This window comes from Sturnira hondurensis, unplaced genomic scaffold (assembly GCF_014824575.4).
Source record: "Sturnira hondurensis isolate 20B ecotype Veracruz unplaced genomic scaffold, ASM1482457v3 Scaffold0000880, whole genome shotgun sequence".
Classification (NCBI taxonomy): Eukaryota; Metazoa; Chordata; class Mammalia; order Chiroptera; family Phyllostomidae; genus Sturnira; species Sturnira hondurensis.
In genome coordinates, this window is record NW_028073511.1 from 12,270,848 (window position 1) to 12,322,014 (window position 51,167).

Sequence of the window (51,167 nt, forward strand, 5' to 3'; positions counted from 1 at the left end):
AACCACTGCCTAATCTGTAACGCCGGACTTGAACTCCCCCCTGGACTCCAGCTGCAACTGAACATCTTCCCTGGAGAACCACATGGCAAAAATAAAATTGCATTTTGGACTCCAGCATTTTTCCTCCTGTTCTTACTCCCTCAGCTGGTAGCTCCCTTGCCCATTCACTCATTTAGGCCACCCATGTGTGGGTCATTCCTTATGTCATTCATTCATTCATTTGCTTATTCGTTCAGCTAATCTTCTTTAAAGACGTACTATATATCACACACTGTGCTATGTGCTGGAAACACGATTGGGAACAAGACACGCGTGGTTTCTGCTTTTGTGGAAAGCACTGTGGAAAGTTCTTAGTCAATTATCTCAACACAGTGGGATGAGAACTATGATGTGGGAAGAACAGAGATCCATATCTACACGCAAGCACGTAGCTTGGAGATCCAACCTCCTCTTCCAGTTAGTCACCAAATGCTATTTATTTTGCCTTCTAATACCTCCTAATCCGGTGTTTGCTCTTCACCCAAGACGCCCTTGCCTTCTTCAAGTCCTCAGCAGCTCTCGCCTGCATGATTGCCACTGCTTCTAGAGCAGTCTCCGTGTCCTGGCTTCTCATGCCTCCAGCCACACTAGTTTCAAATCCTCCTCCCATACTACTGCTAGAAAGGTCTTTCAGAAACAAAACATCTCCTCATGCAATTTCCTTGTTTATAATTATTTTTATCTCCTTATAGTGACTCAGCACACCTGAGTGCTATAACATGCCTCTGTCAGAACAGGAGCCCATTAAGAGCAGTGATTGACGACATGAAGGGGATTCGCCCGTCTTCCCCTTCTTCCTTTCGTCTGGAGGGCCATAGGCAGGGGTTGCACCTGCATGCACACTAGCCATTGTCATTCCCTGTGGGTGCCATGCTCTGTGTGCCTCCGAGCTCCTGAACCTGCTGTTCCCTCAGCCTGGAAGGCTTCACTCCCCTCTTCTCTGCTTTTTATTTATTTTTTAATCCTCACCCAAGGATCCATTCATTGATTTAGAGAGAGAGGAAGGGAGAGAGAGAGAAACACCCATCAGTGGCCTCCCCGCACATGCTCCAACCAGAGGTCAAACCTGCAACCTAGCTCTGTGCGCTGTCCAGGGATCAAACCGGCAACATTCTGCTGTATGGGATGATGCTCCAACCAACCGAGCCACCGGGCCAGGGCTCTTGTCTGCTTTTTAGATCTTGCTCTTCATGACTCACAATGGAACTTTTGCTAACCTACCCAATGCTAAAAAGCTGAGTGACTGGAGAACTAGTCTTCTGTTTTCCCATTAACACCCACTGGGCCTCTCTTACAGCCCCTATAGCACTCTATCGTACACTATTATGCATGTAATTGTGTGTACATACAGTAAATAGTTTTGAATGGGAGAAGGAATTAATAATAGAGTACTGCATATTGAATAATAGCCACCTGTCCCTTTGTCCTCAGGCTAAATCTTATTTAGTGTCCTCACAGCCTCCTAATCAGGTATTTTGCTTCTGACCGAAACAATTTGCTGACCCCCTTGTCAGAGACGTAGAGGAATGAGGGCTAATCGGGTCTGTCTGAAGAGAAAGGCACGGAGAGATGTGAAGCAGCCAGGCCTCATCTTGTTGCAAAGTTTACTGAAATCAACCTTAATAAAATCGGATCAGCTGCACAGTTCTCTTCCAGCCCTGATTTAATAGAGGGGACAAGAGATGTTGAATGTGCCATTAAAGAGGGCCGTGGGAGGAAGGAGACGCTCCACTCTGAAGCAGCCAGTCGTGCCCATTAGTGGCTGGTAGGAGAAGGGGCACATTGCCTATTATGCTCCGTGTCCTCTCCAAGAACCCTGGGTTCCTGGAATCTGAGCACACTGAGTCTCTTTGCCACCTGCTCCTGGTGCCCCCAGTGACAGAGTGACCCTGACCCAGTTTGTGGTCACCTTGAGCAGGTTATCTCTTAGTTTTAATTATCTTTTATTGTCTATGCTGTTACAGTTGTCCCAGGTCTTCCCCCTCTGACCCCTCCACCCACCCCCCACTCCCTCAGCCAGTCCCCACACCATTGTCCATGTCCGTGGTTCATGTGTGTATTTTAAAAAGAGAATAAAGACTCCTGTTCGTTATGCGCTGAGAAGCACAGGGGCTCACAAAGCACTGCACACATCACAGATGCTGTAACCTCCTGTATTTTATTTTCACCTGTAACAATCTACACCTAGCTGTAGTCCGTGAGAATTATACTGAGGTACAGGGCAGTGAACAACAGCCATTCCCGTTTAGGAATTTCATTAAGAATGTTTTTTTAAATAGTAAATGATTGAAAAAATAAAATTAAGTTCTCCTGGAATATCAACATCTAGAAACAACCCTTGTGAGTGTACAACTTCATTTTTCTTTTCTTTTTTTTTCAGGTCATATATTTCTCTTTTTAAAATTTGGATTGCATTGCATGCTTCTCTTTGGTGTGTGGTCTCTGTGATTTTGAGAGGCTGAATAATATTCCACCTCATGCATGGAGCCTAGCTAATCTGGTCAGGCCTTGGCCATTGTGTCTTACCCCAGGAACTACCTGCCTGGTAAGCTTCCTGCTGGGATTTCCAGTCAGCACTGCTGGGATTCTAGGGCTCTGGTCAAAACTCCTAGGCCGGTGGCTAATTCTCGGAGGCTCTCGGGAATATTTGGGGAGAAAGATCCAACAAAGTAGGGTCTCCACAGCCGGAGTAGCTTCCAGAGTCTTCCCTAGGCTTCCTCAGAGCCTAAGGATCCCAGCTGCAGTGGGAAAGTGATGAGAGGTTTTCAATTTAATTGGGAGGAAGAATAAAAAAGAAGAATTTTACTTTAGTCTGAACTCTTCAGGATTCCCCTTCAGGAGGCAAACTTCCTGCAACTTAGTTTACTTCAGTTCAATTTATTTTGATACTTACAAAAAATTAAGTGGTCTATTTTTGTAGCACGTCCTGCCAGGAACCCAGAATTACTCCTGTTTATTCTTCTTCCTTCTCTTTCCCTTCTCCTAGATGGGAAAACATGCTTCTCCTCAACTGTTTTTTTCCTTATTTTCATTATTTCTGCCTCTAGCGTATTCTCTTCTAGTCCATTTCTAGATTATTCTAGCATCCTCTAAGGCACAGGTGGCAAACACAAGGCCCAAAAGCCAAATCCCGCCCTCCACCTTATTGTATCCAGCTGGCACCTTGCTTCTACCCAGCGGCAGCACCGAGCACCTTGGCCCTAGTTAAGGAGTAGTTACATTTATACAGTCCTGAATTACATTCGGCCCTTTGAAGGCAACCGCGAGGCTGATATGGGCCCCCGTGAAAATGAATCTACCTGCTCTAAGGGTTCTGGAGTAAAGGATCGTGGACTCTTGGAATAACTGAATCCCAAATATGCATTCACATTATTAGATTCATTCAATTGACCAATATATTGTTTAAATATTTTATTTACTGATTTTTAGGGAGAGGGGAAGGGAGAGAGAAAGAGAGGGAGGGAAACATTGTGGGGTTGCCTCTTGTGCACCACCCCCGGGGGGACCTGTGCCCTGACAGGGGATGAAACCAGCGACCCTTTGGTTCGCGGACCAGCCCTCAATCCACTGAGCCACACCAGCCAGGGCCATTCAGCAGTATTTTTAAGCACCTTATGTTCTAGGTCATATGGTATGGCAATCAATAGCATGTGCACAAACTACACTCTCCAGGTGCTTACAGTCTAGTGGAGGAGCCAAAGAAGTAAATAGGGAATCACAAAATGAGGAAATGATGTACGAGGGGGTCAGCTTAAGACCTTATGTCTCATAAGAGCACAGGTCACTCCTGACAAACTATAAGCTTACAGCCCGGCCCAACATCTGTGTTCCTGAGCTCACTCAGAGAGGTATATAATGAACTAGAGAAGACTTCAATTCCTCTTCCCCACTCCTGAGGTCTGGGCTGGGGTATGGCCTAGGTCTCATCTATTCTGAGAGGCCTTTCGGATGGCCACAGGCACAGCCAGTTCTGGCCCCCTAGCTCACTCCTATGCAGTGAAAACAGACTCAGTAAACATGGGCTGAATTTAAATGGTCAATTGTTCATTGATTTTTTTTCTTTTTATAATCATTAAAACCCTGAAACCAAGCCAGAATCAAACATGAATAATGCAGTTGTTATTCATGTTGTCCAAGATTGCCATTTTCATCTTTCCATCCTAGTTAAAGGAACTGAAAGCCAAGATAAGTCTCCTCCTGAAAGACATCACCTAAAAAGCTGTGGACAGAACACTCTAACACCCCTGGGGATTCTGACCCAACGGAGGACGGTCTGTGCCTTTACCCATTAACCTAATGTAGCCAGCAGAGGATGGACTGGAATTAGCTGTAAAGGGTCGTGTCCTTCCTCTAGCAACACGCCAACAGGGATTGTGGCAAATTCTAGAGGTTCAAGCCTCAGTTTTCCACTGAGGGAGAATAGAGTTTGCCACCCCCAAGTGCGTCCTTTTGGGATATTGATTATTTTAAGCTGGTTATCGTTAAGAAACAAAAGACTCAGAAAGAATCTTTAACCCTCCCCCTTAGCTGTCTAACGGAATGACTAAAACATTCTGCTGAGACAAATAAAGAGTGGCAGGTAGGGAAGAACGTAGCAACATGTTTGTGGGCCCCCCTCCCCATGCCCCATGGTGTCTGAGTGGCCAGGCAAAAGTTGGCTTCCCAAACGTTTGCTGTTCCCATCCACCCACAAACTGCCTGATTTCCCTTGGCAATCCAGACCTCCACCTCCCTCTCCTTAGTCCAAAAGATGAGGTAAATCTTACTGCCATATTTGTCCTGGGGTTCCATACTCTTAGGAAGCCCCTGTATATACGTGCACAATAAATTTGGTCGTTTTCCCCTATTAGTCTGTCTCATGTTAATCTGATTACTGGACAGGCATAAGAACTCAAAAGGGTAGACGGAAAATTATTTTTCCTCCCCCACACCAGCCTGGGTCCCCACACATGGGTCTCCTTCCCTAGTTCTAAGTCTGAGAAATTCCCCTCCTAAATACTCCTTTGAAACACAGTCCAGATTGAATTGGAGCTGGGCAGACTGAAAAGTGTTCACTTCTCAAATTTTTTAACATCAGTCTTGGAAGTTCAATTCTTCTGATTTTCACTATGCTTAGGGATTGACCACACTGCTCCCCCAGGACATAGTGACTAAGGATCGGAAGCAAAGTGAGAGGAAACACAATTGTTAGAAATTTTGAAGGGGAAGGGGAATAAAGACCATTTATTGAAGGTTTTTAGTTGCAAATTTCTGTGGAAGAATAAGGAAAGGCATCATCATATTTCAATATCTACACTTTTATGTGCTGTTAAATTGCTAGGATGCAATTATTTTGTTCATGATGCAAAGGATTCCTGGGTGGTCATTTTATCATTCACTCTTACAGTTTGCCACCTGCAACTCTTCAATTAGAAACTAGTTACCTCAGTCTACGGCCATACCACCCTGAATGCGCCTGATTTCGTCTGATCTCGGAAGCTAAGCAAGGTCAGGCCTGGTTAGTACTCGGATGGGATAAACTAGTTACCTCAGAGATTGGGAGGTCAGATGCAAGGTGGTGCAGCCTCGCACGTGCCCAGGTTTGCTGAAGGCCCAGGAGAAGTTTCTGCATTTTGTCCCTCCTGTCTATTGTGTTCATTGGTTTGCTCCCTGAATTGTTCATTATTATTATCAAGAAATAAAATGGGGAAAAAAGGAATGAACCACTCCAGATGGAATCAAACTAGCCTTTAATAAACCCTTACCATTTCACTTTTAAATGAGATAACATAGATATACAACACAAGAAAACCATTATTCTTTTTTAAAGATTTTATTTATTTATTTTTAGAGAGAGAAGGAGAGAAAAAGAAAGGGAGAGAAACATCTTTTTGCGGGCGTCTCTCGTGCCCCCCCTACTGGGAACCTGGCTGGTAGCCCAGGCCTTTGCCCTGACTGGGAACCAAGCTGGCCACCCTTTGGTTGGCAGGCCCCCACTCAGTCCACTGAGCCACAGCAGCCAGCGCAAAAACCATTATTCTTACTTTTATTTTTAATCTGATTCAACCACAGCTCATTAGAGCTTCCTGTGGGTGAAATTAGTATCATGGTTGCTTTCCCGGTTGGCCAGCTGACAGAGGTTGTACGTAGATAAGCTAAGTATGGATGGCTATCTTCTGATGAAATGTTAACGAATAGAGATTTGGTTTAAGAGTTAGAAATATAAACCTTCAAGATTCTCCCAGTTCCTCCCACGCAGCCTGCAGGGGTAGTACACATCTTTTCTTCAAGTAGAAAAAGCCCTGGAACAAAAGCTCTTAGCTTTTGTTCGAGTAAAAGCAGCCATTTACACGAAGCCAGTACCTTTTCAACTACAGTCATCAAGTTCTCATTATGTGATAGGCACAATGCTGAGTGCTTAATGTGTATTATTGTATTTAATCTTAGAAATAACCATATGAAATGGGTATGTTTATTATTTCCATTTTATGGATTAGGAGCCTGAAACCCAGAAAGGTCAAGTAACTCACCAACGCTCTAAATGGCGTTACAGGCGCTCAGACTCAGGATAATCTGACTTCCAAGTCCATGATGCAAAGTCCTCTCCTTTTCTCTGCCAGGATGGGGAAGAATGGCCCTCAGTCTCTCTGTGAGATGTAGCGGAGAGGGGAATAATAATAATAACTAGGGTTTTTAAACAACTGTTTCTTATATGTGTTATCATGGACGTGCTATCTTCTTTTAAGATAGACCAGTATAAATCAGTATACCAAGAGGTTTCAGGAAAATGGTTTAACTACCTCACACTGCCATTTACAGTCAGGCTAACTGTTAGTGTTACAGTCAGGCTAACAGTTCCTATTCTCTTTCCACTTCACACAAAAAATATGAACTTTAGTAACATGATATCATCACATGCACTTTGAGCTTCTTGAGAAAGGGATGCTATGTAAACATGCGGCAGAAGTGATAGGAAAACAGTGCCAGTGTGGTATGTATACAACATAAAATGGACCAAGTTATTTTGTTAGAGTTTGAAACAAAAATAGCTCCTTAATCGTATGTGTCTATTTTTTAAGCGTGTTGCATATTGTACTGTGGCTGTGGCTTTCAAGGACAATCTGAAAGGGAAATATGTCTGATAGGATGTTGATTGGGTTAGCAGTTTAGCATTCTTCTTTCAGAGGAAATATTGCCATATCTTGCCTGTTTCCAGCTTTTGGAAAAACCACAAGTCAAAATTGTGTTGCCAGATGAGAGTGTTTCATGGAGGGAAGCAGGCTGTGAACTCCCATATTCTAAAGGCTGCACTGACTGTCTTTTACAAAAGATCCAAAGGACTTGTATTATGATTCAAAAATAGTAAGTTCACTTTAGGATTCTTTTTTCCAGAGTCACCAAAATATCCAGTGTGAGATTCAAGTAGTTCAAAAAAGCACCAGGAATGGGAATGTACTTAACACTAGTGAAATGTACATTTTAAAAATGGCTAAGGGGAGAAATTTATATTCTGCATATTTACCACAATTAAAAATATTTTTTAAAAGTTAAGATGGTAAAATTTGTTTTAGTGTATTTTACCACATAAAAACAAAGCCTGGAGGATGTGAAACTGCCAGTCTTACCTACGTGGCTCTGGACAGCCGCCCTCCCCCACAGGTAAAAATGCTTAACACCCATTACACTTTCACACCGGCCCCCTAGGTGAAGTTTCAGTGAAAAGGAACATTTGCCATTTTCTTACTGACACTGAAAAAGCATTAAAACACTTGTCGATCTTCTTTTAAAACAAGAGAACCCCCTCCACACACCAGGCAGAGCATCCCTTTGGGAGAAAAGAAGCTGCTAGAATAATCAGCATGCGTCCTGCAGATTTAATCAGCTCACCCACAGCTCACTTCAGTTGGATTGAACCTGTGGTTGGAACTTCGTATTTGCTAACCTGTAATTTTGTTGCGAGACTGGCAGAGAGAGGAAGAAAAGAGACTTTTCACTTCCTCTCAATCTACTCTGTTGTACAAGTATGGTCTCTGGCTGGAAAATAAATGCTTGTTAATAAATATTGGTGGCTCAAGATTTCATGAATATGAGCGAATTTATCGACATATTTGGGTTGGAGAGGGCGAATCTTCAAAGGTCTGCTGGGGCATTTCCACCAGTGTCCATGTGTGCTGGGCTCCTGATTTCGTGGGAAGAGCGGTAGCCGGGAAGACCACTGAGTAACCTACTGCCATTGCTGGGTGATGTTTTGTTGAGGATAAATAAAATAATGAATTTTCAAACGTTTTGAAAGGTGAAGTGCCACACTATATAAATGTGAGGTGTGGTTAGACACGTCATTGAAACGGGGTGGTATAAGGGGGTGAAAAGTGTCAGGTATCAACAGACCAGAAATTGACCCGATTATCTCAGAAAAGTCATGAAATGAATTAAATGAACCGTTCACAGAAGCGCTAATGCTGACCAGCTCCCAGGATCTGATCACTTTCTCATTTTCCAGATAATAAAGACGGCTTTTTTTTTTTAACACCAGAGACAACTTGATTTGTTAACTGATGCTCCCACAGCTTGAGCATATTTTTCTCAGGGTAAAATATAGATTGTGGGTCAGGAGCAAGTCTGAGACTAGATGTGGAATTTCCTCTTCTCCCTGCTGCTTGTATGTGTAGGTCATTGCTATATAAGGACTGGCTGGAGTGCTGTGGAATGAGAACAGAGTGGTATAGAAATGCGTTCACAGTGTGTCAGTGCAAAAGGTGTGTTCATGTGGTTCCTAAGTCATGGAAGAGCACTTCATGAGTGTGTCTCAGGGGTGTGAAGGCGTGTGTGTTTGCAAGGGCTCTCCTAGGTGTGTTATAACATGATTTCATGGGCAGAATGACCCTACAAGTGCAGATGCCAGTGTAGAGAGAAGGCCAGGATCAGATTAATGATAAAGTTTGTTGTCTGTCCCCTCTCCTGAAAGACTTGGGAGAGGCCTCCGGGGTGGGTTCTTGGATAGAACTGGACTGCGGTTAAACGTCTCTTTCGGTCTCAGCTTCTCCGGCCTTTAGCAGCTGCAAGGGGGTTGTGCGGGTCTGAGCCCTCGGTGGAAGGAAGAAGCGTCAGCCAACTTCCTCTGCCGCGGCGGCCAGGGACGCAGTGGGAGGAGGGGGTGCCCGGGTCTGCGCATCCCGCCCGGGGGCCGGGAAGGGGCGGAGCCGGGCGGTGCCCGCCCCCAGCCGTCCCCTTTTTCCCGGCCGCTCCCCAGTGCAGCGCGGGCCGGAGTCACAGCAGCCTGCGGGAAGCTGGGATCTGGGAGCTGAGCGGTATTGCGGGCTAGCCAACTGGGCTGCGCTCTCGGACACCAGCCGCATCTGACAGTGAGTTCTACCGCGGGAAGCGCGGAGCGGGTCCGGCTGGGGATCAGGACCGCATCACTGGGGAGCGCCGAGGCGCGAGCACGCGGGGTGGGGATGTCGCGATCGCGACGTAGGGGAGCCCCAGAACCTGAGCCCAGAGGGGCGTTCTGGAGCGCGAGGTCGAGAAACCCGAAACCGGGGGCGGGGTGTCAGTGCGTGTCTGTGCACCTACGTGGGGACTCCCAGAGCCCTAACCTGGAGGGCGAGGGGGCGGGTCAGGATCGCGACGTTGGGAGGTCTCGGAGCCCGAACCTGGGGCGCTGAGGGGTCAGGATCGCGACCTGGGGTATCGAGGGTACGGAAACCTGGCGGGGGCGGGGGGGGGGGCCGGAACCGGGAGTACCCTGTCGGTATTCTCCGGGCGCCCTCCGGTGGGCGGAGAGCAGAACCCGGGAGAGGAGTACGGAGGAAAGGAAACCCGAGGCGGGCGGGGCGGAAGGGGGAGCCGGAGGGAGGAGAGCCCCAGAAAGGACAGGGTGGGGCGAGGCTTGCTACTTCTCAGGGGAAAGATGGAAGGGGCTTCTGTGAGAGGGTGGGCGCGGGAAGCGGAGCTGTGCGCTGAGCCTGGGTGCAGCGGGTTACCTGAAGGGGAATAGGGGGTTGTAGGGATGGAACGCTGCGGCGGGGAATCCAGAGACGGATGGGTGAGTGGTGGGGCAGGGACTCGGGGAATGTCTCTGCCAAGAGAACGCATCCCCTCTGTGGAATGGGGTTATGGGCACCTCGAGGGCGCAGCCACTCAAGAGAGCAAGACTGGGCAACTCAAAAGAGGCAGGTGGAGACTCCGCACCCAGCAAACTCGGGGAGTGGTAGCAACTTGGGCAGAGGAAACTGGGGCGGGGGGCACCTGGCTGACCAGGCGCGGGGACCCGAAGGCAGTTGTGGGCCCTGGGCTACCCAGCTACCGACCAACGAGGGTGAGACCCAGATGAACTCTTTGATGCAACCTGTATTGTTGAGCTGGGTTAGAAGTGATTTTGGTCAGAGACCAGCTGAGAAGAATCTACGTTTAAAAGAGTAGTTATGGAGTGAGATTTCAGATGTACAGTTAAGATCTACCTGTGTGGCTTAGGCATAACTCAAAATAAAGGGGTGTGTAATTTTTAGATCTGTATGTGCTACTTGCTCCCCACTCTGTACTCTGTGAGAGGCTATTTCTGAATAAAATCAGCAATGTGTACGGGCACACACACAAACACACCACCCACGAATGCACTGGATTCTTCAGGCAAATAAACACCAAGAGTATTGTAGGGTTTTGGGATTGTGTTGATGAGCTCTCCCTTACTAAAATCAATAGGAAGGTATCTACTTGGAAGGTGGACTGTCTTTGCCCTCATAAAATGTCCACATTCTGTATCCACTCCTGAAGTGTCCCGGGCACCTGGCAGGGAGCAGGGCTGCTTAGGACCTCAGTGTGTAGCTATCCAAGTGTGTGTATAAAGATAAACAAATGACCAGTGTAGCGTCTGTTTGTTTGTTTTCTGTTGTTTGTCTTTGGTTCCAGCTTCCTTTCTGTGTGATCATTTGTTTGGTCCTACAGCTAATTTGGGAAGACCCAGGGCCCAGGATTCTGTTATGCAGATTTCTCTATCTGAAGGTTACCAGACTTTGTGGGGGCGAGGGGAGGAGAGTTGCCTCGCACTCCTTCTGCCCTGGATGTAGATCCGTCTTCTGACAGCGCTGAGATTTGAGCTTCCTGGGAGGGTCAAGGACTCTGTAGGCAACTAGCATTCCTTTGGCCCGTTTTGTTTTCCTTCTTCATGAAAAAGAAGTCTCTTCAATAATTATGCAAGTTAATGGGGGGTGGTTTATGCTTTTTACAAGTATCATGGCAGGACAAGCTCTTTTTTCATTAAGGGGGGGTGGTCAGAACCCTGTACAAAAATCTGTGTGATCATTAATGCAGCAGAGCATTTGTTCACTTGCAAATAAAGCTAGCTGATTCTTCCAGTTCTTTATCCAAATGTTAAAAGAAATATGCCAGTATTTATACATTCAAGTGAGTATTTCTCCCCTTCAAAAGCCTCATCTTGGCAAGCTGTGCACTAATTCTGGTGATGCTGTCATTGCTGAGAATAATTTTGAAGCTCCTGCTTTGGCACTGCCTTCAGAGTTTGCAACACATTTAACTGAATTGCCTCCTGATGGCAAACCTTCCTCAGTTGGGAAAGAGCCAAATACCGTGTGGGAGGAACGGTGGCCACTGAGGTAGGGAGTGGCGGTTGTCATAGGAAGTATGGCCATTAAAGTGATGAGAGTCCTCTGGAAGGACTGACAGTTCCAAGATGGGCATCCCGTAGAGGCTGTGTGCGTGTGCTTAGGACTGAAGGCCATCCAAGCGCACCTTCCTTTGGGTGTTTATGGTCTGGTATGTGTGTTAAAATACTGGACCTATCACCTTACTGTTGTACTTTATGGCCTATTGAGCTGGAGAAAATAAACCTTTCTTTTCCCTTGCAGGTACTCTTTACCAGGTTCTTTTCATCACTGTGCATTTTTACAGAAAACATAACAAACAAAAGATGTGTTTTCTCATGCACGCACACAAGGTATCCAGATAATCACTTCACATATGTGTATAGTTGGTATCTTCTATTTGAGATGTCATGTGAAAGGATCAACGGAGAAACAAGGTGAAGGGAAGGGTTGCTGCAAATCCATTTTGGCCTTGGGATTCCGTGGCACCCAGTGTGAAAACCTGAGTTAACAGCTCCCTGTTCTCCCATTGTGTTCCTCATTTCTCTTTTTTTTTTTCAGGACATAATCAAAAGCTTTATACAGCCATCCCTCACTCGAACCTGGATCTGGCTGTGATCCTAGGCAAGTTATTCCATCTCCTTTGGCCTCAGTTTTCTTACCTGAAAAAGAAGATACTAATGAGTATGTGCCTCCTGGGCCTGGAATGGAGCTTTGATACGATTTATGCGTGTGGAACACTGAGTTCAGGGCCTGCACACAGTGCTCCGTAGAGTCTAGCTAGTTTTATCATTCATATTATTTATTGGTAGTTATTTTAAAATTCCTGGGAAGCCATGGGCAGATTTATCATTTCCTAGGTAACGATATTCCCCTCAGCTAGGCTCTGCAAATGGTTATGTGAATGAGAACATTTTGCTTTTCCACTCCTGGCCTCCTAGGAGTTTTTAAAGAGCAATTTTGAAGGCAACTGTCACTAGCTACTTTATTTTTAATTCAGATGTTTTCAAAAGCAAACATTCCTTTTTTGGTTTTATACTAGGTGTAGTAGTTTAGTGACAATCTGAAGGAAAAAAGTAAAAGCTCCTCCCATAATTTTTTTCCTTGACCCAATAAAATATGACTCTAGTGCAGCAGCTACAGTGCTCTTGGCACGTGTTGAAAGGGATGACTCCGGTGAACATTTGTTTTCATTGAACTTGAGTTTCACTCTGCCCTGTTTTTTCAGTGACAGGGAAGAAGAACCTGGCACAAAGCTCTCAGCACTTCCATAAATACTGCCATTAATTTTTTCAGTATATGAATTTTATTTAAATTCATATGTAAATTGAGAAGATACAAACTGTGGGAATATACTTTTAATTTCACTTTCCTCAAATAGTTAAGGACTCTTACGAAGTAGGTGTTCCATGCAATGTTCGACATTCAGCGGGAGTTCCCTGTTTTAGGTGAGCCTGTGCAGGAGACAGAGGTGTACAAGAAACAGACCTCATCCTCCAGAAAATCACATAACGTGCTCTCAAGAGCTATGCGTTAGCAAATTTTTTTTTTTGCCCAGTGACTCATGGGGCCAAAGATGAAATGGGATTTCACTCCTGTTCTTTTCTCTCAGTTTCCCGGAGAAGGCTAAATATATATTATAGATCTCTTAACAGTGTTCATAATTTTGAGGTGGATTAACTTTCAGGATTAAATCCTGCCTTGCACTCAAATGCCGTGAAAGGAGATAATCGCCATAAAAGTACTTAGTGAATTGTAACACAGCTCACTGTGGGACAGGGTGATGTGGTCGCACTTACAAAGTGCCAGGAAGCAGTGCAGCAGGGTGGGTTAGACTTACGTGGTTCTCAGTGCACAGGAGAAGCGGTGTTGCCACACATCGCCAAAGGACATTTGGCAATGTCTGGAGACATTTCGGGTTGTCACAGCTGGAGGGGGGAAGGATCTTAATGCCATCTGATAGGTAAAGGCTAGATATGCTGCTAAGTATTGTCTAATGCCCAAGACAACCCCTCACAACAAAGAATTATCCAGTCCCAGATGTAAATGGTGCTAGGAACCCTGAACGAGAGCAGGGGATCTGGGTGGGGGATGAACCCGTGTTAGCATCCTAGCATCCTCAGTTATGGCGTGCGTAACCCTGGGTGAGTATCTTAAACCTGAGAACCTATAAAGTGCATGTCTGAACAGATACTGTGGAATTAAATGAGATACTTAGCAAACAGAAAGCATCCAGTAAATGGTAACTCCCAGAAAACCAGGACTCTGTGCTTCAAACACTTATAGTTTTTTGTTTTTTTAACCAATTGTGTACAGAACTAACACAGGTTTCTTGACCCCATCTAAGTGACCAAGGAAAGGGCAGGGACATAGGCTGACGACTCAGCATTCTGGTGCCTTCTGCATTGCGGCCCAGGTTCTGCCCTGGTTCCGTCAGACGTGGAGGGTGTAGGCTTCAGATCATGCCGTCCAGGTGACCAGGACAGTCCCCCAGATCTCCTGGAAAGCACAGACGGAGGAACTTTTTCTTTCATCTGAGCTTCAGCTGGAAGGAAGTAGCCAGGCCGTGAAGCCCCCTTTGACTGCACTCATCTCCAAGCCCTTCTGAAGACCCTGTCTACACAGGGTCAGAACAGGCAAGGTCTGGTGGTTTCCCTTTACTTTTCCTTAGCTCCTCCTACTCAAGCAAAAAGTTCTCATGGGGTCCTTTCACTTTAGTACAATTCTCCAAATCCGTTCCAGATTTTGCTCCTCATGGAGTTGCCCAGCCATCTGGGAGAAGGGAGGCCTGCCATAAAGCCCGGCTTTGATCTTCATTCCCTTCCCTGTTTTCCTGGGGCACAATGAAGCCACATGAGTGGGTAGTGCACTCACAGTTACCAGTGGAGCTTCAGCACGGTGGGGGTGGGAAGACCTCCGGGTGCAGACAGGGATATAAATAATTTACCCGCTGGTGTTTTAGCTAGATAGAAATCATTAGTTCTGTGGTGCTCAGTTCTGGCTGTCTAAGAATGCTGATGCCCAAGCCCCGCCCCATACCACTGATTCAGAATCTCGGTGCATAGGGCCTGGGCACCAGATTTTTACACTGATCTTAGCCAAAAGGCCAAGAAGTGATGGGCACCAGATTTTTAAAATGCTCCTCAGATGATTCTGATACCCATTGAGTCAAGGGTCATGACCCTGCCTTGTGAAATGAATGATCTGCATTAAAAACAAAAAAAGAAAGAGAGAAAACCAAATTAAAATATCAGTCACAACATTATTTCATTAAGCTTTTGTTTTTCAGTGATGAGTATGCCTGTTTGAATGTAAAAAATGTTTCTCTTAATGGGTTCCAGTCAAAAAAAAGTTTGAAAAACATCGTTTTGGAGCCTTAGGGTATTTAATTCATGTTGACCAATTTATCTCTTGCAATACTTTTGTGTGAGCATCTGCAATATGACTTTTGTCCTATTGACTTTTGTCCTGTAAGGCATGGAGGGCAGATATCATCGTACTGATTTTTTTATAGATGACAGAAACTTGGGGTTGTGGAGGGTGAGAAATGTGTCAAAGTCCCAATGGGAAAATGGTGAAAACAGGGACTCAAACCCAGGACTTCAGATTGCTGCCACCGGGCTCCGTCGATCCCATCTTTCTCTCTCTTCTGACTTAGCAGACCCTGTGTAACAAAGGCTCTGCATGAGCCTGGCTTCAGCATTGTAAAAATAATTACTTTACTAATGGACCACTTACTTGTGTCAGGAAATAGATTTAATTCTTGGAGCAACTCAAGGAGATTAATGTTACTAGTCCCCTTTCACAGATGAGGAAACTGAGGTGCAGAGAAGTTGTGACTTGCCAGATGAGCAGAGTTCTGACAGCAGGGTCACACTCTTTCTTTGTGCTTTCTGTTGCCTAAGTACGAGTTTGTTGGCATTTCTCTCGATTCTAGACTCCTGTCCTAGGGACAGTTTAAATATTAGGGAAATGGCCCTATGTCTTAGCTCAGGCGGCCATCACAAAATACCACGGACTGGGTGTCGCGGACAACAGACGTTTATTTCTCGCAGTTCTGGAGGTGGAAGATCAAGGTACCAGCTGGTTTAGGTCCTGTGAGGGCCTCTTCCCGGTTTGCAGATGGCCACCTTCTTGCTGTGTCCTCATGTAGCAGAAAGAGAGAGAGTGAAAGAGGCACATAGCGAGCGGTACGTGAATGCCCTGGAGAGCAGGAGAGCTCTCTGTCCCATTTTCTGCACTAAATCCATCCTGGGATCCCACCCTAATGACCTTGATGAAACCTAACTACTTCCCAAAGGCCCCAGATTCAAATAAGGGACCATCAATCACATTGGGGATTAGGGCTTCAATATAAACATTGGGAAGCGGGGGATGTGCAAACATTCAGTTCATAACACTCTAGTACCTGAAGCTTCCATTCACCTTTCCTCTTGTGTGTGGCTGGAAATCTGCACCCCACCACCACCTAGTGATTCAGGAAACTTGCTTAGGCTGTGTGTGATACTTAATGGCATGAATTAGTGAAGTTCATGGTGTGATTTGGGTAGTTCTGGCTGAGGAAGAACCTGAACACTAACCCTTGTGGACTGAGATCTTGATGGACTTCTCAGTGGTCTGGAACCAAAGGATAACTTCTTCATTCATTTCTTCATTCATTTATTCATCCATCCATCCATCCATCAAATATTAAGGGCCAGGGTCTATGCTCTGTACTGGGGATGGCAGGATGGGCAAAAATGAAGTCCTGACATTTACAGAGGTAATAGTTTGGAGATAAGTTTTAGAGGTGACAGTCCACCTGAAAGATAGATGGGGAATGTATTTGTCATGGCCTTTAAATACTTGTACACAGGTCCAAAGCAAAGCTCAGGCCACATGTCAATAGAAGGAACCTGGAGAATTAGACTTCACATGATCACACATGATATTTGGAAGCCACAACTCCCCAAAGGCGGGAAACTGTTCTCTGCTGTAATAAGCCAATGGGGTTGGATGGTCAGCCTGGGACTTCAGGAAGACTTCTCCTTTGCCTGTCTGAGAGGGTGCAAACTTCCAAGCTGTCTATTTGCTTATGTGAGAGGAATTCAATACTGTATCAGTGCTATTTGTCAAGTGAGTGAATTAATAATAATTATGGTGAATGTTAATATATAATAGAGGTAATGGGAAACTTTAAGATTTCGTGATGAGTATAACCAGAGAAGACCCAAAGCTGGCTGTCCCCCTTTTCCAGGCTGAGCTGGTTCCTGGCTGTAGCTAATTCCCAGTTTCAGGGCTGTAAGAATTTGAAGGAGATCAGAGGTAGGGTTATTGATTTAAGAGGTTTTGTTGGTCTTGAGACACAGCTGGCATTAAGGGTAGTGACATTTATCCTTCTAGGGTGATATAGTCCAGGATTAAGAAGAGCAAGAAGAAAAAAATAGAGACTTTGCTGCTTTTCACCAGTAGCTTGCAGCTATGTGTTTGCCCCATCCTTAGCGCCTGCCTTTGGAGCCTAAGAGGACGACCTCGTCCAACGTAAGAGTGTAGTCAGGAAACTGGGTGACGGCCACACGGAGCCAAACCAGCTGAGGAGGGTAGTAAAAAGCACTTACTCTGTTGAATATTGCCTGTAGATTATAGTTACGTGAGAAATAAACTCTTTGCTGGTAAAACTGTCTTCACCTTTTCATTTTAGGCTCATCCTAAAGAGAATTGGTAAAGTTGTGTAAAATACAGCAGAAAAGGGAAGATGATGTAAAATCAGCCTTGGAATGTAATGGCTCTTGAATTAGAAAATGTATGTTCTCCACGGTATATTTAACTCTGTTCACAGAATTCATTCCAGGAGACCCATCTTAGCTTTTCTATTCCTGCACTTACACAAAATAAAGGCATTGCCATTCTCTCCGGATGCCAGGAATGCTGAGCACTTTAGAAAGTGGAATTAGTCACTTTCATGACTGGCTAATGCTGAGGTTGGGATGGCTGCAGTACTCAAATGGTCACCCAGACGACAGGTTCGGGTAAGGCTCCGGGGGGGAAAAAAAAGTAATTTTTATGACACTGAACCTGGACAGCATTTCGGGAAGTTGGAAATGATGCATCAAATCTCAGTCTGGTGCAGAGGTTCGGGTGAGCTCACAACGTGCTGTAGGCATTTCCTGGATTGCATGGCCTTTTCTCTCTGTCTCTCTTTAAACCTTCCTGAATGATGACTTGTCACTTGTGTCCCTGGAAGTAATGCCACATTTTACTTGCTGCTGTCAATTCACAGAGTTCCTGATAACTTTCTGTCTCATCTGGGGTGTTAATCGTTTTAGATGGTCACAGCTGGAAAGGCACTCTGACAGAGGAACGCTTGAGAGGAAAAGCTAGAAAAAAGAAATGGGCGTTCTTGGGGGTGTACATGGAGTCATGCCAGAGCAGCAGAGGTGGGGTCCAAATGAGAAATGTTTCAGCTCATCTATAGCAATTTTTTGGACTAGTCAGTAAGTGCCCTGCACTGTGCTAGACACTTTGAAGGACACGAGCAGTGCATAGTTTCTGTGCCTAAGGAGCCATGAAATTTTTCTCACATAGAAAGGAAAATTTAGACCATTAAGTGCTGGACCTTGGAGCACAGGTGGTGGGTAGGTGTATGAAAAGTCGGAGTATAAGTCAGAAGAATCAGTCTGCGTGAGATCTTGAAAGAGGGGTAGCATTTAGATGAAGAGGTGGGTATTTCTCACGGAGAGATGACTTAAGTGATGGCATAGGGGCAAAAGTCAGAATGGCAGGTGCGTGTGCGAGGCCCCAGGGAAATCGCTTCATTCTGCTTCATTTTTCTCTGCATCAGAACGCACCACTTCACATACTCCATGTTTGTTTGTATAGACTCTGTCTTCTGCACTGGGTCATAGTGCTCAGCTGCATAAGGAATACATACATACGGCAGGGTTTCAGATCTAGATTTCTTTTTGCAGTTGACTTTTTGGAGAAAAGGAAATGAAATCATTCATTAAAAATATTTTTCAAGGGCCTACTATGTGCTTGTCACAAGTCTAGGTGTTGGAGATACGAAAATGACCAAGATCCCTGCTTTTATAAAATATATATTCTTTTGGGAGGAGACACAATAAACAAATCAGGAAATGTATAATTTTAGGCAGTAAAGAATGCTATGAACAAGAGTAAGTCAGGATAAGGGCAGAGAAAGTGCCAGTTTTAGATAAGGTTAAGGATAAGATAATGATTTTAGATGAGCCCTAAACTTCCCTAAAGTCTTTGCTAGTGGATTTCTGGCTTTATTATTTAAACCCATCTTATCCATTGATCCTCTGGATATGGTCTGACCAGAAAAAGTTCAGCCTCTGTTAATGTAATGAAGATGGTTTGCACGGCATCAGTGTACCCTGGCAGCCAAGGAGAGTGGACTGGAATACTCATGTGTGAACAATGACGGCTTCACTGTACTAGTCAGTGGGGGCGGTAGACACCATTGAGTGAGTGTGTGTACTGGTGTGGATGTCATTCAAAATGACTGATTAAGTAGAGTAACGGATGTGCATCAAATTTTGAATTAAGCTTGAACATTCCTCTGTGGAAACTATTCAGATGATTTAAAAGGCTGAAGTTCTGGGCAACTAGTGATTGGCAGCTTCATCATGACCATGCACCCACTCATGCGTCACAACTCAAAAATAATTTTTTGGCAAAACATCATTATCACCAAGGTGACTCAGCCCTCCTACAGCCCAGATTTGGCATCCTGCGGCTCTGGCTTTTCCCAAAACTAAAATCACCTTTAAAAGGGAAGAGATTTCAGACCATGGATGAGATTTGGGAAAATACAATGGGGCTGCTGAAAGCCTTTCCAACAAAGGATTTTGCAGAGTGTTGTAAACAGTGGAAGAGATGCTGGGAGAACTGTGTGAGGTCCCAAGGTGCCTACTTTGAAGGGGACTGAGGCATTATTGTCCTATGTACAATGTTTCTTGTATCTTGTATCTTCTTCAATAAATGTCTCTCTTTTTATATTACATGGCTGGATACTTTCTGGACAGACCTCGACTATACCGTGGACATTCAGTAAATGGCCTTGCTAAAATTGAATTTGGCCATATTTTTCTCATGACTTTTTACTATTTATAATTTTTTTTTAATATTTTATTTATTTATCTTTAGAGGGGAAGGGAAGGAGAGAGGAAGGAAACATCAATGTATGGTTGCTTCTGATGCATCCCCTGCAGGGGACTGGACCCTGCCGGAAACTGGCCTGCAACCCAAGCATGTGCCCTGACTGGGAATCGAACCGCGATCGTGTGGTTCGCAGGCCCGCACTCAATCCACTGTACTATTTATAATTTTTTAATTAAAATGTCACAAGACGTTTATGGAAGGAGAAGAGGGAACCACATAGGAGAGTAGTAGGCACTGATGACAATAGCGTAGTTACCTATACATCAGCTCTGTGAAGAAGATTGAGAACATCTGCCTTAAAGTATTATCGCATAAGAAAAGGAAATGTTAAACTGCTTATAATTATGTGTGTGTGTGTGATATGTCTCATGACCTGGAGAGCCACTCTATCTAAATATATTAACCAAATTCCGAAGGAGGTAATTATGGTACAACTATGTATACCTGAAGGCATACAGAGACATAAAATTGCTGGTGTTTATTGAGCAACTGCTATCTGCCAGCATTGTGCAATGTGCCCTGTTTACGATCTCTCTGATGCCTGAAACAACCTTAGGAGGGAGATCGTCCGGTTTACCCAGGAGAAAACTAAGATGAAGTGGCCCAAAGCCACTGCAGTTAGTGTCTGAGCTGTGCCTGGAGATCCCATCCCATGTCTCTGAGAGGACCTGGAGGAGACGAGTTCAGATTTAATGAAGGGTTCTCCTACAGTGCTTATCTAGCCTAGAGTAGGTCCAGGGTGGCATTTCCTGTCCCTTGGTCTCATTATCTTGTCTAAGCAATTCCATAAGCAGAGAGTGTCAGGGGCTGACTGTGGACTTATGTAGGTGGCTCCCTCAGCCTGTTGGAGGCCTATGCTCTGCTGGTAGAGCGCAGGGACTGAGGTGGGTGGGGAGAGAGGAGGGGGAAGAGGTATGTGGAGCTATTTCTCATTATTTCATATGCCTCCAAAACTGCATACATGTGGGTCAAATAGTTGCCCAGTACATTAAAACTGGGAGGTGCTTTGCTTTCAGCTGGGGCGATAAAAGCTCAATTTGAAGCTACCCACCACCTCATCTAAACTCTGATGTGTGTATCTGATTAAAAGATATGGAATGATGAATATTTAATGGGTGTGGTTCATTTAGAAAACTTTCAAAGCATAGAGAACTACTAATAATAATTTAAAGCGGGTTTGATTGTGAAAATATTGGGCAATAAGGGATGGCCTAGCAAGTTCTCAGTGCAACCCCCTGTCCACCCCCCCGAAAGCTGCTGACCCCAGAATCACCGTGGCCTCCAGAGAGACAGGCTACTGCTGAGGTGATTTTTCTGACCTAGACGCAGTGCCTTCAGGAACCTCTCTGATTTACAACAGATTGCATGTGTTGAGCACATGCCGGCAGTTTTACCTGTATTATTGTCTCTCTTTCTTAAATTTTCTGTCATAATTTCAGACAGAGGTAGACAGAATGGCATTATAACCCCCACATTCCCATCCCCCAACTTCAACAATTATCAATTCAGGGCCAACTCCTTTATATATACCTTAGCTCCAGGTGGCTTTGACATAAACTGCAGACATTATATCATGATTTCTGAGCACTTCAGTATTTCTAAAAGACAAAGACTGTTTTAAACTTTACAAAAATCCTGTTAGTCAGGTACCATGATATCCTTATGTTGTGGATGACAATAATGAGACACGGGATGTTGAAACACTTGCCCAAATGTAAGTTGGATGCTTTGCCCAAGGTTACCCAACTTCTGAGTCGCAGTCAGGGTGCAAACCTAAGCTTGCTATTTCAGGAGCCTACCTGTTAACCCCCGTGCTAGACAGGTGAACCCGCCCTCTGCTGCAGCTGATCCTACAGAACAGACTAGATCCTGGAGTTAGAAGTGCACGGTACTAGGAACATGACTGTTGACTTCTGTGAATTCAACTGACCACTGCAGAAATTGAGTCTGTTTAGGTACACAGGGACAGGATGGCTGGGGAAGGCTTGGACTTGTCATCTCCAAGAATGAAAGGAACAGCCTGGAATATTGGCAGATCCCATTGGGGCAGCAAAACGGATCAAGTGGCACGATTGTGAGAGTGTTTGAGATGTTGGAGAAACCCACAGTGGAAAGGGCTTGACCAAAAAAAAAAAAAAAATGACAGTCATTGGGTCATGGCTGCCAAGAGAAGTGAAAGGCTTCTTTTAAAATGCATTTTCCGTTGGTATTCTCTCTTGGCAGAAGGAATCAACGTTCTCCCACTGAGTCTTTTCAGTCTGTTTCTAGCACAGCTAATTGTGTTTATTTGTCCCTGGGATCATGTGGCTGCCTCTTCTCCCTTGCCTTCTCTGAGGTCTCTTGCCTGCTGTGTACTACTGTGGCTGCCAAAGATGTTCTCCTCACCTGGGAGCCAGTTGGCTGACAACACGGAGTAGATGTCGGGAGGCCAGCTCTGTCTCTCCAAGAGATTGGACCTGGCCTCTGGGGTCCAAGTCCACCTCAGGGGAGAAGGAGAGAGGTTATACAAGCTGGCTGCGAGAGGAACCATGTCGTTTGCCTTGTATGCACCCACTTGGTCCCTCAGTGTTAAGGACAAAGCAGAAAGCAGGCGAATACTATCGATTGATCCAGAGAGTTCAAGAAATTGAGTCTCCGTTTTTCCTATTAATACAAGCATCGCACTGACTTACCTGTTTGTCTTTGGGATCCCTGACATTTGCGGGATTCTGAAACCTCTGTCTCTTTTCCTTCCCCCTCCCCCAGGCAGTCCCATAACAGAAGCCACATACCTGCTGGAGAACTACCCAGCTCCTCGTTAGCCCCGTTGCCCATGGGAACACTCAGAGGTGGGACTTGCTCGGGTACTTGTCAGGAAGAGCTTCAAAATTCTACTTTTGACTCTCTCTGGGACATGCCAGTGAGGACCTCAGCTGTTGTCCTTTTTCAGAGATTGTATATTTTTAAAAAAACATTTATTGTAAATATTTCAAAATAGTTCTTTTATGATTGATGTGACTTCTACTTTTTTTAAAAGTCAAGGGGGGGGACAGTGGATTGCAAGCTGCTTAGCTCACCATAGTAGTCTGCGCAGGGGGTGACAGATCCTTGGCTCTGTGCTGCAGGCCTCTCCTGAGCCCGGTGTCCCTCAAGGGCCTGTGGTGGACTTGGTAGGTGCGTCATAGCACCTCTTGGTCTGAGCTTGGCCTGGCCTGGAATACCTCTCAATACAGGAGCCCAGGAAGCCCTTACCGACCAGGTTAACATGAGGGTTAAAACCTATTTGCCGTTTCCTGAGTAAGTGGTCTGTAAAGCCCTTGACCACCCAACCCCTAAAGCCTTTCATGTGGTCACACACGGTCACTAAGAGCTAGGGACCAGCTCTCTCCTCTTTCACCAAGAATCAGATCAAAAGGAGGGGACATACTATCACCCAAGAATGCTAAACCCTTCTAGAAAGCAGATGACAGGGGACAATGTGTTAAATGTGGATGATTCCTCATGGATTTTTGAAGGTCATGACTCTCCCTTTTCAACCCACAGTAAGTCTGAAGATCGGTTGGTTTGTCAGTAAGACTAATTGAATTCATTCTTTTTGCGGGAGAAATGGAGGACTTAATGCTTATAAGAGGAATGTAAAGGAAATGGGAGCCCAGAGCTTGCCCTAAGGAGTTCCTAATCTAGTATAGCAGTTGTATTAAGTTGAGTTTAGATTCTGTGCAGTTTAACTCACTCTCAGATGACTAACAATTCTCTTTACTTTGAAAGAAATTTGGAGGGTATTAAGATAATGCCTTTGAAGCAACAGGATTTCCTGGACAGAAGATGTTTTGAGTATTCATGACCATATTATAGATAGTGCACTGGGCTGTAGGAATGGCTTGAACCATTCTCTAGTTGTCAGAATCAGTACCTTCTGATAAGCTGCGGTGGCAGAAGCCTTCCAGGCCGATCCCAGCAGTTATCCCCAGGGAGATTGACAGAGAAAGCCAGGTTGCTGTCTGGGTGGTTCGGATCAGGCTGTGTGTACGCAAGTGTGGTTTCTCTTGTTTTAATCGACAGAATATGCTTTTACCAAAAAAGATTTTTTTAATTCTCTGATTTACCAGCAAGGACTGGCAGAGGATATTTTCCATTTCAGAGTGTCAGCTGACTATTGGGGGTGGAGGGAGAAAGACGAGGGGAACCCTACTGGTCAAACAAGCATTAGATTGGGCAAGAATTTTTAAGGTTGTTTTTTAAATCAGGTTAGATTTAGAGCCCCCCTTCCATTTAATTGTGTACTTTTATCTAGCAGTACTTATCTAAAAATCATACAAGTAGCCGAACTCACTTCTGGCTTATTGTTCTTTACTTTCTTCATCATTTTGGATGTAATGTTAAAAGAAAGAAAAGGAAAAACATTGTGTGCTGTTGTTATTTTGGAATAACAAGTAGCTGAATTCTCTGAAGGGGGATGAATGGCTGCTGAGGCTGAAATAGTGAGCCCGGGAATAATCGCACCCTTCAGTAGATACTGCAGTCCTTTGTCCAAGGGGGTGCTGGGTGCTGGAAGTGAAACTGTAAGTGCTGGTCTTGAATTTTCTGGTAACAATAAGTGCTTGTCTCTTCCCAAGACCATATGATCTGTGGAACTTGCCAGAATAGCTTCTGGCTGGTACTATATCTTTTGTTTTCTAAAGATACCCTGGGGACTTTAAAAATGCATCCTTTGGGGTTAAAATCATCTTATTAAAAAGCATTTTATTTGAATGTCAGCTACATGGTGAACTTACGTAATGTTGGCTTTTACGTGCTAAATAAGCCTAAAACTTGGAAGCAATGCTTTCTGGACTGTAGTCATCTTGTCTTAGGCTTATAATTACATTCTTTTTTTTCAACTTTAATTCAAAAATCTTAAGTTGTTGGCTTTTATTATTCTCAGTTTACAGATGGCACTACTGTGCCAGAAGGATTGTGGTTTATTTTTAAGATGTGATTCATTTAATTTGATGAGAGTAGGATTTGAGCCTTATGCCTTCCAGCTCGCTTTGCCTCCAGGATCAATACAACTTCAGAGAAGAAAAGTTGTCCATCTTTAAATGGAGTTTACAATAGATGTGTCTTATTGATATTAATTACAGTATATCTACTACAATATAGCTTTGATTCATCAAAGACTTCAATGAAGCAAATTTTTATTGACATAATCCACTTTGGAAAAAAAACATCAAATCACCAAAACATCAAGACATCTAGTAGGAAAATAAAGTCCTACTAGAACTTGTGTTCAAGAGAAACTTCACAGTAGGACTCCAGTCTCACAGTAGGACTCCAATCTTCTTGACCTCCGTTATCCAAGCTGTGTAATGGTCACCAGTGTCTAGAAGGAGATGAAGGATGTGGGCAGTTCTCAATTATCAAAATCATTTTCACTTACACATTTAGTAAAGTAAATAAATACATTTGAGAATGAGTTTCAATAAACAGCAGTGTGAGTCCGAAACAGCATTTCCTGAATAGGGTAGTAATTCAGGGCATTGTTTTTGGAGCAAGACTTCCTGTGTACAGATACTGGCTCTACCACTTCCTGTCTAGGTGACTTAGGGCAAGGGACTTAACCTGTTTCCTCGTCTGTACTCTGCGGGGGAGAAAGAAATCTTCCTCTACTCTTCTAGCCTTTTCAGCTGGTCCAATAATTAAATCAACTTGAGACAGATTAACAAGAGAAAATAATCAACTTTAATTACACAAGTATGTATGTATGGGGACCCCATATACGTAAGAAGTTCATGCAGCATTGTTTACAGTAGCCACGATGTGGAATCAACCCAAGTTCCCATCAGTAGACAAGTGGATAAAAAATCTGTGGCACATATAATCAATGGAATATTACTTGGTTGTGAAAAAGAATGAACTTTTACCATTTGAGACAGCATGGAGGGACCTAGAGGGTATTATGCTAAGTGAAAAAGTCAGTCAGAGAAAGACAAATACCATATGATTTCACTTACATGTAGAATTGAGTGAACAAAATTAATACATAAACAAAACAAATAGAAACAGACTCATGCATACAGAGAACAGACTGATGGTTGCCACAGGGAAGAGGGATTGAGTAACTGGGTGAAAGAGGTGAAAGGATTGGGAAGTACAGGTTGGAAGTTATAAAATAGTCATGGAGATGTAAAGTATAATGTAGGAAATATAGTCAGTAATATTGCAATAACTATGCATGGTGTCAGGTAGGTACTGGAAATATCAGGGGGAACATCTTATAAAGTATATGATTGCCTAACCATCATGCTGTCCACCTGAAACTAATGCAAAGTGATATTGAATGTAAACAGTAATTGGAAAACATTTTTTTCATGTTCCATGCAGTGAGGTGCTGAAGCTGATACTTTAAAAAGTCTTTTTAAATTTTATTTGTTGTTCAAGTATAGTTTTCTGTCTTTTTCTACCATCCCAGCCCACCCACCCAGCCATCCCCACTCCCTACCATTTCTACCCACCCCCTAGTTTTTTTCCATGTGTCTTTTATACTTGTTCCTGTAAACTGTTCCCCTTTTCCCCTGAAATTCCCTCCCTTCTCCCCTCTGGACACTCTCAGCCTGTTCTCTATTTCAGTGTCTTTGGTTTTATTTTGCTTGTTTTATTGTTTTGTTGTTTAGGTTACTATTAAAGGTGAGATATATGGTATTTGTCTTTCACCACCTGGCTTATTTCACTTAGCATAATGCTTTCCAGTTCCGTCCATGCTGTCACAAAGGGTAGGAGCTCCTTCTTTCTTTCTGCTGCGCAGAATTTCATTATATAAATGTAACATAGTTCTTTTGATCCATTCATTTACTGATGGGCACCTAGGTTGTTTCTAGCACTTGGCTATTGTAAATTGTGCTGCTGTGAACATTGGGGTGCATATGTTCTTTTGGATTGGAGTTTTAGGGTATATCGGAGTTTCTTAGGGTATAATCCTAGCAGTGGAATTGCTGGGTCAAAAGGCAAATCCATTTTTAGTTTTCTGAGAAAAATTTCATACTGTTTTTCATAGTGGTTGTACCAGTCTGCAATCCCACCAACAGTGTACTAGGGTTCCCTTTTCTCCACAACCTCTCCAACACTTGGTGTTTGTTACTTTGTTTATGATGGCCATTCTGACCTGTGCGAAGTGGTATCTCATTTTAGTTTTAATTTGCATCTCTCTAATAGCTAGCGATATTGAGCATCTTTTCATGTGTCTCTGGATCCTCTGTATGTCCTCCTTGGAGAAGTGTCTGCTCAAGTCTTTTGCCTACTTTTTTAAATTGGGTTGCTTGTCTTCTTAGAGTGGAGTCGTGTGAGTTCTTTATATATTTTGGAGATTAAACCCTTGTCTGAGGTATCATTGGCAACTATTTTGGAAAACATTTTTTAAAGTCTAAAAACGAAGTTGCAACCTCAATGGTCTATATAAAAAAAGAAGGTCAGAGACAGAAAGGTAAAAATGAGCTAATAATGACATGCTGAGAACGTGATAAGGTGCCCTAGGGCTTCAGATGGGTGGAAGGTACTTTCAGAACAGTAAGAAGAGCAGATGTTCAGTAATTAGATGCTTGCCCTGCCCTATAGCTAGGTCATAAAAACTTTTATACTTGTTCCTGTAAACCCTTCCCCTTTTGTAATAATTCTTATGGTGGATAATGCTCCTAATTTAAATTCTTTAAGGGAGAGATAAAAGTGTCTCATGATCCCAACGGGTCTTGATTTTCTTTAGCTTAAAATGTCCATGTGAGAAGTAGCACATCTTGGGGAGGCCTGGTCTGAACACCCGCAACTGCAGTTCACATCATTGTGAGGAATAAATTATTTAATGACATGCAAAGAACTTTGAACTGTGCCTAGCGTACAGTAAGTGCTCAGTTATATGTGAGTCATTACAATATTACTGGCGACTAGATAAAGAGGAGAACCAAGTTAAGATGAAAGAAAACTGTATCTCTGGCTTCTGACTCAAGCACCCGGGTGCTGCCATTTACTGAGATAGGAGCAGGTTGCATAGAACAGAAGTATACTCCCTGGGGGAAGCGCAGGTCTCTTTTGGTTGTGTTCACGTGGGCGTTGGATATACCCCATGTCAGAGAATCACTAAGATTTCTGCGTACTGCAGATTCTTTCCTAGGTTTTCTTGTGAGCTAAACCTAGGTTTCATGTGCTACGTAATTTCCATCTGAATAATATTGAACATAATAATGGCACACAGTAGACACTCATCAAATATTTCTTAAAGGGATAATTGCTTTCATAAGGTCCTAAGCAGTTTGGGTAGAGAGAGCATATACACACACTGCATGCATGGGCACACACATGCACTAGTTCAAAGCCAAACGGAGATTTTGACGTAGAAATAGGGAAAATAAAGGCCAGTGTACTTTAAGTGTGTCTTTTTTTCAAAAATTCATTTATTCATTCTTACAATGAATATTTACCGAGTACTTACTATATGTCAAGTACTGTACTAGGTGCAGGAGATATATGAATGACCAAAATAGACAAAGATTCATCTGCTAATGCAGTTTGTATTCTGCACCAGCAGCAGTGCGAGAGAGGAGAGATAATAAACATAATAAATAAAAGTGATATATTAACATCACACCCATTAGAATAGCTACAATGAAAAAAATAGGTAGTAACAAGTATTGACGAGGGTACAGGAAATTAGAACTCCTGGGCACTGTTGGTAAGAATGTAAAATGGTGCAGCCACAATGGAGAACAGTATGGCAGGTACTCAAAAATTAAAAAATAGAATGAGCAATTATCTAGAAATTCTACTTCTGAACATATACCCATAAGAATTGACAGCAGGGTCTTAAAGAGATACGTGAACACCTGTTTTCATAGCAGCATTATTCACAATGGCCAAACGGTAGAAACAACCTAAGTGTCCATCGCCAGATGAGTGGGTGGACAAAATACAATAGATACATACAATGTAATATTATTCCGTTTTTAAAAGTAAGAAATTCTGGCACAGTCTACAATGTGGATGAAACTGGTAGACATTATGCTAAGTGAAACAAGCCGGGGACCAAAAGCAAATGCTGTAGGGTCGATTCTACTATATGAGGTATCTAGAGTCACAGAAACGTAAAGCAGAAGGGTGTCTCCCAGGAGCCAGAGGGAGCGGAGGAGGCGGGGTTGTTTGAGGGGAACGGAGTTTTGGTTTTGGAGGGTGGGCGTCCTGGAGACCTGTCGCATGGCGGCGTGGATGTATTTAACACAACTGAACTCTACACACAAAGGGGATTCAGATGGGAAATTTCATTAGGTGCATTTTACCACAACTTTTTTAAGGTATGAGACAACAAGTTCCAAGGTAAAAAGTACTACAGAGAACAAAGGAAAAGAGCAGCGGAAGGGGATTCTACAGGGCTGGGGAGGGTGAGAATGCATTATTAGGTCAGTAGGCTGCTGAGAAGGTGAGATTTGAGCAAGGACTGGAGTTGTTTATCTCTTGGCCACTGTTATAATCGGTGTCTAAACCTTCCAGGCTGCCTGTGGTGTGAGGCAGTGCTGAGGCAATGATCGAATGGTGTATCTCTTTAAAGTTTACCCTGGTGAGCGTCTGATGCAGAAACCGTGGCCACCGGCATCTCCGCCCGGCTGGAAAAACAATCGGGGCCCTCAGGTAGCGCTTGCACAGATTATAATCAGACGTCATCTGAGACTTGAGGTTATGTTACAGTAAAGAGAAATGGTTGTTTTCGTACCTGGCCCTTTCTAAAATGAAACTCTATGACATAGAGACAACAGTCAGGTGTTTGACTTTCTAGTTAGTCCTGAGTTTGCATATTGTTGCTTAACCCCTTTCCGGTATGAGTTTTAAACTGCTTCAGACTAGGATTTTCAAGGCTTCAGCTGACCCTTCCGTCAACCCCTAACTGAAGAGGAGGGCTCTGGGCTACTTATATCAGTTATTCTCCATCTGGTAGGTCATATGGCATGGGATAAGAGCTGCTTGTAAAAATCCTGTGACCTAGACAGGTGTTATTCCTAACTTATGAGGCTGAGATAAACAGACCTCAACTTGCTGTGACTTAAGCCAATATATTGTACTCGTGAAGAAATTGAAAGACATTTGCAGTACTGGATTCTTGAACTATTTTTCCACATTTAATTTTTTAACCTTTTTCATATCTAATAAGAAAAAAGTATAATGAGCATGAATCTCTACTTTGGAATCAGAGAGAAATCTCTCACCATGCCCTCAACCCCCCCACCCCCACACTGAACCTGGAGGAGAGATGAACAGCTCTGGGCAGACAGGCACCTCTGCCCCTCCACAAGCCTGTCCCTGGCCAAGGATTCTGAAGCCACGCAACAGCCATTCAGCACACGCATGGATATTTGTGACTCTCTCCCCAGGCTCAAGTCGTATGATAATTGCTAAGGTCGCAGGACGCGGTGGAGGGAGGAGGAACGGATTTCCTCTTTAAGTCTTGTCTGCACTGATGGCAGCAAACACTGGTTGACTAAAAAAAATCACAGCACCAAACTTGAAAATGACTCTTCTCCCCCCATCCCCCACCCCTGTTTTTTGGTAACATTCTTATCTGCCCAATATTTGATTTATTTTAATTCTGAGCAAAATTCTTATACAATTTTTGGCAAATATAATACTTTGGGTGCTTTGACAACAAGGAGAGAAGGAAGAGTATTTTCTTCCATCTTTACGAGTACCCAACTGCTCACAGTCGTTTGGCCATCAAGGTGGTCATCAAGCTGAGAGTGTCCCCGGACCTCCGGGGTCTCCCAACACGGCGTGCTGGTGGTAGAGGCAGCCTTCTCTTCGGACATTTCCTGAGGGTCCGCTCTGGGCAGATGTGTGTGCTAGGCTCTCAGTGGGGAGGAGAGGGAATTTGATGGTACACGGTACTTGCTCAGGAGAAATGTATGGCCTGCCAGGGACATGGGAAAAGTGCCAAACAACCACAGGATAAAGTTACGTGTAATGGCATCATTTAGGTGGTACAAACTAAAGTGTGCAAGAGACTGGACAGAGGCTATTGGTCTGACTGGGTGAGTGAGGATGCGTGGAAGAGACGGCATCTGAGAGGGGCCATCGGGGCCATTGGGGGTGGGAGAAGTTTCCTGGGGCGGAGATGCAGGGAGGGAACAGCCTCCTGGGCCAAGACCTGCAGAGGAACCCTCTCCAGGCACGCACCCAGGAATATACTCGTACAAACCGCAGCGCAGCCTTGCTGGTCACTGCAACTAACTGGAAACAGCCCGCCTGCCCATCCACGGGAGGATAAACAGATCAGCTGGGGCATTTGGAAAATATTCAGCAGAGAAAATAAATCAAGTAGAGAATCACGTCACAATTAATGCGGAGAAACACAAAGCACCGATTTAAGATAGAGGGCTGCAGAATGTTAGATAGACTTTGTATGTAAGTTAAAAATATAAGACAATATGTGTTTATCGATATAGATTTTCATGATTTTATTACAGCGTTACATGCAGTTATATAATTCTAAAAGTGTCGGTGTTTTCATGTGCCAACACTGGTGAGAATGAAAACCACCAAATGCAGTTTGTGGTGATTGTTGCTGGGGAGGGTGGGGAGGGTGTGGGCGGGGAGGGCTCAGTAGTGTCCCTTGTAGACACAGATACATGTATACATATACACACGTACATGTGTTCACTTATGTCTATACATACATATTCATCTCTATATGTTTATTCTGATGTAAATATGACATGTTAACAGTTGGCAAACCGGCCCTGGCTGGTGTGGCTCAGTTGGTTGGGCATCATCCCTCAAAGCGAAAGCTCCCCAGTTTGATTCCCAGTCAGGGCACGTGCCTGGGTTGCAGGTTCGGTCCCTAGTCGGGACGCATACGAGAGGCAACCGATTGGTGTTTCTCTCTCACATCCATGTTTCTCTCCTTCCCCTTCTCCCTCCCTTCTTTTCTCTCTAAAAATAATAAAACCTTCAAAAAAAAGAGGAAACGTGGGCAAACCATTGTTTGCTGTATTATCCTCTATACTTTTCAGTGTACTTGAAGTATTTCATAATTTCTAAATGAAATGGAAGTCACAGGGCATGTTTAGGAATAACCAAGGGGTAGATCAGTGGCTTTCAAACTTTAACATGCCCCTTGCTAAGAAACAGATTTTGTTTTAGGAGGCAGGAGAGAGATTCACAACGTGTGGGACATGCCCTGACATGTTCTATTCTATGTACTCTGTTTTATTCTGCATGAAATCAGGCTGTGGGTGGTGTTTGAAGCTGCCCATTAGGACCAGGGCACGGAAGGCTTAGCTGCCAACTCCAGGAACTGGCAGCTTGGGGACATACCATATGAGACTTGAACTTCAGCCCAATCAAATAAGATGGAACAGGGGCAGACAGCAGAGGAGGCAAGGGCAGTTAGAAAGGAGGCTGTCAACACAGTGCATCTGGCACAGTGCACAGGCCTTCAGGGGAAGCGAAGAGAAGGAATAGGTTTGGGGCATGCTGCAATTTTTTTGAAAAGTGATTTGATGTCTAGGATTTGAGAGAAGGGGGAAGAAAAGGAGAAATTGTACTTTGTTTTCAAGGCTTGGTGACTGGGAGATTGGTCGCACCAAGAAGGAGAACTAGGTACAGAGGAGAAATTTGGCTTTATTCACACAACTCTGAAGGTGCTGCTGGGACATCCAGACGAGTAAGGTGGAGTCTTAGATGATGTTAAAAGGCATGAATTCATAATGGTCTCATCGTGTTTTATGATGTTCTGTAACAGTACAGTCCCTGGTGAGGAAGAAAGAGAAGTGAGGTGTAAGCAAGGCGGGGTTAAGCAGGCAGGCCCAGTGGAGGGTGGAAGGCGAGGAGTGCTGGCCAGGGCAGATGGGTCGTGGCTGGCTGTGGGCCTGGTGTGTGTGTGTGGGGCGGGGGGGTGGCAGTAGGGCCAGAGTGAGGGGGGTGGACTGAGAGAGAAGAAGGACTGGAAGTCATAAGGAGCCCAGAGTGTGTTAGCAGATGTGAGGAAACAATGCAGGCGAGGGTCAGGAGTGCTGTGATCAGGAAGGCGGAACTTCGAATCTGAGATCTGGGAGTGAGAGTAATGCCAGGTGGTGAGTAGTCACCAGGGCGATAGAGGAGTCTGCGGGCTGGGTGGGTGGGTGATTGTAACACAATGGAGGTGAGAGCTGGAGCCGTGTGCCAGGTCACAGTTATGGGCCAACTAATGATGTTCAGCCGGATCANTGTGGGTCTGGTGTGTGTGTGTGTGGGGGGGGGGGGGCGGGGTGGCAGTAGGGCCAGAGTGAGGGGGGTGGACTGAGAGAGAAGAAGGACTGGAAGTCATAAGGAGCCCAGAGTGTGTTAGCAGATGTGAGGAAACAGTGCAGGTGAGGGTCAGGAGTGCTGTGATCAGGAAGGCGGAACTTTCGAATCTGAGATCTGGGAGTGAGAGTAATGCCAGGTGGTGAGTAGTCAGTCACCAGGGCAATAGAGGAGTCTGCGGGCTGGGTGGGTGGGTGGTTGTAACACAATGGAGGTGAGAGCTGGAGCCGTGTGCCAGGTCACAGTTATGGGCCAACTAATGATGTTCAGCCGGATCAGCCACCAATAATGAATTACTACACCTGGCAGAAAAGGCCACACTGGAAGCGCAGTGAGGCCTTCAGGGGCACCCTCAGGAGAGCCCTTACGGAATGTCTTGGGAGTGATAGCTTAGGGCAAGCCATGATTCCTAGTCTATCATCAGCCCAGAGGCAGACAGACACTCACGTCTCATCTCTCTCTTTCTTTTTCATTCGTGTTTGAAGGACTTTCTTTTTCTGAGGCACAGGAAGCTGGGCTCTTGGAGCACAGACGTCGGAAGCAGAAAAAAACAGGGGGCTGTTTTTTGGGTTAGGGCTCGAATAGGTCACTTAAATCCCCTGTGCTTCAGTCATCTTCACAATCAAGTGACACAAACTAAAAAATTTTTTTAAAGTTTTGAAAAAGGAGAAGCCCCTGTAGCCAGTTGCACCATAATGGTAGGGAATGCATTGGATGTGCTTAATGCAACAGGATGTTTCATTCTGCTAGAGGCTATTACTAAACCTCACCGAAGAGATTTTTATCTGAGCCTGAATGTGAGAGAGAAGCAGGCTTTGCCAAGCTCAGAGGGTACAATTAACATTGGCAATGTGATGAGTGTGGCTTGTTCAGAGAACCAGGACAGTCTATTCTGCCTTCTTCTATGCAACGAGAATAAAAAAAAAAACTAGGTCTCCTGACTCCTGCTCCAATGTTATTTTTCTTTTTTTTCCCCCTGGCTGGCCTCTCTATTTCCTGCGTCTCTGCTGAGGCGTTCTTTGGCACAAAAGTACCAACGATGGAGGGAGATAGAACAAAAGTGAGCTGATGATTGGAAATCAGTTAACAACTTAAATAGTGTTAAGGATGTCTACCTCATAGATGAACCACACACAGATAAACACCATCCAACTCAAACGTTGTTTTCTTTTGAAAAATGCCTCACGTTTTCATCATCTCAGATCTCCCCCGTTTTGCCTTGAGAAGCAAAGAGGGCCAAAGGAGAGTCTATTTCACTGTGTTTGAACAGTTATCTATTGACACATCCCGGGGCACCTTCACTCTGATAGTTGCTGATAGGAGAAACAGAGAATGGTCGAGCCAATGTTCCCGTCTCAAGGAGCTTGCAACCCAGTACATGGGAGTGACGCGTCTCTCTCCTCACGCAGCAGTGGGGTAGCACGCGAGCCCGGATGTTCCGACACCAAACAGGTAGTTTGGGTAGGTACATGTTCGGGAAGAAAAGAAATCTTGATGGCTTGGAGAAGACTTCTTCATGGCCAGTGTGGGATACAACTAAGGCCTTTAGGATATCTAGACAGAAACTGAGAAAGAAGTGACTTGCTTGTTTCTTAGTAGCAAATAAAAAGCCTTGGTCTTTCGACCACCCAGACAGTGTCCTGCATTGGCGGCAGAAGGGTTAACTTGTCATAGCTAGGAAGCTGCATTCCTTACGTGACGCTCCAACCCCGGCCTTAGTTTGTTATCAGATTCTTCTGCTATAGAAAGTATGTTTCCAAGATTGGTTTCCTGCCAGTGGAATCCTGCAGGTCTCTTCAGGGTTCACCTGGGCTGGCCTGAGTCCCAGGAGGTTTGTAGATGGGTGGCGGAGCTTCCTGAGAAAGGCTAGATCAGGCGAAGAGGCCGTTGCTACTAAAGCCAACCCACATTAATGAAGCTGGTAGTTACGCTCATAGGGAAACTCCAGGGAGACTCCTGTCCCCAGGCTTTAATTAAGTGGCGTTTCAGATAGCAGAGCTTACCTTTCCCCAAAGAGGAAGTCTGAAGAAAAATGATCAGCACCTTCAGCTAACCCCTTGATTGAACTTAGCCTGTGTTCAAAACTTCCCAGTTCCTCCGAACTCTCCCACTGGAATTAAATGCAGATACTATTTACTGCATGCGGACGGTGCATTCTGTGTCTGTGATGCTGCATCTGGAAAATAGCCCCTGCTGAAGTGAGGAGGTTAGCTGAGATGTGGAAAGTACAGGAAGTAACAGTAAAGAAAATTCAGACTTGGCAATTATGCTCCTTGCTATTTGCCCAAATAAGTTGAAAACTTATGTCCACAGAAAAACCTGCACATGGATGTCGATGGCAGATTTCTTCATAATTTCCCAAACTTGGAAGCAACCAGGAGCTGCTTCAATAGGTGAATAGATACATAAACTGGTACATTTAAATGAACATTACTAAGTGAAAGAAGTCAGTCTGAAAAGGCTACATACCATGCGATTCCAACTACACGATGTTCTGGAAAAGGTAAACCTGAGGAGGCAGTAAAGAAGATCAGTGACTGCAGGAGTTAGATGGGAGGGTAGGGGGCTCAGAGGGCTTTTGGGGCACTTGAGGCTCCTCTGTATGAGACTGTGATGGTAGGTACCTGTCATCACACATTTGCCCAAACCCACAGAGCGAGTCAGTCTGCTAGTCAATCATGGTTCTGAGTGAAGGGGAGACCACAGTAGAGCACACACGTATTTCACATGCATCTTTCTGTAGCAACAGATGTACATATAGCTACATCATTGGAATATGTGCATAGTATGCTGTTTTATAGATTTATCATGATTTATTAAATCAGATCTCCCATTTGGGGGATATCAAGATGCTATTTATGTTTGGTAGGGCTTCTTAAATATAGAGAGGATATGTATTGTCCATTGTGAATCTGAGTCCGTGGTAAAATTATCTCGGATAATTATAGGAGTCTGCCAGTGGTTTCACCCTTCAAAGTGTGACCTTATAAACAGCGATATGCTTGGTGCAGGCCCAGCAGCCTCTCACTTGATGGATGGATGGCTGGCAGGGTCTGAGGTCATTTGCGGCTCCACCTCCGTCTCTGATTAGACAGAGGCTGCTCGAAGCACGGTCTGGCCATGCAGACGGACACCGTGCTGGCATTTCGGCTGCTGTGCCTTCTCGGCCATGATGGTCATGCAGTGATGTGTACGCTGGGCTTCTATGGATTCTGGAAGCATTTCTTCTGCCCTCTTCGATGGATATTGCTGCTCTTTTGTTCTCTGTCCAGCAAGCAGCAGGCCACCTTCCTGACATCTGTGTGAGCCCCCACAGAGTGACACGAGACGGTGTCACGGGATCTGTTTGTTGGTGGGTTTAGCTTGATCTCCCATATAAAGCGAAACAGCCCAGATGAACTACAGAATTTTACAGTATTAGAGTTGGTAGAGATGGCACTCCTGTTTTATGGACTAGGGCACTGAGGCATAGATAGAGCTAGAACTAGAAGTCGGGACTTTTCATTCCTCATCCAGCGCTTTTCCAGGGAGTCAGCTAATCCAAGTTTCTGGTCTGTTCCAGTGTGGTCCTTGTACTAGACCAGGGAACACCATTGCTTTGAAGTGCTTCTCTTTGGTCTTCAGATAAAATGTCATCAGTACCAGACTATGTCCATTTCCCAAATATGGGGCTCTTTCTTTAATTCGCTGCTGTGTTAACCAGGGAAAGGCCTTTTGGATGGCATGCCACGAGTGCGGCACAAACAAGTGACCGGCCTCAGCGTCTGTGCTTTCGTCCAACGGGCTGACAAACAACCTTATCTGTGGGTTTGTGATTGGAATGTCTTACGACACCAGTTCTGCAAAGCCAGCTGCAATTTGCCTGTGTCTTTCAGATGAAAGAGGCCTGGGGGGTTATGACGACTTTTTATCTGGGCTCCACACCCACGCGGGTTGTCTGGTGGGTGCCACTTGGGCTCTGCGGCAGTCGCGTTTCCTTCTGTAGAGAGTCCTGAAATCTGACTGACAAACTCCGTGGCAAAGAACTGAGGAGGCTGGAGAGAGTGGTTGTTTTTGTAGGGCCAGCTGCACATTATCTTTGTTACTGGTGCAAAGCAGTGTTGCAGTAACAACTGTGAAGCTGCACATCTTTGAAAAATGCTTGGGGTTCGTCTTAGAGTGCATTTTTTGAGGACATGATGGTTAACCGCCCAGGCTCTAGGACTGACTGCTTCAGGTTACTTCCTGGCTCTGCGATTTCCTGTGTAGCCTTGGGGAAGTTAATTAATTTCACTGTGTTTCCGTTTCCTCATCTGTAAAATGAGGCTGATGATAAGAAGTAAAATCCCAACGCCAGGGATTTGTTAATATCTGAAGAGCCTAGAACACTGCCTGGCATGTGATAAACACCATACGTTTGTAATTTTTATTATTCTGACATTTTAATTCCATTCATTCATTTATTCAACAACAATTTCTTGGAACATCTGCCATGTGCTAGACACAGTGGTCGGTGAAAACAGATTCTCAGCCCTCAAAAGACCTTTGCAGTTTAGTGGACAGAGAGGTATGTAACAGACACCAGAACCCTGCTGCCATTCAGTCGGGAGAGTGCCGTGATGGAGGGCAACAAGCGTGGCAGTGTCAGTGAAGAAGCACCTGAGGGGAGGGAAGGCTTCACGGGGGAAATTGAGCTGGCCCGTGGAGGATGCATAGGAGCCACAGGCACTCCAGGTGTGTACAGAAACACAAAGGCCTGAGAAGATAGCAGAATAACAGAACACACAACAAAAGGGGCCGAGGTGGAGGATGGTTGGGGACAGTAGAGGAGACATGCAAGAAAAGGGCCAGAGGAGAAGCCTACATCCTGCAGAGGAGCCTGTGGGAGGGAACAAGGACCTACGCAGGGTGGTGGCCCCACCACGGGGGAGCCCCTACTGAGGGGAGCCCAGCAAGCAGAAGCGGTTTTGAGGAGTGGGGATGCCTGGGGCATACCTGGCAGTCCTGGTTACATCTGTTGCTAGGACACTGGAGACACGCTGCTCCGAGGGTGCATCCATCTCCTCTTGGAAAGTAAAATGGTTAATTATGGGTGCCCAACCTGTCCCTGCCAGTCTTCCAGGGGACCGCAGCATCACCAGCAACATGTCGGTTTGCTGTTCTGCTTAGCACATGGAGAAGGAAATACATTCTGGGTAGTTGTCATTAGTCAAAACGAGGTAAACAAAACCAAACTTGGAAAATGCATACTTTAGTTTTGATTTAAAAAAATAAAATCTAAATATACGGTTTGGGGCAAAAATGTCATTATTGCCATGAACATATAGGTTTTTCTCTTCACATTTTTTCTTAGAGTAATTGTCTTTAACTTTTTTAGTCTCAAAGGAGCATCTGAGATAAAACTTTAAGATTGTACCCTCAAATAGTCCAAAGCATGCTGTAGCATTCTTGATAACACTTTCGTATAAACATTAACAGAAGTCATGGTACAGATAGCATAGCATAAAAAGAGTTAAATAATAGTCCATATTAAAATAGAACTTTTAGTTACAATTTTATTATAATCTGGGTCTACTGAAAACTCTTTTTTTTTAAAGGAGAACTTTTTAAATTTTTTATTTTTATTTATATTTAGAGAGAGAGGAAGGGAAGGAGAGAAACATCAATGTGTGGTGGCCTCTCGTGTTCCCCCAAGTGGGGACTTGGCCTACAACCCAGGCATGTGCCCTGACTGGGAATCAAACCAGCGACACTTTGGTTCGTAGCCCGTGCTCAATCCACTGAGCTACGCCAGCCAGGGCTACTGAAAACTCTTTATATAAGTAGTTGGGGTGGGCATTATGAGGATTAAACTGAATTCCTGTTCCAGTTTCAAATAATGCATTAAAATCAATTATAAGGCAGGAAAAAAAGTACATGTATATTACTACTTGATAATCTTTCTCTGAAACCTGTATTTTAAATGTTACTAGTACTTCAGTGTGCGTATTGTGCCTTTCAAAGTACTATCCATCTACTGCCCATTTTGTTATTATTTCTTATCGTTTCTTAATTCTCTTTTGTTCCCGAGAGCTGGAGAGACAGGAGGTCACCTCCCCCGACCCACCCTGCACAATGAGGAAAGTGACCCTGGGCAGTTGAAGGCCTGGGCCACGGCCACACAGCCAAGTGAGCAGAACAAACATGAGCGGCCAGACCTCCCGATTCCCAGGCCATTATTTCTTTTACCCTTCCATCTTGCCAGGCAGAAGGAAATTGGTGTCATATGTCTGGGCCTAAAGAATTGACCCATTCAGTAAATAATTGTTACATGTGTAATTATTTTATACACCGCATACCATTTTAGACATGGGAAAGTTGTGCACCACAGAGTTCCTGCCATGAAGGAGCCAGGGAAGTGAGCAGAGTAAGCCGGGGGAGACGTGTGCTGGGGCCGACAGGACCAGACCTCATGTCTGCTGGGGGTTAGGAAAGCCTAGCTGGCCGCTGGGCAGCATGTCGAGGAGCTGGGTTGCGGGCACAGAGGGCACTGAGGTTGTCGTGGGTGCAGAAGCGTGCACGGGAGAGCATGTGGCCCTTTTGAAAACTTCCAGTATTATAATCCAGCCCTCAAAGTGACCTGGGGGCACAGCCCCTCTCTTGGGAGAGGGGGCTGGGATAGCACAGAGGTCCACAGGAGAAGGGGCTGTTTGCATGTTAGGGGCTTACAGTTTGTGTTATAAACAGACAATGGTGAGCTATTGAGAGACTGGAGGAGGGGAATGGTGATGAGATTTCCATTTTTAAACTGTCAGCCTGAAGTGGTTTGGAGAAGTGAGATTTGGGGCCGAGAGGCAGGGGAACCGTCCGCTGCAGGAGAGAAGGTCAGTTATGAGGCTGCTGTTTTCATCATCTACATTTGTTCACTTCAGAGGCCTGCATGGAGGGACGGCAGCAGCAATGGGAAGGATGAGTGAGCTGTTGGGGTAAAGTCAACAGGTTTAGAAGACTGATGAGGCGCAGGGGGAGGAGGGTCAAGTGTGGGCAGGGGGCGGGTGTGAAGTGCTCATAGAGTATTCAGCTGGACAAACCCAGAGCCATTGCATATTTGAACCCAAACCTCGGGAAAGTTCTGGCTGGAGACATATGTTTGGAATCATCTGATGCAGACGCCAGCTGAAGCCAAGGGTGTGGGAGAAGCACCCATGTGAGGAATACTGTGGATGTGGAACCCTGGGGACACCACCACAGTGTCAGGGATGGTGGGAGAAGAAAACAGGCAGGACCAAAGAGGGTAGGGTCACTCGAGCTGAGACAGAAGGCCGTGGTCAGCAGCATGAATTCCCCAGAGCTCAGGTGACCTAAGGGCTGAACGAGCTCAAAGCTTCAGAGAGGAGAAATGAACTCCCATCCCCTTTCAGCAACATCAAACCCAAACTCCTTTCACGAATGCTGTGGCCTCTGTCCCACTCGCTTCCTCGCTGCTCCCGGACAGCCCCTCTGCTCAGGGGCCCACGAAGAAGCCACGCCTTCCTAGGCTCATATTTTGCTCCCTTCCTGGAATGTCCTACATCTCACCCCTTCACCTGTCTAAGTCCTGTCCAGCCTTCGAGGCCTGGCCAAGTCCTGTTTCTCCCTCGGGTGCCCAGGTGTACCCCAAGTGCTCTGCTCCGTAGAGACCTGTTTGTATGCACTGCACTTGACATTCAACGACGTGCAGTCTGGCGGTGTTGGCTGTTGACGCGTGAAGTCGGACTCTTCCTGCAGGCTCTTTGAGGACGCGGTCTTGTTCTTGCTCCGAGTGTTGTGGAGCAGATAATCTGTGCTCCGAAAAAGCTCCCCTAATGAGCAGAATTATTAAGACTCGAGCTTGTGCAGTTCACGAGGGTTCTTGAGGAATATTTACACTTCAGCTGTCTCAGCAAAGGAGTTGGCAAGGGAGGTCATTCTAAGGGAGCGTCTTAGTTGGCAGATGACCACATGAGCTTGGGGAGGAGTGCCTGGGGACAGAGGCCATAACTGGGGATGGACCTTACTCAGCGCCTGCCTGGGGAGGAGGGGCTGAGAGGTGTGTTCCTGCTCCAGCTTCGTGATGCCAGTATGTGCTTCCTCCAGAACAGGCTCCCAAAACTTACATCTGGCCCTTGGAAGCCCATCTGCAAGCACTGCTCCCTGTGGTTTGGCTACCAGGGCATTGGCCAGACTCCACTGGACAGTGGGTTCTGAAGTTAATGATGATAAGAAATTGTGACTTATCGTCATCATCGTGGCTGTGGTGGCTACTCTCAGACAAAGGGAGAATTTTATGGCAGTGGAAGAGGTAGTTGCTAAGCAAAGGAGTAAAAATTAATCCACTCCCACTGGCCACTGTGGCTCAGTTGGTTGGAGTGTTGTCCCGTAAACCAAATGTTATGGTTTCGATTCCTGGTCAGGACACATTCCTAGATTTCGGGTTTGATCCCAGGTCAGGGCAGGAGTGGGAAGCAACCAACTGATGCTTTTCTCCCTTCCTCTCTCTCTAAAAGCAATAAAAAAATGTCCTGGGGTGACAATTAAAAAAAAAGAATCAATCCCCTCTCTTTCTCGTCATTGGTTTAGAAGTGTTTGACCCTGGACTTCCAAAGGGAAATTGAGGTCCTTTTCTCCCACAGACTGAGGACCCAGATCTTTTTACCGCCCTCACTGCTGAAGGAGCTAAGGCACGTCTTGAGTTGGAGGCCATGGGGTACACGTGCCTGGAACTTCAAGGTCACCCTGTAGGTGTTGGGTTACACACTCCAGAGGGTGTAGTTAAGGAGACCTTGAGACCGGTGTGGCTGCATCTTCAGGATCCTTGAAAAAGGAGGTTTCATTCGCAAGGGAAATGAAGATTCTGCCAGTTCTGCTCCCGTGCACGTTTTTCTTTGAAGTCAAAGTGAATATCATTTTGGTCTTATACTTCTCTGCTTCTTAGTTGTATAAACCTCTTCCTAGTTTAGCTTCCATAAGTAAGAGAGAAGTAGGCATAAGTTTCTGAAAAGGTCTTAAAACCATGAGGGTAGGTTGGTGATGTGAGGGCTGAAGGGACTCGGGGTCGGAGCCCTGCAGCCAGGTTTCTGGGAATTGACCTTGACTCGGCATCCTGATCTGTCCTTTCTTCCTCAGAACAAACGGATGCTAGTTGGCCCCCAGGTCTGAACTGCACCTGGTTCCAACCAGTAGACAAGCCACACCCAAGGTTTTATCTTAAAAAAAAGTCCGTTGTGCCATCAGAACCTGTGCTAGGCACCCTATTTTCAAGGATGCAAAGAGGAGCAGAAATCGTGCAGTTGTGTATCAATTAACTTTGGGTGCAGAATGGTCTGCATTTGCTTTGGGTGCCCAGAGGTGATGGAAACAGCCTTTGTCGGTGCCGGTGGGGCGATGCAGGGAGCATCTTATGCAGCTTGTGTCCCCAGGGACTCATCTCTATTTCACCCAGTCACAAAACCAGACCTGTATTTTCACCCGATTTCACTCTCTGCTTCACAAGAGGTGGTAGAAGCCTGTATCTAGAGAACAGAACCCATTGATTCCCCGCAAGCCCAGCTCCCGCAAGCCCAGCTCCCCCAGGCTACATGCTGTTCAGCCACCAGCAACAGGACAATTTGAAATGTCGTCCCAGGCTCAGCCCCACAGTGGGTCCACCTGACCCTGGGACCAGTGCTTCCCACCTGTTCCCACCTTCAGTGTCCTCCTCCCCCCAGCCCTGCTCCTTCATCAACTGACACCTAGGTCACTTGGAGTCTCCCTCTAGAACTACCGGCCAGGCTCTTGGATCCCCCTGCTGGCTGACAGCAAAAGCACTGCCTAGCTTTTCTTGTTCATTTTTAAATGATTTAAGGGATTCTGGTGACAATTTCCTTTCTCTCTCCCTCTCTTTCTCTGCCTTTCTGACTGACACCTTACTTCTTAGCAAGTTTCTCTAATTTTTACATTTTTACTAGTTGATGGCCCATTCCTAGGAAGGGACCTCTGGCCAGTTCTGGCTCCACAAATGGCTTAGTCCAAGGTTACAGAGGGTGCCGCGCAAGTAGGTACAAGGTACAGAGAGAACATTTGATCGTCCACTGTGAACTGGCCCTGACTGTGGCACCGGTGATGCTCATAATCACAGCAGATGTTATTGCATTATTGCAATTATTGCATTATTCCATTCAGACTTGGAACCAAGCACTCCATTGAACACTTCACAGGCATTACATCATGAGGGTCCTTACATCAGCCTGAGAGGCAGCTTCTCTCTATCAGGCTCTGCTTCTCAGATGACAAAGCCCAGACTGGAGTTCTTGTCTTGTCCAGGGCGGAGCTCAGGGCTGGAGCTCAGGTCTCTGATGCCGGAGTCCTCCTTCACATCGCGCAGTGCGACCTCCCTCCTCGGGTGCTCCAGGCTCTACGGGTCCTTATTTTGGCAAGAACGCTTTGACCAGTGCCTGCCTCCAGTGGAGCACCCATCCCACCTTTGGGTCATGACTCCCCCCTTGTCTTCTCAGCAGACTCTGACCTTGAAAAGCAGACAGCATCTCTTACTGGCCTTTGCATCCCCAGCACAGAGCCCAGCTCATAGTAATAGAAATAACAGCAATTACTTAATATTTACTGAACACCCATCTTGGGCCAGGCAGGGTGCTAAGCACTTTATATTTATGATCCTCTCATTCAGCCATCACAACCTCCCATGTAACATAACAGTATCACTCCCATTTTACAGATGAGGAAACTGAAGCTTAGTTCTGTAACTTGTCCAAGGTTACCCAGTAAGTGACCAAACATCAGGGCTTGACTCCAAGTCTCCCTGAACTTATTTCACATTTTATTAATTTGCATGCCCTACATTTTAGAGCTGATTAGATATCTCTTTCTTTTTCAGTGTTGGTTAAGCTGTGTTTGTAGGAAGGTTAAGATCAGTGGTGCCCTGAGGAGCACTTGCTGTGTCTCTCCCAGCAGATGGCGCTGTAGGCAGGAGGCTGTTTCAGCAATTCGGGCTTTGCACGTTTCTAAGGAAAAGGGTTGGGAAATGGGAAGGAGAGAAGGTAACTGTAGACATGCTAAAAACCCACTTCTTGACTCAATCACTTACATGAAACTTTGCAGCTATTTTATGAAACAATCACCGTGCTTATGTGGCGCATCTGCCAACCAAAGATTCCAAGTTCAGCCTTTTTAAGGCTTGAAATTCATTGATCACAGATTTAGGTAGCCAGGAAAGACAAATCCAAAACTCCACCTCCTTTCCAGATCATAATTAAAAAAAAAAAAAAACAGAAACCCAGTCTTTGCAGTTAGACTCTATGTTAAATTTAGGCCATGTGTTAATTTTGTTGAACTGTGAAAATAGTTCCCAGAATGTGCATGGGTCTTTACAGACCTGACTGATGTTCATTTCTTTGTCTTTACTTCCAGGTTCAAGTTACTATTGCTTATCTCAGATTTTCAAGTTACCAGTGAAATCAGTGAATAATTTAAGATTAGGTCCTTAGGAAATGTAGGCTATCATTAGTAATCTCAATATTTGTAACTTTTATATTTCAGTATAATATTGCATACTATTACAGCCTGTCTTGACGGTTACATTTTAATAGCATCTAGAAAACTGCAAAGCCTTTATAGTTACCCTTACTTACTTTCTAAATATCATTCTAACAGTGTGGCTAACACTCCCATTTCATAAGACACGACTTGGCCTTACACTGTAATGGGCAGTAGTAGGGATAAAATCAGAATGTTACAGTAGTGAGGGATCTTGGTCCAACTCTATCATTCTGCAGATGGGAAAAAAGGGCTCAAAACAGCTGCCTGCAGCTCCCTGCCTCCCCTGTTGCACTAGAAAGCTATGCATCACTAAGAAAACCCACAGTTCCTTTGCTCTCTATCTCAGTCTCTCTCTCATTGCATTTTTGCTGCTTTTCCTTCTTTTCTTCAGGTTGCATCCCCTGTCCTGCTGTGCTGGGCAGCCATGACGACAGCCATCCTGGAGCACCTGAGCACCCTGTCTGTCAGTGGGCAGCAGCTGCGCCGCCTGCCCAAGATTCTGGAGAACGGGCTTCCCAAGATGCCTTGCACCGTCCCAGAGACAGATGTGCCCCAGCTTTTCCGGGAGCCTTACATCCGCACCGGCTACCGCCCCACGGGACACAAGTGGCGCTACTACTTCTTCAGCCTCTTTCAGAAACACAATGAGGTGGTCAACGTCTGGACCCACTTATTGGCTGCTCTGGCCGTCCTCCTGCGATTCTGGGCCTTTGCCGAGGCCGAGGCCTTGCCGTGGACCTCAGCCAGCACCCTGCCCCTGCTCCTGTATGTCCTGTCCTCCATCACTTACCTCATGTTCAGCGTTCTGGCCCACCTGCTGCAGTCCAAGTCCGAGCTCTCCCACTACACTTTCTACTTTGTGGACTACATCGGCGTGAGCATTTACCAGTACGGCAGTGCCTTGGTTCACTTCTTCTACACCTCTGACCAGGCCTGGTACGAGCACTTCTGGCTTTTCTTCTTGCCGGCAGCTGCCTTCTGTGGCTGGTTGTCTTGTGCTGGCTGTTGTTACGCCAAGTATCGTTACCAGCGGCCTTACCCAGTCATGAAGAAGATATGTCAAGTGGTGCCCTCCGGGCTGGCGTTCATCCTAGACATCAGCCCCGTGGCACACCGAGTGGCCCTGTGCCACCTGGCTGGCTGCCAGGAGCAGGCCGCCTGGTACCACACCCTCCAGATCCTCTTCTTCCTGGTCAGCGCCTACTTCTTCTCTTGCCCAGTTCCTGAGAAGTACTTCCCAGGCTCCTGTGACATTGTGGGCCACGGGCATCAGCTCTTCCACGTGTTTCTGTCTATCTGCACGCTATCCCAGCTGGAGGCCATCCTCCTGGACTACCAGGGGCGGCAGGAGATCTTCCTGCAGCGTCACAGTCCCCTGTCTGTCTACTTGGCCTGTCTGTCTTTCTTCCTCTTGACCGCCTGCAGCGCCACCACTGCAGCCCTCCTGAGGCACAAAGTCAAGGCCAGACTGATGAAGAAAGAGTCCTGAGGCTGGCAGGTGGGGCGAGGTTGGCTACATCCCATCTCAATTTGGGGAAAATGCGATACAGAATGGGAGTTGACTTTTCATTTTTAAGAGGTGGCTTTTGCATGGAGACATATTTCCAAGGCTCAGGCCTTGGGAAGCCAAAGGACTCAAGAGTTATGTTGTTGTAGTTGTTAATAGAAGGGAGTGTTCCTTTTTTGTCTAGGTCATAGCCTTTCAAGACACAGGAAAGGAAGGGACCCTGGCTAAGATTCACGGGACGCTGAATTACGGATCATCTTCCTACCTGAAAATTCAGTAGAATTCTGAGTGTAGCCTCCAGGGGCAAGTCCTGGAGCTGAAGAGATGACAAACTTGGCCTGGAAGACAAGGGGGTGGCCAGTCCACACCACATTGGGATCGCCATCCTACTATGCCGATCTTTGGTGATTGAATCAATTGATCCGAGGACCCAATTTCCTTTGGATATCAGCTTGTCCAGGGTGGAGAATTCGGAATCTTCAAGATTCAGTGAAACCCTTAGACATGAATTACTCATTTCGTACTATTTCTGGCCCCTCCTCTGTCACCCACTCTAACCCTGACCCTTTTCTCAGGATGACATTATCACCCTGGCTGTTTTCTCGAAAGTGCTGTTCACTCCCATCCATAACTTGGTAATATACAGGATGATGAAGTAGTCATACTTTGAGTAGTTGCCTGGATTCATGTGGAAATCCAGGAAGCTTATTTTCATATAATACTAATGCAAACGGTACTAGAAAGTGCAGTGCCAAGAGCCGCCAGGAAGCACAGCCAACAAGCATGGATACTGTTGGGGATCAGGGGACCCTTCTGTCTTGTATCTGTGGACTAGAGCATCACTTGAGATCTCTTAGGGCTGCCTTGCAGGCCAGAAGACCTGGGCTTGCTCCAGGGGATCGTCTCCAGATTTTGACCAGTGTGTTCAAAGAGCCCCTGGTAGAGAGTAAATTGGTTCTAAGGGCCCCCTTAGGGATCTAATTATTTCCAGAGGAAGCCAAGGTCCAGCCTTTTAAATATATGCCATCCCACAAAGGACCCACAGAACTACCCTAGTTCAGGGTCCTCAGGCAGGCACTTATGCCTCATCTTACAGCTGAACCCTTAAAATAATCAAGCCCTAGGACAGCGTGTGTGCTCACTGTGGGTTGGTCCATAAAGGCTCCTTTGGGTAAGAATGGTGAACGGCGCACCGTGTAGCTAGAATGTTCTGTGGAGGGCATCACTGCCCAGCAGCTGCTATGGGATAGATGGTACTTGCCACTGATACGTTCTGGCCACACAGCCTTTCTGAGGACTGACTTCACACTAATGCAGCGAAAGGGGCTGTGTTGACAGAGGAGCTGAGCCATGGCAGCCTTCTCAGAGGCTACAATTCCCATCAGTAGTTTAATAAGGTTTCTGTTTACTAAAAAGGGAAGTGGTTTGTGTTCACTCCAGTTTGATGAACATCTTCTCTTACTAGACTATTTCATTGTCTTCAAATCTTTGTTTTCTTTCTTTCTCTGAGAGATTTGTGGGTTTTGTGCCTTATAAATGGAAATTTATGAACACTACTATATATATATGGAATTTGCAGTTTGGGGCTACTGAGATAAGAAAGAAAGAATTCATTGCTTTTCAACCAGTGGATGAAAGAATTGCTTATCAATCAAAAGACTCTTTGAACTTGCTTATTTTGGCAAAAAAAAAAAAGGAAAGAAAAATTCAACTGAAGCTTTCTTATAATCTTTCTATCAAGAAAACACATATCTTGTCAACTACATAGTTTTCCTAGATGTTTTCACCGGTTTCCGTTTTAATCTTCAAATATGTGGACTTTTGTGCTACCCAAGTGTCTTATGCAGTCTTCCGGTGTCCGGGCCAAATTCACCATAAGTGAAGTCAGCAAACAGAATGGGGTTGAACTAAGCAAGGGAACAGGGGAGTCGTGCAAACACATTCCAAGTAGAGGGTCAGTTTAAAGTGGGGAAGAGAAAGTGTTTGAACTGTCTGTGAGTATGGATTCAAAGACCAGGTTCTTTTCAAAGTTGGAAGGAAGATGTAAGTCCAGCTCTTGAGTGTAACTGGTGGCAGAAATCTTTAGGTCAAATGCAGGTTTTATTTTTCAGAGAAAACAGGAAGTAGAGCAGTGATCTTCAGTTGCAGACCTGCACACTGCAGATGGTCTGTAACAAGATAAACACAGATAGTCTGAACTTTTAGAAATTGCTATAAAATTTTCAGTTTAACACAAGTGTTGGTCTCTCAAGTAATTGGATTTTAAAAAATATTTTTACCAGAGATATTTGAGAAGCATTGGGGTAGGAGATTAGTATCTCATTAAAAATACTAGTATTTCATTAGCAATATATAAAAACATGGGAAAGGCAGGTGTTTTTAACTACTCAGACTTTTGAGGGATTAAATACTCTTTTTTAAAACATTTTCGTTAGAGCGAGTGCATTGGTATGGAACAGACCTAGGTTTTTAAAAAGGAATAATTAAGTATTTGATAAAGGAGTTAGTTATCTTTCTCTACCATACCCCCTCAGACAGTTGACATCTACTGGAAATTCTGCTCCTTATCTCTCTTTTTTAACTAATTTTTTAACACTTTAAACCTATTAAAAGGTAAATGCCTCTGAAAAAAACTAAACAATCACCTTGAGAATAAAAGTTCTGATGGATTTATACCAGGGCCTACTCAGAGTAGGGTAGGGGTTAGCAAGGTGCACCCAACTGGGCACATGTTTGCCTGGTTTTCTCTTGCCCAGTACGTCCTAACCTCTCCTTAATTAACAAGCTGATGTTGGTACCCTTCAGATGTTAGGGTTTTGTTTCTCACCTCAGCCGAAAGTACCTCATTCAATAATAACATTCTCGATCCTCCACTGGAAGCTTGAAGAATAGCAGGAGCTCAGGCCACGTGATGAAGAATGAAGGCTGAAGGTCATTCATTCCTGCCTGTGTTGCCCACCTGTTCACAAATTGTACCTTAATGCTTAAAACCATTAGGTTCTTCAGTTGCTGCACTGTAGTTTCAAGGATGCCCTCCAGATGGCGCTCGTGTGTTTCTCAGAGGGCCCAGCTGTTGTCCTCAAGGTCTCAGCCTACTAAATGTGTTCCACCTAGTGTTTTGCTTGATTGCTTGGCAAGGAAAATTTGCAACTATCTTCTGTTTATATAAATCTACTTACAGACATGACCATTAAACTGATTTGTATATGGATTGTTGTACTGTCAACCGGTACCTCGTTTCTTTGTTTGCCAAGGGCCACTCTAAAGAAAGGTCTTATCTACACAGTCATTGCCAGGAGGAGGAGGTCATGTCCCTTTGTACCCACCTAGGAGTAGGAAAGGGTAAGAGAATATTTAAGTCTCCAACCCCCCCAACACCACACACACCCCAAATCCACATTTGTGAGCAGATCAAGTATTCCCTCCAAAAGCTATGGAGTGGATTTCTCCGAGGATTTCACCCTAATTGGATAAATACTCCTTGTCTCATGGGTAGTAGGGTTAAAGATTTAAAAATTTTGAATTGATAGACTATGTTTTTGAAATTTAAAAATTATACTGCCACAAATACTGTAAGGTATGTGTTGTGAAATATGGAACCTATCGACCAAAGGATTTCGGAGCCTAACTGTTAGATTTAAATAGCTATTAAAAGGGTGATTCTCTAGGCCACTCGAGCTTCAGGGACAGTACCACCACCATAACAGTAAGCAGACAGCATTTCCCTGGCTCCAGGCATTACTGTTAGGACTAAGGATGTTCCTCTTGCTCAAACAACCCGTTTCATCACCAGCGAGGGCACTAGGCAGCTTGCAAATATGTCTGTTGTCACCATTAATAGTTTAATTACTCCAGTTGCTGACTCATCAAGTGTTATATTTATGATCACCTATTGGTGGTAGGGACTATGTTGGCTCTGGCAGTAACGCAGTGAGTCAAAAACACGGGGACACCGCAGGCGGAGAGTTTGCTGTCTGTTGAAAAAGGATCAGCATTTCCCCACCTTGGGCTGTGGCAGGGTCCCAATCACAGCCTGGGGGCCAGATGGTCTGCCAAATGCCAGGAGGCGGGACCTGCTATAGGCCAGAGCTTTTCCCCCACAGACACTAGAAATGTCTCTTCCCCATGCGCCACACCCCCCACCCTCAGCAATGTAATCACCTGACAGCTACCTCAGTCCTTGTTCATCCTGCTGCTTCTCCAGCCCTTCTTACTGTCCTCTAAGGTTTAAATTAAACCTTGGGTATCCTTGATAATCCAGACACAGAAAAGCCATGTGTTTCCACAGACAGTGGAAAGCTCTACACAGGCTAGAACCCTCCATGGTCTTCTCCATCTCTAGGAAGGCCATGGAGGGTTCCAGCCTGTGTAGAGCTTCCTGATGTGGTGAACGAAACTGCTTCATGCACTCTGGCTGCTTCCTTTTAAAAATTAAAAACAGACAAAAATCTACTTAATCCTCTATGGAATTTTTTTGAAATAATATGGAAGGAAAATCATTGCATTAAAAAATTCACTTAAAGCCCTGGCTGGNGGCCAGAGCTTTTCCCCCACAGACACTAGAAATGTCTCTTCCCCATGCGCCACACCCCCCACCCTCAGCAATGTAATCACCTGACAGCTACCTCAGTCCTTGTTCATCCTGCTGCTTCTCCAGCCCTTCTTACTGTCCTCTAAGGTTTAAATTAAACCTTGGGTATCCTTGATAATCCAGACACAGAAAAGCCATGTGTTTCCACAGACAGTGGAAAGCTCTACACAGGCTAGAACCCTCCATGGTCTTCTCCATCTCTAGGAAGAGATGTGTAGAGCTTCCATCTCTAGGAAGCCTGTGTAGAGCTTCCTGATGTGGTGAACGAAACACTGCTTCATGCACTCTGGCTGCTTCCTTTTAAAAATTAAAAACAAACAGACAAAAATCTACTTAATCCTCTATGGAATTTTTTTGAAATAATATGGAAGGAAAATCATTGCATTAAAAAATTCACTTAAAGCCCTGGCTGGCATAGCTCAGTGGATTGAGCGCGGGCCTACGAACCACACAATCACGGTTCAACTCCCAGTCAGGGCACATGCCTGGGTTGCAGGCCAGTTCCCGG

At 45.2% G+C, this 51,167-nt stretch overlaps 1 protein-coding gene across 2 annotated transcripts; it reads left to right on the forward strand.

Moving 5' to 3' along the window:
* Nucleotides 1-9,194: 9,194 nt before the first annotated feature.
* PAQR8 (progestin and adipoQ receptor family member 8) lies at nucleotides 9,195-49,279 on the forward strand. 2 transcript variants are annotated; one of them, XM_037054783.1, is made up of 2 exons: nucleotides 9,195-9,380; nucleotides 44,953-49,279. In XM_037054783.1, the coding sequence occupies exon 2, from the start codon at nucleotides 44,986-44,988 to the stop codon at nucleotides 46,048-46,050; it is 1,065 nt and encodes a 354-aa protein (XP_036910678.1). In that variant the 5' UTR covers nucleotides 9,195-9,380; nucleotides 44,953-44,985; the 3' UTR covers nucleotides 46,051-49,279. The 2 variants fall into 2 exon arrangements, with proteins under 2 accessions (XP_036910678.1, XP_036910687.1); XM_037054792.1 differs by lacking the exon at nucleotides 9,195-9,380 and adding an exon at nucleotides 22,544-22,609.
* Nucleotides 49,280-51,167: the final 1,888 nt, after the last annotated feature.

What these genes read in the sequence shown, in the direction of transcription:
- PAQR8 (XM_037054783.1), top strand. Translation starts at nt 44,986, where the DNA reads ATGACGACAGCCATCCTGGAGCACCTGAGCACCCTGTCTGTCAGTGGG.